At 31.0% G+C, this 60,948-nt stretch overlaps 1 protein-coding gene across 1 annotated transcript; it reads right to left on the reverse strand.

Moving 5' to 3' along the window:
* Nucleotides 1-8,929: 8,929 nt before the first annotated feature.
* On the reverse strand, nucleotides 8,930-60,186 carry LOC145322203 (protein lev-9-like). The gene is made up of 25 exons (XM_080164047.1): nucleotides 60,089-60,186; nucleotides 59,057-59,236; nucleotides 52,150-52,213; nucleotides 51,679-51,782; nucleotides 49,261-49,358; nucleotides 48,785-48,834; nucleotides 43,672-43,725; nucleotides 40,492-40,533; nucleotides 39,795-39,878; nucleotides 28,354-28,458; nucleotides 25,639-25,725; nucleotides 25,282-25,354; nucleotides 24,900-24,950; nucleotides 24,537-24,589; nucleotides 23,047-23,157; nucleotides 21,379-21,441; nucleotides 16,890-16,974; nucleotides 16,490-16,581; nucleotides 15,832-15,917; nucleotides 15,277-15,357; nucleotides 14,711-14,811; nucleotides 14,034-14,116; nucleotides 11,850-11,937; nucleotides 11,155-11,271; nucleotides 8,930-10,553 (listed from the first exon to the last, which is right to left on the reverse strand). The coding sequence occupies exons 2-25, from the start codon at nucleotides 59,111-59,113 to the stop codon at nucleotides 10,394-10,396; spliced, it is 1,989 nt and encodes a 662-aa protein (XP_080020173.1). The 5' UTR covers nucleotides 59,114-59,236; nucleotides 60,089-60,186; the 3' UTR covers nucleotides 8,930-10,393.
* Between the last annotated feature and the right edge of the window lie 762 nt (nucleotides 60,187-60,948).

A 60,948-nucleotide genomic window follows, 5' to 3' on the forward strand; every position in this document is an offset into this window, starting at 1 on the left:
TTCGTTAATTTAGGCATGTTAGAATTGTCGATTTCAAACTTTGCATGGGGATTCCTGTAGCAGTTAGGTACGGTTTAGAAAGCGTATCAACTCTATAATCGTTACCGAAAAGTCCATATTAAAAATGTTGATTTTTTAAACAACAAATTTTCAGGTGAATAGTCCAAATTAATTGATTTTATAAATACTGATTCCTATGACAACCAAGTACAATGTTATAAGCGATGCATTTCTATAATCAAGTCTAAAATGTAATTATTTCCTTAAACATTATCTTGTGTTCAAGCAGTCTTTCAAGAAATTTACTTACAATCTTGTGTCGACTTTTATACATTTATATTCTGATTATTCTGTTCTGACACTCTACAAGTGTTAATGTTTGTTTGTACTACCATTTCAGAGCTTCGCTTTTATGGATGTTTCCATCCTTGTTATAAGTTTAAATTCTAGCAGAAGTTGTTTCCATTGTTTGTCGCACTTTTCAATTTGTAGTATTCTTAATTTCCGTCTATGTGTCTATAAGCAATGGTATGGGGGAAACAAAAATTTCTCGGCTGCTATTCTTGGACCCCTTTCCAAGGCACACCCCTCCTCAACCGAACTTTATATTTAAAAAATGTCCCAAACATTCGGACAATTGGGCGTTCAAATAGGACCTAGTGGTAGTTAGAATCAGTTGAGAACAAAATCCTAGCCGTTCCTTCTTGCCAGATATGGCCATTTTAAGATTTTAGTCAAATAACACTAAATAACCTGATACAAACTTCACTCTTCTTTTAACATTTTAGTGTAATTGTAATGGGAGAGGCCCAAAATGGAGTAGCTTTGCTCCTCTAACCAAACTGACAGCCCTAATGTGTTATCACAAGTGGGGATTTGAACAGTTAGGCCTCTGCGCTGGAAGTTTGGCCTGGTCTTGACCACCATCTCTGTCCTGGGTGGCAGTTTGATGTGTAAACCCAACCCTATCCCCTTGAGGCACCTTGAACACCATGGGGGTGTACAACTTTCCAGTTTCACCTTCTTAGGGGCCCCTACCTTGATGGCCAGCAACTCCATGCTACCCATATCCTGGTCATTGGTCAGGGTCAGCTCTGAACAAATGGGGACAATGGCTGTGGCTGACAGTGGCTTCATAAGAGCTGCCTTGGCCAGACAGTTGATTGTACAGCTAGAGCGAATCTTGCCTTCAGTCGCTGGTGGTGGGAGGGGCTCTGGGCTCTGGGACATTTTTTAAATATAAAGTTTGGTTGAGGAGGGGTGTGAAGGTGTTTTCTATTACAAAAATCTTTTTATTAGTATGGTCATAATAAGATGGTACTGCATCAAATTATAGATATGTCAAACAGTAGATCCAGCTACCACTAAAAAGACAAACTCTTGAAACAACAAATATCAAATATCTGATGTGACAAACATTGGACTATATCGAAGATTAGAATTTTTAATTTTGCAACAATTGGTAGAATTTCAAAAGTGCGACAAACAATAGAAACAACTCATGCTAGAATTTAAACTTAAAGAAAAATAGTTATATATTTTTAAGCAAAATAAGTTTATATCTTCTAAGGAATTATAGAAAGAATTTTGGAAGTTGTATCTTTATTTAAATTTGTAATTCTAGGCTGTTTAAATATTTAAATTCAATATCATTTAGTTTTTGGTGAAGATGTAACAAATTGGAAAAGTAGAGTAACAGGTAAAATAATCAAAAGTCATGAAATCAAACGGATATTTAGACAGAAAAGGAGACTTTGCTCCCCTTAGTTATGTTTTACCAATTGGACAAAAAAATTTATTGAGTTAACGTACAGTTTGGGATTTTGAATAGAATTTTGTTTTCCAATTGGACAACAAAATTATTTGAGCTAAAGTACAAAAATTATAAATTTTTCTATCAGAACAAGAAGTCCACAAAAAAATTTTATCTGAACATAATTTGTCTTAAATATTTTCAGCTAATTATTTTTTTCTCTATAGGACAACATCTTCCTCTGACACTTGGAAAATCATTTTAAAAAATAGCTAGTCGGTGCTTTTAGTAAGTAGTAGATGTAAAATGATCCATAGAATTTATATATGCAATTGTTTTTTTGTAGACCTCTTATTTTGAAGTAATTTAATTTTAAAAAAAAATTAAGTTGGTTTAAAGGTACAAAAGTGCAACAAAAAAACAAGAAAATTACCATTATGAACAAAAAAAGTAAGATCTTTAATTTGACATCTTACTTTTGAATTCTGTTAAATAATTATTGAAAAAATCTATTTTGTTGAACCCTGGTGAATAAAAACTTTGAACTTTGGGAGCTCGTCACGAATGTGTTAAAAAAATCACAAAAGTTAGGACACGTTCTTTAGAAGCAAGGTATATTTTAATTGCAGGAACGGCTGAAACCTGGGCTGGCAAGCAATGGACTACAGATGCAGATGTTAACATCACAGACTTCACTGTTTGCTTAAGGTTACTAACATAATGTTAAACTTTGTTGCAATTATTGCATCATCATAAGACTAGTCTATCAGTTTTTGAAAGTATGTAGTTATGTTTGGTTTGGCGATAATAGGTCAGCCGGGACCACTTCTATTTAAAGCTATGAAGTTGTTATTGTGTCGACATAAATAATTGTATTGATCAACATATTGATTGCAATTTTGATTTTATTGCTCTAGGATTATACCAGGATCAATTATGATGTTAAGAATGTCGTCTTCCAGATATCTTAATTTTAATTTTAAATCCATTTAGGTTTATGGTAGAAGGATTTGGAAAAAGATCAATACTCAGGATCTTATTTATTTAACCATAATCAATTAATAATTTTATTCATTTTTTCTTAAATCAGATGTGATTTAATGTATTGTATATTATTTAATGTATTATAGACTAAAACAAAATATTTGTCAATAATACTTATTCTTAATCAAAGAATATAGACAGTTAAAATTATAGAAGAAAAAACTGTTTACGCTTCTAGATAACATATAATCCATAAAAACATCTATTTTTAAAATTTTAGCTGAATTTAAAATAAGTCCCAGATGAATATAATATAATTGATTGTAAACTGCTATTGACAAAGTTAAACATTCTGCATAATAGGGGTCACTGAAGAATCAGGGAGGTATTAGTCTGACAAATACATCTATTCCTAAATTTGATTTCTGACCTAATTTGTAGCAAAGAAAATCATCTTAATCTGGTAGGACGTGTCACGTTGGAACAACACCTAAATGTTGAAAAGCTTCATTAATAAAAATGAATATTAAAACCAGTATGGATCCTCTGTTTCTATTGAAACTTGATGAAGATGAGGCCTATAAAAAATATTATGTAGGAATATTTGGATATAAGGTAATCCTTTTAAATAATCTTTTAAATAAGATATATCACAAAAAATCTAAATTCTTAAAAATATTCTAGAGACTTGAATGAAATATAGACACAAATTTTTTTAAATATTCATAGACACGAAATCAAAAAAAAACATTTAAAGTGCCACTAAAGGCCTCTAGGGGCGTCGCTGATAGTATTATATTAAGCAAAATATGATGTCTCTCTAAGTTCGTGTTTGTTGGTCTGTACAAATTATCTCAAACCTTTGGACTGACTTTGTTCTTTGCTGAAATAAAGCAAGGGACAAAGCCACCTGCAAAATATCTGTAAGATCTCTAATATACCTAGTTGCTGTATGTTCATCCCATGCTGAATGTTTTGACTATTATGTAAGAGGACAGTTAAACATTTCTTCATGATTTTACTATCAGTTATGATTATATGAGGGTTGTTTTATATACCAATACAGATTTATTCTTAGGGGGGACATGTTGATTTGCCTGTAACACCTCATGAATGGCACAGTTTCTGTATGGCAGTAGGTAAAATTATTTTTAATAAAACAATAAGATATTTTTAAAAAATTATGATTTCAAAGTTTTTAATACATTATTTAATTTAGAGTTTCCTGGACCAAAGCTTATTGTGATCAGGGATGCACATCACAAATACCAATAATTACATCATAATGATAAAATGTGATGATTAAAACAGAACATTTATAAAAAAAATCATCATGCAATATTGCTGTAAAAATAAAAAGACATCCTGTTGAGTGGTTGTCTGTTAAGATCCAATAAGGTCTCTAAAACTTCCAGCCTTTTATGCAACAAATGTTTATGAATCCTTGTATAAAAAAAAATTAAATAAAAACAAATGGCACCTTGAAGTGTATTAGCCAACTGCTTCTATTATTTATAAATATACATAATTTTTTTAATGGAAAAGAAATTAAGGGTATAATTGTGCATAGTGATGGTGAGAGTAGGGTTGGGCCGGATACTTTTTTGGCCGGATACCGGATACCGGATATCCGGCTGATTTCAAATGCCGGATATCCGGTAACCGGCCGGATATCCGGCGTTGACCGGATATCCGGCAAATATCCGGTTATCCGGCCAAATTACCGGATATCCGGCCGGATAACCGGCCAAATTACCAGATATTAAAGTAGTAAAAAAAATTTCTTCAAAAATCTTATATAAATTTACATAAAGTTAAACTTGTTCAGAAAAAATGTTCTTCTAGCTTCAATAATAAGAAAATTATAGCCATTTAAGATTTTAAAAAGCAGAGATTTTTGGTGTAAAGTATAAAAAATTATAGAGCCGGATATCCGGCCGGATAGTTTCAATATCCGGTATCCGGCCGGATATTGAAAATGGCCGGATATCCGGCCGGATATCCGGCCACACCGGATATCCGGCCCAACCCTAGGTGAGAGTGTTGCTGAAATGAATGTAAAGGTTGATTATATTGGTCAGAAAAAATCTCTTATTGGTAATGGTATGATGATTCAGAGTGTTGGCAAAATTTCAGATATAAACCTTTGGGATTTTAGGATGACAAGTAAGTTCATTATCTCTAAAGTTATTATCAGTCTAAATTTTAAAATCCTCTTTAATGTTCTTAGTTATTTTGGATTTTTATTCCAAAAATAACAATTTTTCTTCTTCAATACACTGATTTTATCTGGCTACACAAGAAAGAATCTTTAAAAAACTCAAATAATTTTAATTAACCCTATTTCATTACTTCCTAAATGTTACTAATAATATAAAAACAAGGATTACAACATTCATAAGTAGCGAAGCTCATAAATTATGAATGGATATCAGGAAAAAAGTTACTATAGGGCAATGTCATACAATAAACTTTATACTTGATAACAGGGAAATCACCAAACTTTTAAAATCACACAACCTTAAAATGAAGAAAAATCTATCTAGCTTTGCAATTAATTGACAACTCTTAATGATACCTGATGGAAATATGAAGAATATTAGCATATTCAATCGCTAATAATTTTAGCCGTCAATCCTGAATAGGAATCAAGAAAATCTTAAAAACCTAAAAATCTAGGAATTCATCTAGCCCCTCAATTAATTAAAAAATCTTAAAAAAAGCTTGGGGAAAATCAATTAATCCCTGAAAATTTCAGCCATAGACGTCCAAGGGGGGGGGGGGGGATAAAGTGGGGATTACCCCCCTAAAATAAAAAATCTCTACCAAAAAAAATTTTTGCGCGCATTTTTAATGCTGAATATTTAATAAAATTTAAATTACCCCCCCAAAAATTTTACCCCAGGGGTAAATTTTGGAGGAGGGTAAAAAAAATTTGCGGCACGCTTCGTGCGCCATTTTACCCCCCCCTCCAAAAACGAATTACCCCCCCCTTAAAAAACTTTTACCCCCCCCCAAAAAAAGCTTGGACGCCCCTGATATCAGCCCTCTGTCTTGAAAAGGAATTGAGAAAATCACGTAAATTTGAAAATCTAGGAATCGATCTAGCCCCAAAATAAGGATCTTGGACAAAGTAGCTTCGGACAAAGTAGCTTCAGACAAAGTAGCTTCGGACAAAGTAGCTTCAGGAATAAGTAGCTTCAGGACATTTACTTAAGAAAAGTAGCTTCCTAAGAAAAATAGTCTCCAATATGGCCGCAGCGCTCGGCCCCCTGGCCTACCTAGACGTGGGCGCTTGGCCCTCTAGCCTATAACCTATGCTAGCCTCAGAACATTTATTTAAGAAAAATTTCATCAACTGATAATACATAGGTGGTTTAGAATTTCGTGGATTTTGCAAAAAGTTGTTGATAGATTTTTACAATTTTTAATACTGTTTTTACAATTTTTTGGTTAGGTTAGGTTATAGGCTAGGGGGCCGAGCGCCCGCGGCTAGGCAGGCCAGGGGGCCGAGCGCTGGGGCCTTGACCTTTATTAACAGTGGAGGCTACTTTCCTTAGGAGGCTACTTTGTCCTGAAGCTACTTTGTCCTGAAGCTACTTTGTCCTGAAGCTATTTTGTCCTGATGCTACTTTGTCAGAAGCTACTTTGTCCAAGATCCTAAAATAATACAGATGTACAAAACAAAGTATACATTAGATTGGCATAAGTCATAAGAACCTTTACTAAGAATTTCAGCTGACTATCTTGAATAGGAGCTGAGAAAATAATGTTTCCCTCATAGTGTTATGGAGGGACTGACAAAGAGAATTATATAGTAGCTTTGCTTCTAAAGACAAAGTGAATTATTGAGTAGCTTTGCTACTAAAAATATTTTATGATACCTTTTTTAGATGATGAAATGAATAATTTCACTTCTTGCAAACCAATTGAACAAAGAGATGGCAATCTTCTACAATGGAAACAATTTACTCCAGATCTAAGAGGATATATTGTTGAAACTCAACCTCTGGATACTTATTGTCCTAAGTTTTTAACCTCAAGTGGAAAGCCTGCAATTAATGGCATAATTGGACCAACTACAGCAATCTTACCTGTAAGAAGAGATTTTAAATCCTCTGATACAGTCTGTAAGGCATTCCAATCCACTATCCATGTGTACAATGACACCCTCAAGAAAATGTTTCCAGAGATTAAAGAAAACGCTGGAAACAATTATTGGACTGGTTTTATTCTAAAAGATAATACAAATAGCACTTATGTAGCTGAAGGAAATATAAACCTAAACCAGACTGATTTACAATTTAAAGAGGGATATCCAAGTGTAGGAAAAGATTCATCCTGTATAGTTTTCTCAGGAGATTTGGTACACATTGAAGATAGACCTTGTAATGAAAATATGTTTACATCATGTTATTTTGAACAAGTTCCAACATTTACTCTTCACAATCAAGCTCAAGTGAAACAAACACTGAGATATCTTAACAAAGCTGATCCTGAATTTATAGTTAAGTTTGGCAATTCTGACCCAGATGAGGATTTCAAGCTGCTCAGCCTCAGTGGACATAGGATTGTTAGAGTAGGAGACACTTGGGAATTGAAGGATATCCAATTTAAATCTCTACTTTCAATGAGTTCTACAAACTTGCCAATTGGACTTCAATCCTGGGAGGATGTTGGCACAAAAGAATTGATAGATTTAAACATCAATGCATGTGAGGTAATTGTTTTGTAACATCAAAATTATTTAAGATCATAGAATATCTAAATATTTTATATTGTATATCTTATTTTCAAAGTTAAATTTTTAAAATATATTTCAGAAATCAGACTTTAGCTGTGATGATGGTATATGCTTAAACAGATTTGCACACTGTAATCAGCTGTCTGATTGTGCTAATGGAGAGGATGAAATTGACTGTAACCTACTTCACATTCCTAAAGGTTATAATTCATTTGTACCAGTAGCATCTGATTATGAAAAACTGGATCTTGAAGTGACTATCAATCTAATTAATATCCTAAAAGTTAATGACATGGAATCTTACTTCACAATACAATTTGAATTACAAGTTGAGTGGGTGGATCCTCGGTTACTGTTTCGAAACTTACAAGAAAAAGAGAATGCAGTTCAAAATAATGAGTGGAGAAATATTTGGATTCCAAATTTCTCCCTGTATCCTACAAAATTCTTTGAGGAAACTGCCCTAATGTCATCAGATTCAAAAGCTCTGCTACAACTGTCATTAAATGACAGTGCTATATTTTTCTCTGAATATATTGACAAGAGAAACACCTTCATACATCCTGGCAACAATGTAAAGATTCTCAAGAATCAAAAGTTGACCATTGACTTTATTTGTGCCTACAACTGGATAAACTACCCATTCGACACTCAAATTTGTAACATTAGCCTTCAGCTTATCTCAATAAGATCTGATCAAGTAAAGATAATTCATGAGGTATTCAACTCAATTAACACCTTTAGTACATTTACCATAAACATGAGCGATTCTTTTGTTAAATACACTAATGGTGGAATACCAGCTGTCACTATGACAATAGAGTTTCAAAGAGACTTCAAGCCAATGGTTCTGAACACCTTCTTGCCCACAATGCTGCTGGTAATAATCAACCAGCTCACCAACTACTATGATGAAATAAGCTCTCTTGAAGGTATCATTGGGATCAACGCCTCAATTATGATGACACTTGGATCAATCTTTATATCAACCTTTAATTCAGCCCCAGCCTCAACATATGTGAAACTGATTGATGTCTGGATGATTGTTATCTTGTTCTACCCAGTCATTGTCATACTCTGTCATTCTATCAAGGCAGTGGTCACAAAGGAGAAATCAAAGAGGAGAATGGTGATTGGGAAATTCATCTTGATATTTTTACAGTGTATAATGCCTGTACTGTTTATAATATTTTGTGTTGCCTATTGGATATATGGAATAATAATCTATTATGGACTTTAAACTCTCTAATTGAAGATTATTAAGTTTGTTTATTAAACCTGAGGTCAAATATTGAGATTTTTTCAATCAACTTTGAAATGTTGCAGCTATTAAACTCCTATTTTTTTTTTCTTCAAATATGAGAAGTAATTTTTAGTTTTCAAGACCATATTCTCTAGATAGTTAATTCATATATGATTAAACGCACCTCTATGATATTTAGAAACAGTTTGAACAAAATACCTATGCTATATTTTTGAAAAACAAATCTCTGTATATTGTTATTTCCATTGTTAAAATCACATTCATAAAATCTTAAAACCAAAACATTATTTTAATGTACAAAAGGTACCAATAAAATTTTATTAAAAACCTAGCTTTGATAATGATATTAGTAAGTTTTCTGTAAAGCAATTGACTCAAACTTAATATCTAAATCTATTTTAAGTGACTAGATAAAACACTGGCATTTTTTTCAATCAAATGATATATTCACGCAAAATGGAGTTGGTAAATGAATATTTTTAATTATTCTTTTTGTGTTATGAGAGTAAATGAATCTTTCGATAAAATAAAATGATAATTTTATTGGCACCATTCTAATAACAACAGAGTAAAGCATTGCAAACAAATTTATATTAAACTGAAATTAAAATATATTTTAATACTAAATCAACTATTTTTAAATCTAAATGTTAAAAAGTAGCAAACAATAATAAAACTTTTAAAATTTGATTTTATGATTGTTTGAAAGTCTTAATTTTATGGTATAAAAATCAAGTAAACATGTTCATTTCTTTAATTTAACTATTTAACATATTACCAAGTCCAAAACTCTGAGTATAATAGAAAATTATTTCATTTTCAAATTAAAAACCTAAAAACCTAGAACAATCTTTTTTTTTCTAAAATAGTTTTTTTACAGTTAATATTACATAGGAACTATGATATGGCGTTTTTAAGCCGTGCAAGACTTTAGAATTTGTATAAAAAATCAATGTTGCTTACTTTCATAAGTGTTTTTCCATTTTGACTATTATTTGATAAAGAAAAGATATAAAAAAGCTTATGATATATTTATAAGTAAAGCACTATTAAAACCTATAGATAAAATTGTATGGTTTATTATAAATAAAGAAAAAAAGTATTAGATTTATCAAATTTTTCATAACTTACAAATCACAGCAAACCTAATATTGTTTAAATGCCTTTATTATGAATTTATATAAAATGATTTAGTTTTCATTGTGATACATATGCAACGCATAACACCGTTTTTTAATTGGGTAAATTTATTAAATTTCATGACGAAGTTTGGATTATTGATTGTATATATTCTTGTTTTTAATTTCATTATATAAAAACTTTGTATTTCTTGCTTTTAAAAACAGAAATTTATAAGTAGAAAAGAAAATGATTATGCTTTAAGATTAATTAAGAAAACTTTAATTTTAGAATGTATTTTTTCGTTTGAGTATACACTTCCAATACCTAAAATAATTTGTAATAATTAAACTGCAATAGTATAAAGTTAAATTATGCTTTGTATTAATTCTAATAAATTTACCCATTTAATATCAATATTCTAAATAATACTAACATTATAACATTTTTAACATTTTTGTCTTTGAGGTTTTCAACATTATGTATATTCTGTATGTACAAAATCACGGCAATGATATTCCCACTCCAGCTATGCTCGTCTGCGCAGGCGTTTACTTGGTTGTAGGCGCAGACTGGCCGGGTGCAGGTCATGCGAGGTCCTTAGGTTGGCCGGGGCTGACCGGAGTTTAGCCGGGTGGAGGTCTGATGACTTGGACCACTGCACATTTGGATACCCACCAGATATACATCTAAAGCATTTTTAAATCAATAAGACATCAGAAAGGTCTCATACTATAGTTTTTACATGGGTTGGAAACCAGAGTTCGCTATAAATTTACAAATGAAGAGTCCTTCTGTCTCTCTTTCTGACATGCCAAGAATATAAACCTTGGCAAATTAAGTAAAAACTAGTATCCCGCCATACCAATAGCTTGTTAGGGTCTGTTTGTCTGTTATTCTGATGCAGAAGATTAGATAAATCAGAAAAGTTGCGCTGTATTATAAGCCTGTCTTGCATGTTGTATGTATGTATGTATGTATGCCTGGATAGATTTGTAGGATACCATTGCCCCACTCTGCAGATAACTCTGTCTATATGTCAGTCAGAAAAAGCGGGGGCAATGGCTTGTTTATCACACTAGTCCCCAACGTTTTACAAGAACGTTTTCTTATTCGTTGGCTTCACAACTTTGAGGACTTTTACTGAATTTGATTATTTTTAAGATGAGTGTTCAAACGTTTCAACCACTAATTTTAATTTACAGAAGGGGTAATTTTGTATGTTATCATTGGGGATGTACATCAATTTATGGGCTATTGTCTTAACCCTTTAGATCCCTGGATAATTACCTGGGTAAATTAGGTGGAGACCAGTGCCCCGCAATGCAAGTAGCCCCAGAAGGTCCCTCAACCATTGAAAATCCCTTGTTACACTGATACATTATCTGTCGATTGTTTTCAATTTTCCTACAAAAAAAATAAAGCGTTGGCGCAATGGTAGATGTTAAAAACTTAAAAGCTGAACAACATTAAGCTATAGAATCATTTACCAAATAACTAAGATCAAAGTCCTCTTGGGTTTCAAAACCTTTGTCTATAAGTCATAACTAGACATGGTAAAGCATTGGGTCAAATAGTAGGCCAAGGCACTTTCCTCTACTCCCACTAAAAGTACCAAAGTAGTTTTCAGTGTCTTTAGTATGATGTAATAAACCTCCATGTCATTTTTTCTGCACCTGACCTATCAATTACTTCCATGACACTCTAACTTCCTGGGGAGCCAAATCTTTCCTTTTCTGTCCAAACATCCGGGGTATTAAGATAAGTAACACCCGTCCGACAACCAACTCTTTAATTGCACAACCTTTGTCTGGAAGTCTTATTTATGAATATTGATGAGTTGGCCAAGGTATCACCCCTACTCTAACTATTAATGTCGCGCACCTGGCATAGCAGCAGTAGGAATCATTTTAGTGCGGTGTTAAGCCGAGTTTCGAACCTACCACCTCCCCGACGAAGAGCAGATGCGATACGTTTTTGTATACCTGACATAAGGTCTGTATTCAAACAGGCCAATACTACCAACAAGCAAAATTTTTCCATCTTCTATAAACCCAGGAAAAGGACAGTACACTAAAAATAAATCAAAATCATGTTTTTATAAAAAAAAACTTGTTCTGTTTGGGTTCTTATCCTGTACAGTAGTGTGGCTCAAATGAAGGTCTTAATCGCTTTTCAATGTGCGTTATGTAAAAATAGGTTATGTATTGTTTGTATATTTTAGCGCTATAATTGATTTTAAGAAAAAATCTATCGCTATCTCGCTAAATGCATATTTATTTTCACCTTATCTTCACCAAATTATGAAAGCCTTACACCAGATATAAAGCAAAACATCAAATTTTCTGTCTGTTTGTTTACAAACATTGAAATAAAATATTAAAATCACCAGGAATAAACATATGAAGAAAGAAAGTATAAAATTTTTTTTATGTACAATTACAATAATTTGGAAAAGCTAATTCATACTGCAAAATCATTGAAGAAAAATAATTAAAGATAAGCCTTACTCTTTATTCCTGGTTTAATAAAAAACAATCAAATTATTTTTTGCAATATTAATTTTTTTATTAGTATGCTTTTTTTAAAAGTTGAATATGAGAATAAGTATATTACATATTTTTTTTACCTTCATTTAATTTTTTATTTAAGTAAATTGTCTCTTTATTGGCGATAATGTCTGTTGAGCCATGAAATTCATTAAAAACACTTTTTCCTATTTTATGTCTTTAAAACGTATATTATTTTGAGTTTTTCATCATTTCTCTTCTCATAAGACTAATATCTACTGTTTTAGTTTAATTTCTTACATAAATTATCATTTTAAATAAAACAATGTTTTTAGACGTTTTTTCTGAAATATTCGGCAGGAATGGCGGTTGTGCCTACTTTTATAATTGCTTCATATTTGAACTCTTGTTACATTATTTTAGGTTGGCAGTTCTTTAATTATTTTTTGTTAAAATCATGAAAATATGAAGTTTTTGATAAAAAGCTTAAGATTGAAATTTCGATATCAATTTTCATTGTAGAGAGGTCTAGTTTTCACAAAAAGGTCTACATTTGAGCCGGTAACAACTTCAAGGTATCCGCAAATTGATATGGTAAAGATTTAAAAATTCATGTTTTTTTGGGCCAGTCTACTGTACAGTACATGTGACTTAACAAATCCTATAATATAAAGTAGTAAGATTTTTTTGTCTGAAGCTCAAGATCTCGATAATTCCTGGTCCGAGTAGTTGTGCTTATCAGGAAAGCTATATAAATGTCTTTTGCTGGTTTTAGGCTTTTTTTTATCTAAACTTACTACCATCCCCTTGAAGCTAGGAGCTAGAAAACTAGTATTTATAGAAAGAAACAAAATAAAACATGAACTTCAAATTCCAAACGTATAAATTAGTGTTTTCAATATTTCCCTAATTCAGGTTGGTTCACCCATTCCCAACCCCCCAAATTTTGATGAATTAAAGTTGGAAAATGAAGGTACAGGTAAGTTGTAGTTGTTGGTAACAATTAAGACCCATTAATTATGAATCTCAGACTTGTTTCTTAATTACTTCTTTCCTTCACAAACTTTAACTTACAATCAGGGGACAGGGATAGAACAATGGGAAATCAATTCATTTATTGTTTTACTTGCCTAATATATTTGTTATGATTTATATATGATGATTTATTCTTCTAGAAAAGTAACAGAATGTCCGTGTGTTTGTCTGTATATTGGGATATCGCTGACCGCTGGACCGATATGGTTCTTCTTTAGAGTGAAGCTTCTTATAGGTACAGGGAAGGTTTATAACTATTTTTGGGAAGGGTTGCTCCAACCTCAACAAGAGAAAAAAATACCCCCCCCCCCAACAATTTCTTTTTTTATTTTTCTGGTAAATAAATGTGGAGTGGAAGGTCAACAATATAACCAAAGCAATTCAATTTAAGCCCCATTGTCTAATCTCTATATCTCCGACTTAGAGTGCAATCCTTAATCTAGAATATAAGAATCTTAGGCGAAATTGTGACTATAGGTGCTGAATAAATTAGGGATAATGTTAATATAAAATAATAATAAATACTGTGTATTCCACTTAATCCTACAAATTGTATGTCAATCCAATGTTTCAATATTCAACTGTAATTAAATTTAAAATCTGTTGGCTAATAAATGTACTAACCTTCTTTACACCAAGGAGTCATGCCCGTCCAGTTCCCAAAATAGCATTGTGTTGTATTGTTGCCTTTTAACACATATCCATCCCTGATATAAAGGAGCACAACTTTAATTAGGCACATTTCAGTTTTATCAAAAAAGTCTGTTGTGTTTCATATTTTCTTTGATAATTAGGTACAATTATAGCAATATTGAAATTTCATATAAACTAAAAAACCTTGTACAGTTTTTGCATCATAGGAGGACAGGAAAAAAGGAGATACAGAAGAGTATTTGAGTACATAGCTAGAGCCTAATTATAGTTTAAATACCTTACTATATGTAGTAACTAGCGGCTACGCCCCTAGAGGCCTCTAGTGGCACTTTAAATGTTTTTGTTTGTTAAAGTTAATTTTTATGACGATACCTCTTTATTTGACGTTGAAGTCTCCTCTAATTTTTTTAAAATTTCGATTTTTTTGTCATTTCTCTTGGGAGGGTGGTGGTACCCTCCCCCAAAATAGTTATAAACCTTCCCGGGACTTATGAGAAGCTACCCTGTTAAGGAGAACCCGATCGGTTCAGCGGTTAGCGAGATCCTTCGGTACACACAGACAGACACACAGACACACAGACATCCTGTTACTTTAGTATAAGGATAGAACAATTTTTTTGAATGTACTACTAAACAGAATAGTTCACCTGCACTCAAATTTGCCAACCATGCCGTGGTCCAGGTTTGGCGCTACAACCATTCCATTTCGCGGGGCGTTTGGCAGCTCTGTACATTTGGCGGGAATACACTAAAAATCAATAGACTATGTTTTGGCAACTCTATGTATTTGGTGGGAATACACAAGAAATATATGATATATGCTTTGGCATCTTCTATGGCAAATACTTTGTATTTGATGCGAATGGACTAAAAAATGATAATTTATGGTTTATGTTTAATATATGGTAGAAAGTGGTACTTTTGATTTGACAATTTTGAACTTTAAGAGAGACGAAGTTAAAATTTGACAACTCTGTTTATGTGGCGGGAAAACATAGAAAACAAAACTAGTCTAGATCTGGAGGCTCTATTTCATTGTCGGGATCAATTAATTTATGTGAATCTCTTTATAGTGCCTATAAAAAATGACGTCATACAATACAAATAACCAATACACAGACTAAATTAACAACGGCAGCCCCTTAGACATATTAAATGACCAATGGTAGGCCAGTATGACGTCATATAGGCACTGTAAAGAGCATATGTTTACCTTTGGCAATGAGTTCCAGGTGCCATTATAGCAGACAGTGCTTTGGTTCGTTGTAGGCTGAAACTGGGATAAACATTCAATCTTAAAAAAGAATATAAATGTTTAAATCTTCATTGAAAACTTGAAAATATTTACATGAAATTTTTTTTTTTTAATTCTGAGATGTCCAACACAACTTTCATAATCTTTATAATAGAGTAACAGGATCTCTGTCTGTGTGTACCGCTAAACCATTATAGTTCTCCTTCACAGGGTAGCTTCTCAAGGGTCATGGTTTATATTTATTTTAGGAAGGGTAACTTTTTTTCTTTTTAAATATAAGATATAAGATTAGATTGTCGAAATACCCACCCCCCCCTCAAGTGCTCCTAAAGGCCTCTAGGGGGGCTTTTCTTCTAGTTCAATATATTTTAACTAATCAGAAATTTTAATCTAGAAACAGAATGGTAATAAACCTAAAATAGTTAACTTACTTATTTCTTACTTTTCCTGACTAGGTTTTTATTTTTTTGTGGAAAGGTTATTGTTATTGAGTTTCCAGAATGGTATTTATACCTTAATAGTTCTATTATGTCCAACACTACTCCCACTAACTTGGTCAGATACAAATCCATGAGATATATGAGGAACAACACATGGAGCTGAAAAATATATATTATGTTAAAATTGAAAAAAAACATTAAATACAAAAGTTAGCATTGCACTTTGAGGATTTTATTTAAAGGATTATCCAAGCTTCCCATTTCCTAAAGCGCTTAAAAGTTTAACTTTATATTTAATCAATTTTGTGCCTTTACTTCTTGAAAAAAACCCGATGAATTCAGTCCATCTCACAATTATATTATAACATGCCATATTACCAGGGAGAGAGGGGACATTGCAGGGTAAATTACTCTAGTACCCAAACTACTTTAACTTATTCGTTGTATTAAATGCTTAGGCTAATTTCATTAAATCTTAATTGGTTGGTTCCAAACTTGCAGGATGTGTTCTTACTTTTCAACCGTTATGCAGAAGGAGTAATTTTATTTGGTATTATTGGAGTTGTATATCATTGAATAGTCCATTGACTTATCCCTTAAGATCCATACATTTTAGAATAAAAACAACCAAACATCTACCAATCTAGTTAAAGTCTAAAAGCATCCATTTATGAAAAAATATAATTTTAAACTATATTCTACAACCACATGGTAGAAATACTAATTCTTACCATAACATCTTGGAACCGGATGGCTCCATCTTCCATCAGCTTGACAGATTGTCCTGTACGATGGTCCAGAAAAAGTCATTCCCTCCTGGCATCTAAAAAAAATAAGAAGTTTTATTTGTCATTATAAGAATTGCGTTGAACAACCTTCAAAATGTGTGTTAGTATATCAACAAGAATCAAACTAACTACAAATGAAAAATTGTGATAATTTTTCCCCTTGGAGCCAATAAATCTTGTATTAATTTCATAATTTTAATCTAATTAATTGGGATAAATTGTCTATAATACAATACAATACATGATTTATCAGTATTACTCAGAACCAGTACCAATCCAGCGGATATTAATCGGTTTCGAAGCCATACTGGAAAAGAATTTATGATTAAAATAAAATGATTACCTAAAAGTGACAACTGCATGTAGTGTGGTCCTGCTCCCCTCCAGCCAACCATTTGGTAAAATTCCAGGTGACCCACAGTTTATTTCTAAATAAAAAGGTAATATCAATAGGATATAAAAATAAACAAAACTGCAGTCAAAAAGCAATTTTATAACAAAGTGTATTTAAAGTTTATCAAAGTGTTATGTAAATCAGCAATTGAAATGTTGTTTTTAAACCTCTTACATTATCTTAACTGTAAAAAAATTAGAACCCCCGTAAAAATTAATAAAAAATCATTAATATGATTGTAAAATAAAAATCTTAACAGGTACTGACGAACATTTCGAATGAATTACATTTATGGTGACAAATAAGTTAGATTTTATGATTACATAATAAAGTAAAAATATTTTTTATATAATTTTTGCTATCCAAATGTAGGCTATGCAGATAACTTTTCCTTATTTTAGTATGCAAAATATTTTATATTTATCTGTAGGTGAGTGTGTTAGTGTGTATATATGGGGATCCACACAATTTTCTTTGTTGTAGTTAAAAAAACAGGACTTTTTAATATGAAAGACATAAAAGACTTGAGTTGCTTAAAAAGCAATAGTCCACATTGAGGAACTATAATTAATCTACAACCCTTATTTTCTCCCCAAAATATACAAGCTAACAACAGCTGCATTTCACAATTTAAGTCTTAAAATCAAATCAATTTAAGATACTGCAACATAAACGTTTCCTATTTTGACTGGCTAAGAATTGGATAAACTAACTTTGAATAGAAAATTATAATTTTAGAGGTCCGTATTTTCCCTATCTTTTCTTCGTTCTGGTTTCTATATTCCGCTATGGCATAATCCGTGGGTCCTTCAGTGTGTTAGAGTGTGTTTGAGCTAGTTTGCTATACATAAATAAGAGACCCATCTCTTTAGTGTACCATACATTTCAGTATTTTTTTTGTAGAACAAAAAAAAAGAATCTGTTTGTAAATTAGATTTTTTTTGTGAAGCAAGGGATCTCGGAAATAGCTTGTTCCACTGTTTTGTATTTAAGTGATTGTTAATAATTATTTATCTTATTGTATTATAGATATTATTCTACGGATAGTGAAATAAAAAAAAAGAATATTAGATTATTATCAGTTTCATAAGCCCCGAGGGGCCATAGGTCTGGGCTAACAAAACTGGTATAAATCTCGAGATTATATAAGAGTAGAAATTTGTCTGGAATGTGATACGATACATGATTTTGTTTTACTGTAATGAAAATTATCCGTTCAGACAAAATAATTAGATTTTAAGCTCCTCAGATAAGTGGAGGAAAAGGGGTGGGGGGCTTGTATTTAACTTGATATTCAGAAAATAGAAAATAAATATTTTCGCTGTATTTTAAAAACATACGCTCTTTTGGTCTGGCCAATTTTGAGACCTCTAGAGAGACACTACAAATATTTTCAACAATTGACCTATACATCAACTAGTGTGCCAGCAATATTTCAAAAATATTTACTATCAAATTCAAATCCAAACAAGTCAAACAAAATAATATCTAAATTTACTTTCATCTTTTTCTTTTATATAACACTAATGGGTGACTCGATTTGTTCAGTTATGATAAGCTACAGACAAAAAAACCTTACTACTTTATAAGAAACTAGCGGTTACGCCCATAGAGGCCTCTAGGATCACTTGAAGAGGGTGGAGTTGAATCTCCAAAACCCATTTTAATTTGATTTGTCCAATGTATATGTTGCGTTCAAGTCTCTACGAAAAGAAGAATATATTTTTAAAAATTGGATTTCTCTTGGGAGGGTGGTGGTACCCTTCCCCATAAAAATATAAACCTTAGAGATATAAGACCTAAGAGAAGCTAACCTGTTAAGGAGAACCAGATCAGTTTAGCGTTAGCGAGATCATTCGGTACAGAAAAACACACAGACCTCCTGTTACTTTATTATAAGGATGATGATATATTGATGTATTGTTACTTTGAGATTATGAATTTTGGATAATAACTTTTATGTTAATGGCATTTTTTACGTTGAAAATGGCTATTTGAAGGCTGGAGATTACTTACGAAAAATTGATGCTTAGCCATTCTGATTTCGGCGTTTCTATTAATTTCTTTTTTGTAAGGAAATGAAGATACACCAAAATAACCTTAGACTAGAAATAGCTATAATACCAAGTTATAAACATACATCAACCATAAAATAGTAATATAGAATAATTTGGAGGGGGCGGGGACACTAGAGTCTTATCTGTTTGTTAATATCAATGTAAAACCTGAGTGTATAATCTAAAAGTTTATACCTAATAGATACTTAATGTTTGATGATTTGTGGGAGTAAAGATAATATAGGATAATTAGTTTCTACAAGATTACTCTACACTTTTCAGGGTCTGAAGGGATAAGACAATAGACTATGAATTGATCACAATAAACAAAATTACCCAATTACTCACAGTGCAAATGTAGGTGCTTTGACTTTTGTATCAGAACCTAAATTGGGATAAAGTGCATTTCATTACCCAAGGTTAGGTAACTTCATTTCACTTTTCAATAGAATCTAAAATGCAGCAGTTTTTGAGAAAATTAGATTTGAAAATTTCAAGTTTAATTTTCACCCACTAGGAGTTACCGCATAATCATGACAAGAAAAGCAAAGATTATTTATTTAAAATTTTGAACAACTTTGCTTTTATAAAGTTCTTCATAAAACCACTCCTGAAGTGAATTAATTAATGGCCATTTTTATCAATTGCTTTGCTAAGGTCACGGAAATTCAGCCTTAAATAAATCATATATAGAGAGAATTTATGACAGACTTTATAAAAGCAAAGTTGTTCAAAATTTTATAATGATAATATTTGATTTTCTTGTCATGATTATGCGGTAACTCCTGGTGGGTGAAAATTGAACTTGAAATTTTCAAATCTAATTTTCTCAAAAACCGCTGCATTTTAGATTTTATTGAAAAGTGAAATGAAGTTACCTAACCTAGGGTAATGAAATGCACTATGTCCCAATTTAGGTTCTGACACAAAAGTCAAAGCACCTTCGAACTGACTGTGACTATGGATTAAAATTACAGGTAGAGGCGTTTGAACACATTGCTATTTTTAGTCACTGCTCAATAAAAGTACACAAGGTTTGAGCCACCAAATGCTATAAAGTTTGGGTACCAGAATGATTTATGGTTCAGCGTAACCTACATCCCTGATACTTGGATCATTTTCCCTTTTACCAAACTAATACATTGGGGTATTGATTGATAACATCTTACATGAAGACCTTTTGAATTTTAATTTGTAGTTAGTTCCTCGTTTTTTATGGTCGAAGGCATTCCCAATACTCTTAAGATCTTGCAAGGAGGAAGGGAATATTGAACATAATTTTACATGGGTAACCAAAGTTTTATAAACACGTTTTCTTATTTGTCGGCTAAAAAACTTTGGGTACTGGATTTTCATTCAATGGTTCCAAACTTGTAGTGTTCAAACTTTTTAATCAATAATCTTAATTTTGTTTATCATCATTGGGGATTTACTTCAATTTATTGTACATACATTGTCTTAATCCTTAAGATCTATGACAAAACCATACTAGAAGGAATAGAGGGGATGGTTAAGGGGTGTCCTTTTATCTTAAAAGGAAATCGATTACTTTTCTATCTTTCGGTATTTGAAGTAACTATGTTCTAATGAGCTCCCAATCAATGGTGGGCTATAGCTTCTGCTAAATTGTCATGACTCCGAAGTAAAATATTTCACCAGCTTAATTAAATAGAAAAAGTATGTTAGGTTTTATAAAAAAAATCAAAGGTAACATATATTTTATGTAATAGTGATAATTTGCAGAACTCTCATTCGTTGGGTGCAAAATTTTAGGTACTTATCTTGATTGGTTTGTGCCAACTAGCAATAAATAAACTTTCAACCAATATTTTTAATTTAAATACGGAGGAATTTTGTTTATCATAATTGGAGCACGTGATAACTAAACATCAAGATTTAAAATTCATGGGAACTAAGCTTTAACAATGAAAAATTAAAGAAGAATTTCTGTGGAGTTGATGTCCCGCTGCAATCAACAAGTATTGATTCATTACTAGTTGATCTCTCAATTCCTAATATTATCACATTCACATTAATTCATATTCGCAAAAAATACATTTTCTCAAACATTGCTAAGGATGTACATTAATAGTTGATTGTCTTGTCCCTCAATATCCCTGAGGTTTATTCTTAAAAAAAATTTGCCCCACTAATCGCTTAGTGGGGCAAAATTGTTTTCGTGAAAAATCCACCAAAATCACACTAAAAATCTACAAAAATTAAACAAAATCATAGAAGGGTTATTAACATAAGATTTTATTTAATTTTTGTAGATTTTTTATGCGATTTTGGAGGATTTTTCACGAAAACAATTTTGCCCCACTAGGCGATTAGTGGGGCAAATTTTTTTTAAGAATCCACCTCTGATAAGTAAAAGTTACCTTTACAAATAGGTTCTTGTCCAGTCCATTGTTTGTTTCTTTCACAACGTCGCACTGTTTCTCCTAAAAACAAGAGTATGAAAACCCAGGAATAGGAATAACCAACAAGGCATTTAATTCTAAAATAATATTTTGGGGGGGGCAAATGGAGAGGTCGTCAATTTTACGAGGTGTTGCCCCCCAACGACAGCTGAAAAACACATAGAGGTTTCGTGATTTTCTCCGAATAAATTTCGTTATTGGTATAAGCTGATGAAAACCTTACACAAAATGCAGATTGTCACTTTACAAAATGCGGGGAGCAAAGACGTCCAAAGGTTGAAAATATTTACGTGGGGGAGGGGGAGGAGGGGTAAATTTTAAAGGGTTATAAAATGTCAAAATTTTTGGTCAACTTTAATTTATAAGTGGACCAAATATTTGGTAAAAAAAAATAACTTTTATGCTTATTTTATGTATGTGGTTAGGTTTAGTAAGGGTTGTGAGAAACCCGTATTGAAAGGGCCTCTTAGAGCTCCCTAAAGGGCTTGGAAAAATGTTTTTTTCTTTCAATTAAATATATTGATGGATGTACTTTATATAGCTCACTGGTTGGTTCAAAGGCGATTCCTCTCTGGTATCTGTAAATTGAAATAAATTGAACTGTAAAATATCTATCTGTCGTTTGTTTATACCTAAGGTGCCTACTAGTCCATGTATACAATTACCTTTAAAATCATCTATAATACAAAGTAGAACGATGTCTGTCTGTCCGTCTGTCTGTCCCTTAAGATCTCGGTAACCACTGAACCGATCGGATTCTACTCTTCAGGGTATATACCTATTGGTCCTGTGGTGGTTTTAAGCTATTTTCTTTGGGGGTGGGACAACCCCAACCCCCAAAAAACAAAAAAATCCCCCCCCCCCTATTTTTTTTTTTTTGCTGAAGATTTCCTTGGTCCTTTAACAAATTTCACCTTAATTTTTTTATCACCTCTAGGGGCACAGCCGCTAGTATTATATAAAGTAATAAGCGTTTTTTGTCTGTCCCGAAGGATCTCGCTAACCGCTGAACCGATAATGTTCTCCTTTACAGTGAAGCTTCTTATAGGTCCTGGGAAGGTTTTAAACTATTTTTGAAGAGGGTGTCCTTACCCCCCTCCAACCCCCAAAAAAGTATTTGTTTAACTCTTTTGAAACTCAAATCTAAAATGGGATGAGGTCGACTTTTCCTCCTCCTACCAGTGCCAGTGCCCCTAGAGGCTTCTAGGGGCGTAGCCACTAGTAATATATAACTCTACAGAGTTTTCCTTTTTTTATTGTTTAAAATTTTCTGATATTTTAGTATCTTTCTGCTGAGGTTGCTTTTTTCATCCAATATTTCAATTTTATTTTAATTTGAAAACTTAAAAGATTTCTTTTTCTATAAATTAAAGTTGATCAAGAACAATTATATTCATAAGTAGAACACAAACATAAAATAAATAAATTTCAGGTAAATTGTCTTGGTACCAGAAGTTTTATAAACACATTCTTACATGTGCTGGCTTAAACATTAGGTAGTTTTATCAGATCGTGAGTGATTGAATGGTCCAAACTAGGAGTACCCATGTTTTTCAATAAATAATTTAATTTGCAGTTATCTGGGTAATTTTGTTTATTATAATTAAGAATAGAAAAATATCTTACCTACAATCATATAGCCATAGTTACACTCATAAGAAATAAGGCTGTTGTAGGTTATGGCGTTGTACATCACTCTTCCATGTACAGGGTTTAGAGGTACTGTACACTCAACAGCTGAAATGTAGAGATTATACAAATATATTCTATGTACAGGGTTTAGAGGTATTGTACACTCAACAGCTGAAATATAGAGATTATACATGTATATTCTATGTATAGAGGCTAAGGGTACTGTACACTCAACAGCTGAAATATAGATATTATGTATATTCTATGTACAGAGTTTAGAGGTACTGTACACTCAACAGCTGAAATATAGATATTATGCATATTCTATGTACAGAGTTTAGAGGTATTGTACACTCAACAACTGAAATATAGACCTTATTTACTAAGTATATTTGCGATAACTTTTATTTGATGAAATCTTCCAATTTTTAACATGTACAAAACGGCCTGCTTAATTGCTTCAAGATCCATGTCAGATCTATATAGGAAATAAATGTCTATAAACAAGCTCAAGTTTTCCAAGGAATATTTGTTTAAAACTCATAGTGCTCCAATAATCCATAATAAACTCTCATTGCCCAGAACGATAAGACCCATTATTTTACTTTATTAAAAATAAATTTCTTTTTTTAATTTCATGTTGCTATTTACCTTATATCAATGTATTTAATTTCTAATCATCAAAAAAGAAAATTTAAATTTATAATATAATAAATTTAAGAAAACTCTGTTTTAAAAGAATTCGATTATGGCGACACTTTGTGTGTTCAAATATTAAACTAAAATTGTAATCATCATCATTAACCCTTTGGTGATGGAAATGTAAAGAAAAAAATATAATTTAAAAATCTTTTAAAAATCATTTAGATTATTAAATATTTACTTTCTTTTAGATAGTAATGCCGGGTGAGGAAAATAGATTTATTGAGAAATAGATATGCATATAGAAAACTAGCTTATAGGGAGATAATTATATCGAGCCAACTCTAGTACATGAATATTCTATGTATAGAGTTTAGAGGTACTGTACACTCAACAGCTAAAATATAGAGAATAAACATGTATATTATATGTAAAGGAATACTGTTTATCTAGCTCAAAATTATACACATACAATCATTTTTAAGTAAAAAGAACCAACAATCAAAGATTTATAACAATTTTTTAAGGCATTAGGATTTGAAATGAAAGAATTAATCAGAGCTGGATCATTAAACTACAGCGATGCCACTGCCGATACATATAGTGAACCGATTTTAAAAGCAGCTCACCTAATAGTGATCTTTAAGTCAAAATCGCAGTGGTGAGCCAGGAAACAATTTGGAAACACCCACTGGCTCACTGACAATATGTAACTACTGTCACTGAGCCGGTGGGTGTTTCCAAAGTATTTCCCGGCTCACCACTGCTATTTTAATCTAAAGATCCATGTCGTACTGGCAGCACTATATGATTTAAAGATCCAGCTGATATAAAAAACTTACGTCTGCATTCTGGAATAGATTGTGGGCTCCAGGAACCATCCGCCTGACAATACCTGAAAAAAACAAAAAACATTTTGGATATTCTTTATTTATCACAGATATTAAATTTAAAAAGTATAAGATTAAACAAAAGGCCCGGAGTATATAGAATGGTATACATTTTATGATTCTTATTTTAATATTCCTAGAAAACTGTCTGTAATACAATGCTACACAAGATTTTTCAGTATGGATGAGTACCGGTACAAATCCAGCGGATATTAATTGGTTTATAATTATATTTATGGAAATGTGTTTCGTTTCAAATTTATTTGAGTATTAGAAAATTTTATTTTCATAAGAATTATATAAATAGATTCTTACCTATGCATGCGACCATGTAATTCGTAGCCAGGTTCACACGCATAGCTTATCCTTAATATTAAAATTAATGTAAAATTTTTTTTTTGTATTCTGAATATTTGTATTTTTTTGAGTATTTGACAGATAAGGAGCGGATATGGGAGTGTTCATTACACTATTTAGTACCTACAGTTTTATAATAATGTTTTCTTATTCGTTAGCTCAACAACTTTGGAAAATTGAATTGCATTTGGATTGGTTCGTTCAGAAAGTTGAGTGTCTAAACATTTCAGCCACTAATTGTTATCTACAGAAGGGGTAATTTTGTGTAGGTACATCAATTTTCCGGCTATTGTCGTATCTCTTTAGATCTCTGGAAAAAACAGTGGTTGATGAACAATACCTGCAACCAAAAGTTTGACATTTTCTTTCCAGGACTCCATTTACTATTTCATCTGGCTCTTCACACCGGATAGCTAGGTAGAAAATAAAGATAGATAGATAAAAAAATAGCTAGAGAGAAAATAAAGATAGCTAGGTAGATAATAAAGATAGTTAGGAAGACAATGAAGATTTTAGATAGAAAATAAAGTTGGAAAAATAGAAATATGTATAGTTAGATTATAGATAGAAAATAAAGTTATGTTTTTTCGCACATATCTTTACAAAAAAAGATAATATGTAAATTTAAAAAAAATTCGGAACTACGTAGAAATAGCGTAGTTGTAGAGCAGCTACACTACAAATAAAAAGTACTTACGTTTACAAGTGACGTCTGGACCAAACCATTGAGTTGTGTCGTTGTATAGAAAACATTTGGCATGCGCAAATCCAACTATCATGTAACCTTAAATGATATACAGTTAGTAAAGGCAGGAAATAAAACATTTAATATCAGGTAGACTTTTAGGATTTTGCTACGGAAATGCACCAAGCGCACTGAAAATGTGGGAATTCTTATTTTGGAAGTTGAAAAAAACTCTTTTACTAAAATTAATTTGTATTTTTGAATTTTGATTAAAGCAAAATAAATAAGGCTTTAAACATATCTCCAGTATTGTGAGAACCGGTTCTAAGCCATACTGAAAATCATGTATAAATTTTTTATGAATAATAATATAAAAATCACAAAAGTAACCTAAAATTAGGCCCCACAGGGCTAAAAAAACTGGTTTAATCTAAATTTTTTTTATCCTAATATCCACGGAAAGCTGTCTAAATACGATACAATGAATAACTATAATGCTCTATCAAGCCTTGATAAATTTCTCACGAAAAAAACATTTGAAATGACTTTATCCATAGTTTTTAAATTTATGAAAAGTTGTGAGCATTCTACAACAGAAGTATAGATGCAAACAATTGGTGCAATTATTCGACACCAGCGACAAGGGACCAACATTCAGGCAAATATATCTATGAAAAAGTCACAAAACCTCTCGAAATTTCCTTTTATAAAAGTAACAGGATGCCTGTGTGTATTTTTGTACCAAAGGATCTCGCTAACCTCTGAACCAGTATGATTCTTCTTTACATTGTAACTTCCCATTGGTTCAGGGAAGGTTCATACCTATTTTGAGCGAGGGTAACAACACATTCCAAAGAGAAATAGCCCATAAAAAATGACTCTGCCGCATAACATTTTTTTACTTTTTACTAAAATAACATTGAAAATGGGGTAGGGGGTGTCAAAATCCCTCCCACATCTAATACTCCTAATAAACATCACATAAAATAAAAAAAATATCGGAAACCACTGCATATGTCTCCTAGCAACAGCAATCCCAGGATATTAAACTACCAAACAATGCAATATTTTATATAGGATATTTTTTAATAGTAGATTTTTTGAGTGCTTTTTATTGAAATATATATATCTAAACATTGAACTTTAATACAGTATTCTGCTAAATATTCCCTCTTTTCAAAGTCAAGATATATCTAGACAATTAGTGAGCTCAGCCATGAATATCTATTTGCTGATTTTTTATCCCTTGTCTCTGATAGAACACAAATGTGGGTCACTCAAATATAAACAACAACTACCACTTTAAACTCAATGCAAAATATGTCAGAGTCACCAGATAATGCCAACAGAGTGACCAGAAGGACAATTAATAACATCAGGGTTGCCATGTTAAAAGAATTACAAGACAATAATAATAGAGTCACCAAAGAACTACAATTGAACTTCAAACTGAATAAAATATGTCCGAATCACCAGATTACTCTGATATGTGTCCAAGCAGATTCCAGGTATAATCCTGCACGGTCAACTGTTCAGGGTAACCGTCGGCTCAACGTCCGGAAGATGAACACTGCATCTTAACAAAAGTTGTTAAACATAGTTCCTTCTGCTGTTATGACAGGTGTGCGACATTCATATTTAGAGTAGGGAAAATTCTTTGGCACAAAACAGGCGCTTTTCATTACCATGCACATTTGGGACATCCAGACAAAGGTCAAGCAATCAAAGAGTTGATTGTCTGTTTGATTTTACTTAACCTAATACCCCGGGTATTTGGATGTTGGACCTGACGTTAGAGTGTCATGGACAGCAGACTCGCCCTTATGAAGTAACTGTTAGGGGTAAAACTTATACTGGGAAAGAAAATTTTCGCATGGACTTAAATTTATATATTCATCTGTACTGTTATGTCATGAACCTTTCATATGTATTGGACAAAATTGTGAAGTACAGATAATTAGTTTACTAAATAAATTTTAAAATCCAGACATGTTATATTATTCCCAAACGATTTGAAGCTAAAATTACGTAAATCACCAATAAGAATTTTAACCACTCACCCTACTTTAATGTACTTTTCAGAGAGAGAGAAGGGACAATGGGCTGTTTAATACACTAGTCCCAAAAGTTTTATATTAACGTTTTCTTATTCGTTGGCTTAAAAACTTCTGGGACTACAGTAATTTTTTATTGGTTGGGTTATTAAGTTGAGTGTTCTAACGTTTAAACCAATAATTTCAATCTACAGATGGTGTGATTGGGGATGAACATCAATTTATCGGCCATTGTCTTATCCCTGTGTTGTTTTACTTTTTGCTTACGATTCCGATTTGTATATTGGAATTATAATCAATTTATGTAAATTATATAAATAAAAACAAGAATGATAATGTCCATGAAAGGACAGCTCTAGAATCAGACGGTAAGACTAACGAATATTAACACGAGTAGAGTGTCTGAACTGAATAAGCAAAATTCTATTATTGTTGCAAACTGCGTAAATACAGTGTTATCTTACAATGTTAGGACTGTTTGTCCTAAAAATATTTTTTTCAAAAAAACATATGAATATGATAATAATAAGTTTTTTTTTAAGTTTTAAAATCAACATGTTTTACATGTACCTTCTGTTAACGAGTTTAGAGTTGCTACGTTTTCTAAATTGTACCTAAAAGTTACAGGAATCAAGTTTGAAATCAATAATTCTAACGTGAATAAATATGTTACCTGGGAAGCACCTGTACTCCAGAACTGTTTCCAGCTCAAATTGTTTGGCATCTGGAGGTCCGTTGTGGTTGGCATGCTGAACTTGGGGCGCGGCCTCACAATACACTGAAATTTAACAAGATTAGTTTTCATAGGTACCAGAGCTGGATCTTTAAATCATTTTAGTGGTGAGACAGATCGGGATGCGCCAAATTCCAGCCAATCACAGCGCGGCATTTTAACAAACGCAAGAATGACACACATCGCAGTGGACAATTGTAGGAGTGACAATCGTCGGAGTGGACAAGCGCATGAGTGTCTAAATAAAATATTAAGTTAATTAAGTATTTTTATACTGGTTAGGTTAGGTTAGGATATGAATTTAACAAATAAAACACACGCAGGGATTAAACATTTAAAATACCGTTTAGATGGTTTAAAATGGTAAAAGCACCCAAGAAAGAAGTATGTGTAAAAACCACTACTTTTTATTGAAGACCCACAATAAACAATTATGTTAGTTTTTTATGAAAACTGCAGACATTTTGAAATAAAAAATAAGATTTTCGTACTTTCGTCTGCATACAAACAATTGGTCCCAGGACAAACGCAGGAGTCCCAAACGTCGGAGTGGAAACCTAACCTAACCTAACCTAACCTATTTTAAACTATCTTATAGGTCTTTAAATGCCTAACCCCTGCGGGGGGCTTATTTGTATATTCATATGTTAACCTAACCTAACCTGTATAGAAATACTTAATTAACTTTATATTTTTTATTTAGACACTCCTGCGTTTGTCCACTACGAAATCATTTGGGACTCCTGCGTTTGTCCTGGAGCCACACAAACCCCAAGGACGTTTGGAAATGACAGCAAAAAAATTATAATCCGATAAAAAAGCATGAAAAAATGAATATTTCTTTAAAAATATTGAAAAGACAAGTTAAAGATGTAAGGGTGAAGTACATGCTGCTGTATGATGATAGTTTGAGGTGGCAAGGAGATAATACTTAAAGGTTAAAAATTATGAGCCCCAGGAGTATTATATTTTTAATAATATAAGTAATTTAGGAATATTTTTCTAAATGGCGTGTCACGTGTGTATTGTTTAAACATTGTATCTCCTTTTTGACTTTTAAAGTATAATAAAATATTATATTTAAATGGCTGTATATTTATTCTTAAATCAAATCAATAGTTAAGTAAATTACTCTATAAATTACTCTATAATTCCAAATGTCCGTCGAAAACGTGATTTTCTCGGTTCCTATTCAATATAGACAGCTGAAATTTTTATGAAGTAAATAAGTTTAAATACTACATATTTAGACCAAATTTCATTAAGATTTGCCCAATAATTGGGATGCTAGATCGATTCTTAGATTTTTGAAGTTTTTGTGATTTTCTCAACTGCTTTTCAAGACATAGGGCTGAAACTTTCCGGGATTAATTAAATTCATATTTTTCATAATTTCATCAAATTTTATTAAGATTTTTTTTTTAATTGAGGTGCAGATGAATTCCTAGATTTTTAGGTTTTCATGATTTACTCGAATCCTATACAAGATAGACGACTGAAAAATTTTACTAATTTTATCATAATTTCAATGAGATTTGTTTATTAATTGTGGTGCTAGATAGAACCTAGATTTTAAGTATTTAGTTTAAAGGTTTCGTTATTTTTTTAAAAGTGAAAATTTTCATTTTTTTAAGACCCTGCTATATAGTCAATATTTCTCCGATATACATTCATAATTTTTATGAACTTCGCTACTTATGGATGTTGTTTAAAAATTCTTTGTTTCACAGTTTTAAGTAAATGTCTTTAAGACATTTGGTATAGCATTAATCCTTATATAAAAGTAACAGGATGTGTTATCTGTGTATATGTGCTTAGCTTATGATTTTGCTATATTCTTTAGCGGCGAAACCGCTAGTGTTAAGAATAAACTGCTATATATCGTCAATAATTTTTCCAGCCATTATATCATGGATTACAACGCAATTTTGCAGCATATAAGTTTGAAAACCTTGGTTGGTTGTAGGATCATTGATTGGACTGCAAAACTTTACCAAGGGTTTAGAATCTTAATCAGTATAGATCAGAAATACAAGGAAAGGACAATAGAATAGAAATTGATTTTCCATTAAATTTTAAACTTTTCCAGGAGTCAAACATATAATAATAAGTTGAGGGAATTGTCAAAGAAAATAAATGTTTTATCTGAAATATATGATCGTGCTTATTTAATCTTACTGTGTTCATAAAAAAGGGTGTCCTTTAAGATCTTCTAAATGACTGGAGGTATGGGAGCCAAAAATTGAGATTAAGGAATTGAACTAAATTGGAAAAGATTTATTCTGAAATTAGTGTTTTATTGTTTAAACATTTTAAAAGTCAAATAAACTATAAAGGTATACCTTTTGCACTCACTTAAGTTTTAAACCAGGCAAAAAATTTCTAGTAATTTAGATTAGTATATGCTTGATTGACTATTATGCCTTATGATTCTAATATTGAATGATCAATTGCTTTGTTGAGTTCAAAGTGTCAATAATACCGGTACTACGTCAAACGCTAGATACGTCAACATACGCTAGAATTAAAACTTTTAAAAAATGTCATAGATTTTTTCGTTCATAAATACTATATTTATATTACTATCAATGAAGGGATCTAAAGGGATAAGAAAATGGCCAAAAAATCTATGTACATCCCCTATAGCGTAAAAGTAGTGGTTGAAACATTTGAACACTCAACTTATTAAATAAACCAATCAAAATTCATTTAAGTACCAAAAGTTGGTTAGCCAACAAATAAGAAATCTTTCCTTTAAAACTTTCGCCCCCCCCCCCCCAACCCCATTTTTTATTTTAGTAATTTTTTTAAATATTGTTTTTTTTGTGGGGGGGGGGGGTTTCTAGGGGCGAAATATCTTGGGAGGGTGGTGGTACCTTCCCCAACAATAGTTATAAATCTTCCTGGGACCTATGAGAAGCTACTCTATTAAGGAGAACCTGATCGGTTCAGCGGTTCAGCGAGATCCTTCGGTACAGACAAACAAACATCCTCTTACTTTATTATAAGGATTAATTATAGCGTTTGTCGTATCTATTGTTTGTCGCCTTTAGAAAAAATCTAGCGTTTGTCATATTCTAAAGTTTGTCGCATTCTAGCGTTTGTCGTATCTAGTGTATGTCGTGCCTAGGGTTGGTCTGTCTACTGTTTGTCTGTCTAGCGTTTGTCGCATCTACTGTTTGACGTATCTAGGGTTTGACGTAGTACCAATAATACCATTTCTAATTAAAGTCAATACTTATTTCTAAACATAAAACGATGACTTTAAGGTACCTTCAAATATCATAATAGGTATATTGGTACATTTAATTTATTTTTGCATTTTGAAATTTTTTGGTATGATATTGCAGTTTGTACCTTATGAATTGCTTCCCTACATCCATCACGTTATTTCAGAGATTATCCTGACCAAAAAACATTTATTCATTAAACTACTTTTTACGTTCTTTAATCTTATTTTCTTGGTATTGACAAAACCACATTTTTCTTCGCTATTTATGGATGTAAAAATCTTTGTTTTTATTTCTTACAAAATAAAAGTTACATTTGTTGCTGAAACTGATAAAAAAAGCTAGGTAAATCAAAATTTGTTATTATCTATTTTGAAGAAAGGGATACAGGGATGAGATAATGAACGATTTATTTTCTTTCCAAAAACTTTTAAAGAATTTGTCCATCAAATCAAGTTACAAAAGGCCTTAACATTTTTAATGCAAGGAAAACTAATAAATCTTCCTTTGTCCTTTCCCTGGCTGGAGTTGAAAGTGTTGAACCTTGAATGATATTGGATGAAATTGCATAGTTATGAAGGTGTTCGGTATAGTCCAGGATTTTAGCCACGGGGGGTGACTAAATACTACCCACCATTCCTTTTATTTTGGAGGTAACAGGTTGTAATTCTGGCCAAAAGCTGTGTCATAACTATAGGTGTAAAATATTTCTAACTGCTGCTTTATCTCATGAGTCAGATTATCAACAAAAAAAAATAGAGGGAATGCCTTGCTCTTTTTAAAGACGTTACTAATTACCACGCTTAGTTATTAGGGCGTTTGGATTTTATCCAGCGGGGAAGACCATAAATTACTCAGCTTTCTCGATGTTTTGGAGGTTAAAGGTTCGAATCTAAGCCAAAACCGTGCATGTAAAAAATCTGCTACTTGGTCGTACATGTAAGAATATTAGTAGGTGTGCAGGGAATGTATTGTCTTATAAACAGACGTCACTTAGTACCATGCAAAATACGGCCTTCCAGAGTAAAGTAGTCTAATAAAAGGGTTAGATATCTGCATTAGATTTGAATAAAGGATTGCTAAACGATTCTTGCTCTTAAATATTAACAATATTTCCAAAAGTAAAAAGGTATAACATTCCTTTCCCCCCTTTTTTACATATCTGTAATGATTATTCCAAGCTTATTGAAACCGTTGGATAATGGCCCAGGGAGGAATAAAGTTAAACGAAAAAAAGAGGAGATGGGATGTTCAGATGGTCCAATGGTAAATTAAGGGAGTGTGCCAGGTGTGCATTGAGTAGTGCAGTGCTCAAGACAAACAAAGATTACAATTCTATCAATTCACAAAGATCAAAGCCTTGATCAGGAAAGGAAACTCCATCAGATGAAAAAAAGGAAATTAAAAAAAGATATTAATTTTCATAATACCCTCCTCTTTTTTGTAACAGATAGAGAGTTTAATTTTTCTTTATTGATAACACCTGCAAGGGGCTATACCTGCACTGCAGTGCCTAAACCCTGTGTTGGTAACTTTTTTCTCATTATATCCTAACCAAATCTATCCTAGGCAAAAAAAAACAAAAAACTAAAAACCACCTTACTAACTAATTTTGCATCTATTTCAAAATAAGAGGTTGGGGGGTGTTCACTTTGAGGGAAGCTACTTTTGTACAGGTAGTGAATTATGCTAAAAAATTCAACAAAGTAAATCATAATTTACTTAAACGGCATAAGAAGGGTTTGCTTATTTCCTGCAAGTTAAGAAGACGTATAATGTTCTTTGGAAATAATAAGGAAAAATAAGCTACCTTACCGTTGGTCTATCTGCTATTCTCAATGTATTTTTTTCTGTTCAGACATTGAGTGTGATAAGTACCAGAAATTTAGAACTTTACTCTCTTTTTTACATTTTTTCTGGTAATTTTACATCCTAATAAATCACTATGCAGTCTGGAGGGAGATTCGAACAGGGATACATGGATAAGACAGTTTTTAAATTGCTAACAAATACAACTTTTCTAGATAATTTAAATGTTGATTTCTTACTTTTTTTTGAAAAAGGTTGAATAAATGGATTTAATATTACTTGGATCTTACACCAGATTATATGTACCTTAATAAATGAAACTTGTAGCTGGCTAAAATAATGATTCCCAACTCCACTCCCTTTACCAAACACCTTCTCCTCCTACTGGATAAACGAACTTACCAATAAGCAACCAAAATTGACCAAAAAAATTTCCCCTGTCATATTATTCATGTATATTCTATATCCATTGTTGAATGTCTGTGTGTTTCTAAAAGTTCTAACTTCAGGTTTACATAGATGCTTCTAAAATAACATGGGTTGGTTTTAATCTGGATTTTTTTGGATAACTAGAGTTTTGAATTATTTCAAATAAACATCTTATAAATAGCTCATTGTCTTTTCCCTATATTTCAGCAGATTAAAACAGATAAAAACATGGAAAGTGGAGAATTAGGAATTACTATAATTCATCTGTTAGAAAAGTCATTAAAAATAGAAAAACAGTAATTTAAACTTAGGTATAATTTATATTTTCCAATTAGACTATAGCATCATATCATAGTCGTTAGTATAACATTGGAAGTAGATAAATTTTATAAAGAAATAATACTACAAAGTGTGAATATACATATAATATAATATAATATAAACCTTTTGATTTTTTAAAGGGTAATTTCTTTTGGTAGGGTACCCTCCACAAAAATAGGCAAAAACTTTTCTGGAACCCGTTTAAGAAGATTCATTGCTAAGGAGATCCATATTGATGAAGTTGTTAGCAAGATCTTTCGTTACTGAGAAACAGGCATCTTGTTACTTGTATTTGAGAAATGTACTTTGTTGCGATTTAATATTTAAAGTATAATTCCAAAACCAACTGTTCTAACTATTGTTAAGATAATGATATTAGAGATGTTCATTTCGTTGTAAGCTGTAAGTTATATGGCTTAGATAATAGACTTATAGAATAGAATACTAATTTATGCACAAATCTGGAAAAGGAATGTCTTATTTTACTTTTAGCTGTAAGTTAGATGGCTTAGATAATAGACTGATAGAATAGATTACTCATTTATACACAATTCTGGAAAAGGAGTAGTGTCTTATTTCATTGTAGGCTGAAAGTAAAAACAAACAATAAATGAAAGATAACTAATTCAAATAGCTGCAAAGTGCAGAATGAAATTAACTTTAAAACCTAGGTTAACCTAGGTTAATAAACATCCTAAATAAAAGTACATAAATAATAACAACAGAGGCCTGAAGGACTAAACCTTTTCTACTTATTTTCTCCTCTAATACGCCAGAAAGTTGTTAGAACGTGGTGTTTCTTTACATAAGCTAATAGCCAGATTTTGAAATAGCAAATCTATTCTTTTATAAACAGAAAACATATGAAAAGTATGTAGTTAAACCCAAAAATAAATGGCATTTGTAGAAAAAAGTCGAAAAAGTCCAATATTAAGTAGGTAAAATTAAATGAATATCTAGGAAGCATGGCGGGGTTTATCCAAAACTATATTTACTAACATGAAAATTAATCAGAAAGTATACGTGAAATTCTTACTATGTATGGGCCTTTCCCAATAGAGTTTTTTTTCTATATGCACAAAGTGTTTCATATGGTAAGTGTTTTCAGTTCATACAGCTTGGAATAACATGAAAAATTTTGATGTTGTATCTACGGCACACTATAGTTAGATGGTTGGTTGGTATACTGTTCTGATAACTTGATTCAATTCACAACAAGACAAGTTTCAACTCTTCAAAACTTTCCAAGCAATGCTCTACTATGTACAGGGATCGAAAGGGATATAACAATGGACGATAATTTTATCATGTACATTGGTATGATGATAAATAAAATTAGTCCTTTTATACTCCCCAAAGTTTTTGAGTCAACGAATAACGGGACAAAAAAACAGTATAATTTACAATCCAAAGTGCCCTCCCTGCCTGACTATGTACAGTGTACACCAATAATTGTATCTTGTTAAATATGTACCTTTATACAAATTTGTACTGTAGAATCAGAGGGCAAAGTCAGGTACTTTGTAGCCTTGAACTCTTACAACTTTGAAAGGGCCTTCTAATACATTTTATTTTTGTTTATGATTTTTAAAAAAGAAATTTTATCTTTAATGAGATCGGTCCGTTCGTAAATTATCGTAATTTAGGCATTTTAAAATCGATTTTAAACTTGGCATGGTGATTTCCGTAGTAGTTAGATGCGATTTAAAAACCGTAGCAACTCTATAATCGTTACCAGAATGTCAGTACGTTCATTTAAAACTTGCTGATTTTCAACTTTAATACATTTTTTATTTGATATAATTATTTAATCTTCTCATTTTATTTGAATACTGATTTCTAGGACAACAAAGTACAATGTTAAAAGCGAAGCATTTCTTAAATCAAAAATTATTATTATAAAAAAATATGTTTGTTAATTTAAAAAATTTTTTTTAGTTATTTTGTAGAAAAAATATTTAATAAGTTGTTTCTCTCTGATTTAAAATGCATAATTCTAAACATAAATCTATATAGAATCAAGGATACAAGGAGAGGTGTTTTAAAGTTACACTATAATTCCTTCTACCTCTTATATCAAATAAAGAAAAATTTAAAGTTGTTGTAAAAAGATAAAAATCAGCAAAGGACGTACGGAATAGAGTTGCTTCGCTTTCAAAGTTATACCTAACTGTTAGATATCATCATGCAAAGTTTAAAATAGATAGGACACTATAAATTAATGTATAAATTAGCGGTAAAAGCAATCCGTTACGGACGGATGGGCCGACACTAATTACAGAAAAGCTTCGCTTTTAAAAATAATCCAATTTTTATTTAATCCTCTGACAAAAAGGAGAAAATTTCAAAATGTTAAGATCTATTATAACAGGTTTATCTGCGAATTATAAATAATTATCTAAGTTCTATTGTCCTATCCCCGGCTCCCTGGCCTAAAGTAGAATGAGAGGTGAACATAACAAGGACAATAAGTGCATAGATCAATATTAGGGAAAGTAATGAAAGTTGAAATATTTGTGAGAATACAAAATAGAATAAATAAATCAAGGGCAATTATATCCATAAGTTTAATCAATGTAACTATCTTTAAAAATAAGACAGACTGTTTGACAGATGTATAGTATACTCTTTGTAAATATGTAGAAGCTACTCTGTTTTTAAATAGAATTCAAAAATATTTTCATTTCAAATATAAAACCATATATCGCTTTATAAAAGCTTAAAATAACTTATTTAAAATTTTCTTTTGAAATATATTTAACTTTTAAAATAATGTTGCATTTTATTATTTAAAAGTTTAATTTTTTTTACGTAAATTTTTAGATTAAGGAATATGTAGTTGTTCAGCAAATATAAAACAATGGGATGTCTGTTTGTCTGAGCAACTAAACACAAATCTGTCCAAATTACCGTTACTCAAAGGCTTTTAAAAAAAATTCTGTGACGTAATTTAAATGCTTATTTCTTCTGTAACGAAAATGGGGGAAATGCAATACTATCGACTGCTATTTAAGATAGACAGCTGATAATTTAAGAAAAATATCCCCTGTACCAATATGCATTAAGTATATAATTTACTTGAACCGTAAGTCTGTCGGTCATGATTCAAAATATAAATACTTATTTTTCAAAAAGGTTTCGTGATTTTCTTCTATTATTTCATTATAAAAGCATCCAAATTCAAATGAAGATGTAATTTTTTTTCTAAATTCTTTTGTTTGAAAATTTGATCCAGTCCACTTCATGATATAATCAGAAGAGTAAGAATTTTTAGTGATTCAGGGATAAAGGAATCAATAATTAATTAGTAATTATCGTATTATAGACAGCTTTTCGCAGGTAGTAAAATTAAAAGATTTAAAAGTAATTCTAGTTTTGTGTGCCCTGAGGGTGGGGGGGGCCAAGGTAAACTAAAATACTACCAATGTTATGATTTTAATTTTATTATACGACGTTAATACGATACATGATTTATCATTTTTACAGATGCATTATCTGGATTTCTATGTAAATTAAAATATTTGACACCAACCTAAAGAAAAGCATTTCACTAGTAAGATTATAGAGCATTTTCACTGTCAAAAAAGTTGGAGGTTGTAAAGATTTTGTTTATTCCCTTATCCGTGCAGAGAGGCAAGATTAAAGGAATTTCTTGAGTAAATACTTGTTAGAAAACTCTCTGATTCCCTTATCCGTGCAGAAAGGCAAGATTAAAGGAATTTCTTGAGTAAATACTTGTTAGGAGACTCTCTGATTCCTTTATCCATGCAGAGAGGCAAGATTAAAGGATTTTCTTGAGTAAATACTTGTTAGGAGACTCTCTGATTCCTTTATCCATGCAGAGAAGAAAGATTAAAGGAATTTCTTGAGTAAATACTTGTTAGGAGACTCTCTGATTCCTTTATCCGTGCAGAGAAGCAAGATTAAAGGAATTTCTTGAGTAAATACTTGTTAGGAGACTCTCTGATTGTTACAATCTACCAGGTAGGGAGAGTATATTGGACTGTAAATTACACTGGTACTCAAAGCTTTTAAACCATATTTAAATCTTATTCGTTGGCCTAAAAACTTTGGATACTTGTTCCGAATTTTGATTGGCTGGTTCCAAACTAAAAAAAATAGTACAAACTTTTCAACCTAGACTTTTCATCAACCGAAGGTTTTTTGTTTATCATAATTGGAGATATACATAAATTTATCGTGCATTGTCTTATCCTTACAATTCACAGTGGACTCAATTCACTTTAAGTTTCAAGTTTTGTGAACTAAAGACTAATATAGTATAGATTAAAACCTTAGGTAATATGAAATAGAATAATATAAATACTTAGACTCTTATTAAAATCATAGAATAATAACATGGATTTTTATCTCTATCAGCAACTGGGAAAAATCAGCTAGCAACACTTTAGTAATGACAGAAGATGACATAACAAATAAGAACGCTACGTGACTGTTTTCAAGGTAGAAACACTTCTAACAAATAATAAACATATAAGTATTGTATAAAATTTTCCTAAAATTAAAGTTGTAATAAAGTTTGATTGTTTCGTTGCATGATAGAGATATCAAACAGGGATCTAAAGGGATAAGACAATGGCAGATTATTTAATGTACATCCCCAATGATGATACACAAAACTAAACTTCTGTAGATTACATTAAGTAGTAGAAACGCCAGGACACTCAACTTAATGAGTCAACCATTAAAAGTCCCCAAAGTTGGTAAATAAATAATAAAAATAAGAAAGCCTTATCAAAAACGTAGGTGACTAATGTAATGAACAGTCCATTGTATCCTTTCTTCCTGGATATTACGCCAGTTTTGTAGTATGGAGTACGAAAGTGTATTAAATCATGGCTCGGCAGCCGCGCCTTAGACGCCTGTAAGCCTCAGGGAAATCAACCTTTTACAATTATAACAAACTATTAAGCTAAAAATGACCCTAATATGGCAACCCTTCTTTAAAAAAATCTAAAGCATCCAAATTAAATATTTAAGCTTAGTCACGGCTGCCAAGCCCTAATATTAAGTCTACGGCTACTGATTTTTGTGAAAAGGGTTGCTCATTGCGGCTGCTGATTTTAAAAGTTGACAAGTTGACAAAATTACCTATGACTGCCAAAGGACGTATTTGGCTTTAAATATTATTTTTCTTTTTTGGCAGACAATGGATAGTAAAAGTGTTGAAATTGGGCGGCTGTTTATACAGCTGCAGCTACCGACCTCTTCATGATATATCAATGAATGAATAAATTAAGTCTTTCATTTTATTAACATTTAAAAAAATAATTATTATTAATTGTTTTGATTCAAAAGAATTACGTTTAATGCTATTAAGTTCTTTTCATTAATACCTTAAATGTTATGTATAAAGACGAGCCAAGTGTGTGTGTAACGCCCCACTTTTTATATGTGTTGTAAAAAGTTTGAATGGGGGGGGGGGTGGTCAGTCGGGAGTGGAACTTCCTACCCCCTAGGCATGTAGGCAAGCAAACAAATAGCGCCCTGCTTTGTCGACTTAAGCATTGTAATTAAGTAATTAGAATTGTTTTAGGTTACAGGGTTCAAAATAAATATCTATAAACATACCTTTCTTTTTACAGTAAGGTTCATGATGAGACCAGACCCCGCTTCCCTGACAAAGTCTCTCCTCAGACCCAATTAGTTGATACCCTTAAAAGGTTATTGATTGATTAGCCATAATATATGGTGGGTTGGGTGCTTGTTATTAGTGTAGGGAAATTACATGGTATTATACATTATTATAATACTTTCTTAACAATAATCTTTAAAAAAGTAAATTTACTTATGTTAGGGAAGTAAAAGTTATAATATCTTTGTATAAATATCAAAAAGATAAAAAAAATTATGATTAACAGTTTTGAAGCAATAGCAAGCTCGATTTTAACACAACATAATCAAAATTGTGCTTTCCCTATAAGTGTATATTGATCACTAAACCACCACCTTATTTTTTTTATATAAGTTGAAAATAAGAGTGGAGTAGTTTTTTCTATGTCTTATCCCTGCGGTGCTCTATCCATGCAGTGCGTCCCAGTATCCAATAAAACCTAACCTAACCTGACCTGAAGTAATAAATAAACAATAATGTACAAACTCCCCTTATATTCATTTATTTAAAAAAACGACAGAGGAGGATTTTGCTCGACCAAACACTTTGAGGGAAGTTGACTAAGAATACAACAGGAGCATGGTTCATAATAATAAACTGAACAAGGATATACAGCAGTTCTAGAGTGGCTTCGCTGCAGATAATCATATCTACCTGGATTACATGTATAGATTGCTCTGTCTCCAAAATATCGCCCTGAAAGAAATAAAATGATTTTTTGAAGTAACATAATATCAATCTATTGTGTATGTATGTTTGTCCAATAAGATATCTAGACTGAATTTTACATCAATTTCAGGGATGTTTTAAGCAGGTTTTAGTCTATTATAAGTATACTACGTCAACCCCTCTTGAAAGACATGTCCCTTGTTCATGGGCTAGAATTAAATAACTAACTAAATAATGATATCACCCATCTTATATTTTCAAAAGTTACTTGATGTATTTAAAAAATCTGGTTATTCCTTCCACAAACAAAACGAAGGTAAGGAAAATTTCTTATGAAATTTTTCTTATTAAATTAATCATTTTTCAAAAATATTCTAATAATACCGTATAGACTTAGATAGAAATAATACTATTCATAAAAAAAACAATTTAACACTTATTATAGAAATATAACGTATATTATAGCCATTCTTTTCATTGTAAATTATTTTAAATGTATAATATTCATAATATATTTATACAGTTATTATAAATCAAGTTTTTATAATTTAAGTATATTTAGATTTATATATAAAAAAAATAGTGCCACATCTTTTCCTAGTTGCGCTACTAATGATATTATATGATAATACTCCGGTTTCTAATGTTATTAGAGATATACTGTTGTTATTAATATTTGCATGTACATATTATCAAAATAATATTTGTGGGATAAACAAGGATGATAACATCATTTCATCATTTCAAATATGGGACAAACGAACAGTATTAATTACGGAGCAACACTAACATTTAAAATTTTAAACATTTTTTTATTCAATTTAAATTATAGATATTTAAAATAAACCTTCTTAACTTTAGTGTTGTTATTATAAAACGTTTATTTCACGGTGTATGATCGTCAAATGAATCATCATTTCAAATAAGAAATAAGTATGGTGATCCTATAATATTCATTTATTTTGTCAAAGCAGATAAAAAGAGACATGTTTAAAATTGACATACACAATTTTTTTGTTTCTAAGCCTCATTAAGCATACGTTTTGTTGATTCTGACAAAAAAATTTATGAGAGCATTCATGAAATTCATATTGTTTTTCATGAAAAAGTAACGTATGTCGCCTTTTTTATGTTAGTCTTTATCACTTTTATCAGGAAGATTTAAAGCAGGGCTAGGCAGCCGCGCGTCAGCCTCAACTAGCCCTCAAATTTAAACCAGTTGGGATGCTTTATGATTTAAAAAAAAAGAGAGATTGTAATGCTTGGATCAGGTTTAGACTTCCAGCTGACTTTTAAAATTATAAAAAGGTTGATTTCCCTTGTGGCTTACAGGCAGCTGACTTTCGCCTTCCAAATCCTTGTAAAAGAACCAATTGAGTCTATTTTTGTGTATTTAATAACAGTTTGAACTAAACAAAGCGTTTAACGTAATAAAATGAGGCGAGGAATAAAAAAGAAACCTTGGATTTATTATTTTAAGGATTGAATTGTAGGGGGTAAATCATATTCTTTGTTAACAGATTTTGACAGATCTGTTATCCTTTAAGGTTTAGGCTATTTTACTTTTGTTTATTTAATGCATATAGAGTTGAGGTGGGGTGTGGGGTGGTAATTCATATTCTTTAGACATACTTACACATATGTACAAGAGATAAAGGAATCTTTAAGTTGGGCAACCAGTCAAATGTAGAATCAGGAAAACGGTCATTTAGATAATTTAGAAATTTCAAAACAAAAATATATTTAGTTAAAGTATAAAATTTCTTTCATGGGTTAATGAAATAATTTAAAGACTAAAGATAAAAATCAGAAAGATGGAAATTTACAAAAAGAAATCATAAAAGTTATTAAAACCATATATTCTATTAGCACTTGTAGAATTGAGAAATATCGTTTTCATAACTAGGAATTATATTGTACTGGCTGGTAGGTGTTCATAAAAATTAATAATTATCATCTTTCCAAAGGATTAGAAAGGGACTAAAATACAGCCTAAAACCTTACCATGACCTTAATATATAAAGTATTGTAGCTTAAAACATCCTATGACCTAAGCAAAGCTTTATACAAAATGAGAAGTCAATCAGTTTAGAAGTTATTGACATTTAAAGTTTCAGACGAAAAAATCCTCACTCCTTTATATGATAGGAATGATATAATAAAGGTTTAAAATAAACTTTCATGAAATTATACAAAGAGTTTAATTGTTTCGACCCAATTTTCACTAAAAAATATATAATTAGCATCTTTACTGATTCCCGAACGACTGAGGATACACAAACACAAAGTTGAGTGTGTGTATTATTATTATTAAGAACATATATTGTGTTATGCTGTGTTATTCATAACAATTACAAGGATAATAATACACACTATGTTTAGAGGAGCGGGGCTTTCAATATGTAAACAAGGATGACAACTTCCATTAGTAGTTAACAAAGTCACAAATATTCAGTGTTTTATTGGTTAAAAATATAGAAAGCAGAAAGTTGGAATTGTAAAGTAGCTTAACTACAAAAATAGAATAACTAACTTGGTCAATAATCATAAAAGATGCTTACTTATGAAATTAAATCATAGCTATGCTACACCCATACCTTAATAAGATTAATCGTCCTGGGAATCACCATTAAAATAACAAATTAAAAGGACTTTTGTAATGTGTAAAAATTATGTGAAATTGCTAGTGATTAACATGTCAATAGTACTACCACACTTTTCAAATAATTTGCTAAAAACTTTAAAATGATAGTAAGATTCCATAATTAACTTTGCTTTATGGATGGACATATCATAGACAAAAAGTAGCTGCGCTACAAATACTAATATATAATGGTTATTATTTATTCCCACTACATCATAAATGCCAATAGTTATATTAATATTGAATATCATATGCTTTTTTCATACCTATGCTTATCTAAGAGGATAATTTTTTTTTACAAAAGCCCATAACAAAAAAGTCATTTTGAAACATTAGAATAAATATGTTTATAAAATTTTTATATAAGCAAAAAGACGTTCAAGCTTTTCATCTAAATGGGAGTGTGTTATAATTTGTTGTATAACTTTTTAACGAGTTTTCGAAGGCCTAAGGTTTAATTCTTCCATAATAGAAGCCTACGTTTTTTGACAGGTTATGCTTCGCTGAAAATTAGTTTATACCTGTTTGATGTACTTTTCCATGGTGAGGGTCCAGCAATAGGGCACATGTCTGATCTAAACATTTTTTTAACTATCTTTAACAATTGCTAAGGTATTGAGATGGATAGTAGTAGCACATGTATGATCTAAAACAAACTATCTTCAATAAATGCTGAGACATTGAGATGATGAGGATCCAGTAATATGCACATTGAACATGTCTGAACAAATCATATTAGAAATACAAATGTTTTACTATCTTCAATAATTGCCAAGAAATTTAGATAGTTAGTATCTAATGCATAGGTCTGATATAAAACAAAAATGATTAACCATCTCTAATAATTGCTGAGATATTAAGATGGCTACACAGTACAGCAAGTCTATAAATATATATGTAAATCCGTTTGTATGTCCAAATGTGAAAGCAATTTTTGTTCACAGTGGGTTTTAGCAGGACAAAATTAAGATTTTATTTTCTGGTTACACTTCAGCATAGTAGTTGTCCTACCTTAATCAATTTTAGGTTGAAGTTTAAGTTAAAAAGTAAACTAATTTTGCATAATCTCGTATTGTTAATGTAATTGAATAATTGTAATAAGAATAACATTAATGAAATCCACATTTAATGCTTGGAGGTTTAAAGTTAAAAATCAAAGTTTTGCTTGGATTTGTTTAATTTTATATGTCAAATTAAACATTTGAAGGCCTTTTGCTTGCCATACCATTTTGACCAAGGCCACAAATAGAAAAAAACGTCAATATTTGTCTGATATTCTCTTATGGTGTGCAATCCCTTCCGCATGCTTTAAAATCAGCATTAAGTTTCGTAATTTTTACTAAAATATAGCAGCGAAAAACGAACTAACAACGTGAGCCAAAGTAGGAAGGGTCGTTTTTTTATGTTAAAATATTATAAAGGTTCCTTCTAAAAGCCAGGCTTTTCTATAATAAGGGTTTGTTCCACACTACGTAGGTAACAGTTATCTGTTATCGTTATTTCAAGCTAAATTGTCCTATCGATTTAAACTGTTTAGTTAGGTACTATTTAGAAAGTGAAGCAACTCTATAATCGTTACCAGTCCGTACATCCATTATAATTATCAGTATAATAATCCTATACATTTGATTTTTGGAACGATGATTCTTAAGCTAACTTCTAATACTATAATCAAGTCGTAAAAATGTAAGTATGTTCTTATGTACACACGTTTGCAACAAATATATATACAAATTTGTTTATAGCTTTTGTTTAATATTCTGTTTCTCAAGTTTTGACACTCCACAAGTGTTAATGTTCGTATGTTCTGTTCTGCAGTTTGATTTTATTTTGTTATCCTTGTCTTTATAACATGTGCGGAAGTGAATATACAACAATATTCTTTTATTCCCCTTCAGACTTAAAGTTTAAAAGTATTAAAATTATTTTACACAAAGTTGGAAATATAAAATTAAAGTTATTCTTTGGAATTAATTAGTTCGAGAAATGGTTTCAGAACACAAAAATTAAAGATTGGTTACAACAGTTGGACAAAATTGTATAATTTTTAAATTCTATATATTCTAATATAACCACATGAAGTGTGTTCAATACGATCTTCCAAACAGCTAAATTTTTATAAAACTTCTTAGTAAATCTGGCTAGCTTCAGGCTACTTTGGTAAACAAAAACGTTTAAAACTTGTTTCTCCCCTTCAAAACCCCCTTCCGCTTTAAGATTTAACTAAAATTTTAATTTGTCTAAAAAAAAATATGAATTTTGTGCGGGAGCTAAAGATACAAGTACAATTGTTAACCTTCAACAGTCAGGTCTCTTTCTGGACCTTAATCAGTCAGGAGAAGGTGAAATATGAACGCCCCCCCCCCCCCCTATTAACTTAGCTCCTATATATGATTGCTTATATTTCATATTAGGATGTATTATTATTGGATATTTTAGTAGCATAAAATGCTTTGTTTAAATCAAAAAAAGAGTTGCTCTTTTCCTTGATGCCTAGTTTTGCTGGATTCCAGCGCCCGTAAGGATGAAGATCTTTCTCAAACACAAAATGAGATGAAAAAAAAACGCATTACAGGCTAAACTAACCTCTTGACTTAAAAGTCTATATTTTTTGGTAAAATACATAAAGAAATTTGCTGTCTTTTGTAGAATAATTTGTAAGTAGATTAACTTGTTGTTCAGGAATTGGTTGTACATACAATACTACCAACATTTATAAAAGGTATGAAAACAGATTAACATGCCTAATAATAAAAAAATGTGTACTCAAATGGAAATAGATAAAACAACAAATCTTAAATCTTAGGTTTCCTTACAGTAGAACAGATATATTTTATAACGTTTATAGGATTAATATAATGCCATTTTAAAACTTTCATTAAAGCAGAGGCGTGCACAGGGTCGTGTACGACGCACAATTGAAATCTTTAACACCCCCCACGCAGCCCAAATTGAGGAAGGCATGGGATCTAAAAAGTGCAATAAAAAGACAACAAGGATGGTGATTCTTTTTTGACATGACACCCCCTTTGACTATTTCAGATGGGTTTAGGGGGGTTGGATTCCTCTAACTTACATAAAAATGTGCTTTATGCCAAAAATAATTGGTGGTATTTAAAATAGTTTATGTTTATTGCTCAGGGTCTTACTGTTAGCCTGTCAATAAAACAGTAAATGTGCAATTTGAACTAACTTTAATCATAAATAGATATGGATAAGCTAGAGTAGTCCTTAGTATCTACTATTATTTTATGCTTAAATATTAGGCCATGATATTTAAAAAAAATAATGGTACTTGCTTGTGAAATCATTTGCAGTTTTGTATGCAAACTCTACAAGGACATTACAAGGTGGGAGAAACAAGGAAATAGATGTTGAAAAAGGGAGGACAATTATCATGAACATGGCTTTCCTCAAGGCATTCAAGAATGTTATACTTTTATCAATATAGTTAAATCATTGATGTATTCTTATTTTTAAGAAAAGTAACAGGGTGTTCATTTGTTCTTTTGGTTTAATATGGAAAAAGTTGTCCACTCTGAATCATAAGACAATTGATTTTTTTGTTTATTAAATTTGGACCTTTCAAATAAAAATAAAATGTTTGAATAAACTGTTTTGATCACTAGATGTGCAATTATTTTTAGAGAGTTTCTATCCAATTTAAAGATAGGTTGAAAGAATATCAAAAGATCCCGTATAAATGATAAAATTTTTGTCAAAGTCAAGCTATTGGTCTATTTTGGTGGCATGTAAAATTGTCTTGATCTTTTTAAGGAGCGGTGTGTGAAGTAAGTAAAGGGAGGGGGAGGACATCAATATTGGAAAAAGTAAAGTTGATGGAGACATAAGTCTCTCAACGACATAGTCCAATACTTAAAAAGTTTCAATAACAGTGTTGATAAATACCAATCTATAAGGGAAAATTTACAACAAAAAAGTTTTATTAAGTATAATGATAATTATGAAATTTGATTATTTGCTGTACATTCATGGCTTTTAAAACAATTGAAAGAATATTGTTTATAAAAGTAAGTTTCAATTCTTTTTAATGTTTAAGGGATGGTTCAACCCATAGGATTTTTAATTTCATTTCTTACCCCTCTAAAAATTTAATTGGAACAAATTCTATTGTTAAAGGCGCATTTAAAACAATAAAAAATCCATTTTATGTATCAAGCTATTTACAGATTTCTCTTGCAAAATGTAAGGAAAATTCAGTTTCCACATCTTTTTAAGTATCGAGCTGACTTTAAGAAGTAATGGTACTAGCGTAATGCAATGAAAATCTACTTTCCTCAACTTTTTAAAACTTTATTCTTGACTAAGGAATATTTGATTATCATTGTGGCTAAATTATCAAAGAAAGATAAATGCAATGATATTTGAAACTTTTTTTTGTAAAGGAAAATCATTATTAAACAAAATGGTAAAACAAGCCAATTGTTATTAGCAGTTGCAAGTTAAGAACCCCTCCCCCCGCTATTTAGTTTAGAGTTTAAAGTGAACGATCTCCAATTAGCCTTGATTCATATTTCTAATATACACTACAAATTTTCGGAGCTAGATTCAAAATTATAATCCATGTATGGGAAAAATAGTTTTTTTTACAGATATAATTTTTTTTAGTTAAGTTTAATAGTTTAGACAGTATTTTTAAGTAGCAGGGCTGCTTTAGAATAAGGTATTAAAAAGTATTTAAAAATAAAATTGTACGTGGAAGCTCTCTATAGTACTTATAAAAATGACGTCATCAAAAACAAATGACTCATAATGGACCAATACACATGACTAAATTACCAATGACAGGCCAGTGTACATTTTAATTGACCAATGATAGGCCAGTATGACGTCATTTTTCTTCTACATATATGTTCTCTCTGTCAAACACACAATAGACTTTTTTATTCTCATTTGAAATCACTTAAATGGAAAAATATACTATTATAATATAAATTATAGTTTGCTTGTTATTATTGCGCTACATCAAACATATTTGTCCTTGCTCAACTAACTTTATTTATCTAATCTATAAACCATATCCCTTTTCCCTGATAAAACAACAAAACAGAATGAAAAATAGAATTGATCAATGGTCATGAACTTTACATCAATTTCTTTATTATATTGTTGTTAAAAAAAATGTTATTTTTTATTGTCAGAACATTAAGTACTTTTATATTTTGTTATTTCATATCAAATTCTGAAAAAAAGAAAATAGCTCTACACTTCAATGCTATTAAATCTTTTTGGTTATTACTTATGACTTTAACAAAGCGTTTAACAATAAAATACAAACCAAAACATATAAAGTAAACCAAAAAAAGATGTCTATGCCAGTTCTAGGTTCCAGGTAAGATTCTTCTCAAATTAGGATTAGACTTAACCTCAAAAGGATGGAAATTTTTTTGTCTATCTCGGAACCAAATCTTGCTAATTAAGGGCAGAAAATTAACTCTTTGATTGCACATCATTGTTAATTAATTGTTAATTGTTAAAGTTCTGACTGTAATGGTATTGAGTTGATCCTGTTTTGACATATTTGGTTATAATTTAGTTTTTAGTCAAAATTTGAACTTAAGAAATACCCGGTGAGGATGGCTTGATGTTTTCAATTAGCAAGAAATCACTTACCAACATCATAAACAGCTTGAGGTGAATTAAACCAGTTTGAGGCACTTGTCCTAAAGTTAAACAAGATTAGTGGCATGAAAATTTTAAAAAATATTGCTGTCCTTTCGAGTATAGACATACCAACCCCACAGAACGTCTATAAATGATTTTTTCTTAAACTTTAGGCTAAAAAGATTGAAAATCCGAATTTAAATAAGTTGCACAACATTTCATAAAGACAGACACACAAACGTTCTACTATTTTGGCAGTTATTTATCTAATCGATACATAGAATATTCGCATGGAATAGTTATTTATCGCAAGGTATTATTTTTTGTTAGCCTAGAGGGGTCGAAAAATTTCTATTAAGTTAATATAAATCAGATGAAAAATTGCCAAGAATCGCAAAATATCAAATAGACAGACACACATTGAAGTTTCATGATTAAATTTCAAAAAGGTACACACATTTTGAAAGATAATTGAAGCAAATTACCTGTTAACAATTAGAACACAAAAAAGCACAATAAGTGTCATACAAAGAAAAATGGCACCATAATAAATATTTTCCCGGATACCAAACTCACCAATCACCTGAAAAATAAAAAAAATTAGTTCCTCTTAAAATGGATGTAGAATATACGTGGATATTATGACAGGGGAAAAATTGGCGTCAATTTAGGTTACTATTTAGCCTTTCATTTACTGGCCAGTTTGTTTAATGTTTATCCAGTAGGAATGGAGTAAAGGGGGTGGAGGTGGGGAATCTTTTTTTAGCCCGCTACAAGATTCACTTTATTAGAGAACATACTAATCTGGTGTAAGATTCAAGTAATATTAAATCCACTATGTGACATTACTTCTATTTTTCTATAGATCATTCGTCTCGTGAAAGCAAAAATTAATGATCTTGAATGTGATAATTAAAAATTAGATTTGTTTCAAATAGTTCATTCAGTATTTTGGTGAAAACAAAAATGAATAAGTTTACAAAAATAATTTCTAGATTAAAATCACCTCTATGAACTAAAATAAACAACCCTTTAACTTAACCGACAGACAAAAAAGACAGAAGGTCGAACAGAAAAATCGAGGAACTGCTTTAAAAATGACGTTAACCCGACTTTATTGTGTCATTAAATAATTTTTCTTTTAACCATTTAAACTAAATGGGAGAAATATTACAGAACATATCATTTCGTTTGTGACATATTGTATTAACTAACAAGAACTTTATAATCTCGGTTACTAAGGTTGAAAAAGAATATCTCATGTTGGTATGATCTTCGAGACAGTCAATATTAATTGGAAAGATCCCAGTTATTGCAAAGAGGACCCTTTTAAACACCCAACCACACAACAATCCTCTAAGTACTACTGCTGTAACACGCGACATTAGGTAAAATCCAATAAAATTTCTTAGGCTGTCCTTGGAACTAGATATTAAAAATCTTATTATTATAAAAGACTATGTAAGGCTAAAATCAACCCAACTCCTATTGACTCAAAATAAAACCTTGCCGGGTCTTGTCAAAAGTTAAAAGGGCCGAGTGTGGGGGCCCATGCATTATAAGTAAAAATGTTTAGAATATTTCTACTGATGCTAAGTCATAGATGTAAAGAATTTTAGAGAACTCTCGTAAATTAGAACATTTATAGGATCCATAGAAAAAGGTCGCGCAATAAAAGAATTGTTTTCATTTAACAATATACCCACGTTTCAGTTAAATTAGACTAATTATGCCATATGACAATATGTACAAATCTTCAAGAGTCAACTCGTAAAAGGATAACAAGTATATTTTAATTTTTAAAAAAGCATATCAATTAAAAGTTAGAACTGGGTGGTTAGCTAGGTTAAATGGTCCGATTTAAATTTAATGGATATTTCCTTTTAATTAATTAATTGAATTACAGAGCTTTAGTTCTGGATTTGACATCATCATAAAGGATACAGGGATATTGCAAGATAATCTAATCTTTTTCCCTGAAAAAAGGTGGATTTGCCTTTGTCTATATGAATAAAGTATATCAATAAGGATCATAAACGGCTTCCCTGATATGTACACAATTCTCAGGAATGCTTAGTATATACTTAGGACAGTTTGAAGCTATTTTGCGAGGGTGTAGATAAGTGTAACATTAATAAGAGCAGATTTCATAATAAAGAAAATAAAGGGAGAGAATAAGCAAAAACTCAAAGAAAATCACGAAATTAAAAATAAATTGTTTCCCTACTCAAATGCGGGAAAAATGGTTTAGAGTAGATGAAAATTTTATATGAAAATCTTCAAAAACAGCTGAGAAAATAGCGGTACGGACTACCTAACTGACGGACAGACAAAGTAAAAAATCAATTTTGTATATAATTAAAATAAAAATGTTTAATTTAAAATATGAAACAGTTTGTATAAATTAAATTAATATTTTCTATTAAAGAGGAATGGTTTGTAGAAATGTACACTTATATAACCATTGGAAAAATAATTTCATTAGACGTACATACATATATGAATATATTTAATTAAATAAATCAATTATTATATGAAAGAGAAATAACATGGCTATATATTAAAAGCGAAAGTTGGTCCATACGTCTGTCCGTAAGTCCAAAACCGACGGAAAGCTCTATCGTTAATTTAAACAAGTTAAAACTGCCCTATCGATATCGTAATTTTTTATTTCTGCAACAATTAGGCACGATTTGAAAGTCAAAAATATATAAGCATTCCTCAACGAGTATCCTGTATTTAATAAATTTATACGTGAGCTGCTGTGAACTAACCCTGTAGGACTACCCAGTTCCCAATACAATAATAATCAAACAAATGAAAAACTAACCGCCCCCCTTATTTTTAAAAATAGGGGGTATCAGTACTCAACATGGTACTTTGTGTGAAATATACATTCTCACCTTATAAAGGTTGTTAACAAACTGTTGGTATCTGGTTGTTTTGGGTCGGGTATTTAGGTTGTACGCAGGGTTGGCCGTCACGGCCCCTGCGGGGTCGTCATGCGCTGAAATAAAACATTGGTTAGGTACAGCAATGTTTTCTATAAAATAAGGCATATAAGGTCTGTCCATGGCTAGTCTTACATGTGGTGCTTAGACTTACAAGGATGGAGAATAAAAGGGTGTTTACCCTCCTCAAACCTTAAAACTCTTCATGTTTATCCCCACAAATTTAAAAAAAATACATTAGATTCCTTTGAAACCTTTGCAACCTCTCATTTACCCCCCTTTAAATAAAAAGCTTGGACGTCCTTGTACCTGTGACAAGGTCAGGTTCACAGGTGTCCGTCTGTCCATGGCTATTCATACCTTTGACAAGGTCAGGTTTACAGGTGAACTCTTGGCTGTCCGTCTGTCCATGGCTATTCATACCTGTGACAAGGTCAGGTTTACAGGTGAACTCTTGGCTGCTGAAACTTGACGTCAACAGTTCCTCCTATAAAAAATCATTTGTATGAAAAACATGAAAAAAGTTTTGGTTTACAAATGTTTTCGTCTTTCTTTCTTAAATAGCAGCCGAGAAATTTTTGTTTTCCCCCTATTCGAGACAGACAGACGGACGGGCAGAGAAACGGACGCACGAAGGACAGATGGAGGGACATAGAATTATAGAGTAGCTTAGCTACCAAAAAGCACATTTTGTATATAAAAGTTGTTTACTTAAAATATGTACAGAAAGGTCTAGAATAAATTTGTGAAATTAATCATGGTGGCCTTCTATTCATCTTGGGAGGTTTGTAACAGAAGAAATAAAGATTTGTGTTTTTAAAATCTAAAATCTAAGCATTAGCTTTCGTTATTATCTAAGAATTATTGCCTTATTGAGTTGAATCCCAAAACCCATTTAAAAAAAAATTAGATTAAAAAAAAGTAAACCACCCTCAAAAACCTCATTTTTTTATATTAGTTTAAAATTTTTTTTTTGGGGGGGTGGGTAATTTTTTTCCAGCGGCGATTTATCTTGGGAGGATGTTGGTACCTCCCTTATTAACAAACAGACATCCTGTTACTTTATCATAAGGATTTATATATATATATATATATTTATAATTTTAATGTAGACTTTTCTCTCTCTTCAATTTATATAAGATTGAAAACCAGTGTAAGCAAACTGAAATTTAAAGATAAAGATTTGAAAAGATTTTGCTGACGATTCAAAAACAAAATTTTTACAATTGTTATTTTTTTGTAAGTGGTTTCTGAAAATACAAAAATATTTTTTTCTCTGAAACTCAAATTCTATTTCATATACATTTTTGTAATAAAATTATATTTAAGCTTTCATAATTGATATAATGCGATAACATCAAAAAAAGCGATAACATTAAAAAAATCCGTAAAAAAAAATATTAATACATTTACATCTTTGCTTTTAAACTTTACTTGCTTTTAAAGCAGAATATAACCCTGAGACTGTGGAAGAACATTATTTATTATTTGACCAATACGATATTAAACAAAAATGATTAAGTTAGGCAAAACCAAACCCTTGTTACACTGAAAAGACTAAAACTTTTTTTTAGCAAAATTGACCATCATTTTTTCGGAGGTGATGGACCAATCAGAATTTCTTGAAATGTGCATTTAAAAAATAAGTTCTTCCTGTAATACTTTTCTACCTTCCTTCAATAAAGGAAGTTTAACAATAATGAGAAAATCCTCTAAATTTGAAGAGGATCATCCATAGTTCATACCCATCTAATTTTTATAAAGGAAATAGTAACAACGATTATTACATGCTTAATTATGAAATATATAAGTATAGAAGAGGTTTGCATTTAAAAATATTGTTCTACTTATGGTCTGTCTTTTATTAATTTACGGAGCTTGTGGTTTTAATAATTATTACCCAAAAATATGAAATAGGGAGGGAAGGTTTGATGGGAAAATAAGTGAATCTGCCACAATAAGTGCATTAAACCAATTATGGGACAACATGGCCATATTTAAACAAAATACAACTCGGGACGGTTTATGCTTCCATGAAAAAATGTACCAGCACATTTTTGGAGAATTTTTATATTTGATATTTGATAAGCATTGATTTTGTGCAATAAAGTAATAAAAAAGCAAAATGTATTTTTGTTATCCTTCAATTGCATTTTTTTCTGAAATGGATAGAGGAAAGCTTGGAATTATTTTTGGTTAAGTCTCTTTGGAATGGCAGGTGTCTCACTATGATACACATTTTAGTCAGAGATTTTAAGGGATAAGACAATGGCTGATAAATTTATATGTATAAAATTCCCCAATAATGATACAAAAAAATAAGTGGTTGAAATATTGGACACTCAACTTAAAAAAAACAATTAAAATTCAATAAAGTCCCCAAAGTTGGAGAGCCAACGAATAAACAACGTAGTTATAAACTTTGGAGACTAGTGTTATAAACAGACCAATGTCCCCCTCCCCTCCCAGCGTTTTAGTGCTTGTGCTTTAAATGAATGGTAATCACATGTATATGTATGTTGCTTCCCTGAAAAGTACTTCTTTTGCTTCAAACTAAACAAACCTTACAATCTTATATATATATATTTTTGAAATTACTGTTAAGTTGTTGGATGAATGGTTTGGTTAGATGATCCACCAATATTGCTCAACAAATCAACCAAAAATTTTATTAAAATTATAATAAGATTAAAAATCATCAAATTTACTCTTATCCAGTGCAAATTATTAAATCTCCTTTATGTAAACTATCAATATATAACCTAATGATTTAGAAAATTAACTAAATTTAATTTTGATTAGAAGTAAATTTATGTACTTGAAATACTCCAAATTAACTTTTTAAATTCTAAAAATATTTTTTGTTTTGAATGAGCCAAGATAATATGATTTTACTTGGAAAAATGCAAATATCAAATTGTGTTTGTTTTCATTTGGTGACATAAAAAACGTGATCTCAATTGCAAAAGATGGACCTAGCAAATAAACAATCAGCAGAAACTTAATCGGTTTAATTTTTTCAGTATGTTTGAATTTGATGCGATTTTATCACTACTTTTATCACAAATTTCTCCTAAAGGTGCAGGGCCTTTTTTCCTTTTTTTGCAATTAAAAAAAAAGATATTAAAAAAATAATTAAAGAAAAAAAAATTAAAACTTTAAAGTAGAAAAAAGATATTTTTTGGAGGAGGGGTTACACCCCCTGAAAGAAAGCTTAAAAGCACCAGTATGTAGAAGCACAGATTTATTGATTCAGCGGTTACCGAGAACTTAGGTTTCAGATAGACAGACAGATAGACATTTCTTACACTCAACCCTTACAGTATACTAAAATTTTTGTATAGAAAAAGCATAATATAACACCCATAAATACATACACAGCCATGAACTACAACTGACGGTTGTTCTTCTGTCAGTTACAAAAAAGTATTATGAAATAGAAAATAAATTGTTTACCAAATACAAGGTATTTAATTCAATTTTGAGGATATTTTGCAATTTAATTTGTCTCTAATTTACATCATACTATGTTTAAAAAAACAAAGAAAAATTAAGCAAATCTTTAATTATAAACTACCTTACACTATAGTTTTATATACAATAAAGAATTATACATAATATTATAATAAAAACATAATATACCTAAAATAAAATCATTATTCTACCATTAACAGTGTAATTTCTACACGATGTAAGTATTAATTACGGCAATAAAAATTAATTTTTCGCTCATTTAGTGGATTACATGAAAAACATACTTTATACAACAACTTTTATTATTTGAATTAATCTTTATGGTATCAAGTTTTGGTTAGACGGGTTTTTATGACTTCTTTCTAAGTAACGCAACTAATTTTTTACTGAGGTCTGCTCACACGTCTAAGTACATATAGTATAGAAAAAAACTGTAACTTTCCTGGTCTAAAGTAATAAGATGTACCGTTAACTGTTTGTGTGTCTGTAACTTTAGATCTTGCTAACAGCTAGACTAATATAGTTGTCATATTCAAATAGGCTTTTCCGAAAATCCAGGTTAGGTTGATAAATGAAGGGTACCTCCAACCTTCCAATGGAAATCCCCCCTAAAATGAAGGGTCGACTCCCTCTTCCCTTAAGTGCCCTACTAATTTTTAAAATTTTGTTCCTACGCTACATGCATGTTTCTTATACACTGACTTGCAGGATAACCTTTACAAGTCCTAGTTATATAATAGAAGCGCTTCCTAAATACAAATATTATTTAAGTTTTAATTCAGAACTTGATTTAATATTCAAAAACGAATAAAAATTTTGAGAGTATTTAAAAATGTATGCCATTTCAAAACTTAGCTTGGGAAAAGTTTAACTTTAAGTTATATTTATTTTATTTCCTTTTCAAAATTTTGTTTCTTCGATTAGATTTTGTTTTAAAAGAGAACCTTTTATATGTATGTAAGTTTGTACACGAAAAACCTAAAACTTCAAACTGGTAATAATATGTTATTGAAATATTAAGTAAAAGATTAGAGTGGACAGGCTATATGTTCAGTGTGAGGACCCTGTGTCGACTTTAAATTGGGTAAATATCAGCCAATAGCGTCAGAAATATTAACACAGCCAAGTCGCTTCAAAAGAGCAGAAAACATTTTGCTATCATACGACCACTGGAACCAGGTTTTTGTATGGGTAATACATCTATACTTATACATTTATTATTTAAATAACAAAAAAATCTGTTTGACCTCTTTACTTTGAAATATTTTGAAATTCTGTTTCAAATTCGGAAACAAAAATGATTCAAGTTCTTATTCCCTCTTGTTTTTTTGTCTAAAGACTTTAATTAGTTTTTCAAGTTTTTCAAATTAAGGCTGTTTTCTACATTTAGGGTGTGTCCGTCCGTCCATAATTTTCGTAATTTTCAGCAAATAAAAATATATACAAATATTAAAATATTAAACAATGACAAACAAGACAGAGGAAAGGACACCCCCCCCCCCCCCCCCACAAACCTTGAAAACCCTCATTTTATGGATTTTATTACTTATGGATGTTATCATTATTGTTTAAATTAAGTTGGCTCTACGCATAATTGTGAATTAAAGCAAAGTCTATTAACCTACTAGGCATAAATTTTTAAACACTAATCATGGCACTTAAAACAAGGATAACAACATCCCGTACAAGTAGAGTTTATAAGTAAATAAGAAAGAAGCTATTGATTAATTATTAACAAGAGATTATTGATTAATGTGTCTATAATAAATGTATAAGTATAGATGTAATATAATCCAGACAACTACCTAGCCCAAATGGTGGAGACCCTTTTCTGCCAACAAATAGCTTTCTTTGTTTATATTCAAAGAGTTATATATAGCTCATTCCCCCTCTATTCTTTTATTCTAATGTGTCTATCAATGGTTTAACAAAATTGTAAGTAAATTTAAGTAATATTTATTGACAGTTTGACTTTAGACTAGCGTTTGACTATAGCAAATAGGCTATAATTACGTTTTCGTATTCGTTGGCGCTTAACAACTTTGGGGACTTTTTTTGAATTTTGAATAGTTGCCTCATTATTTTTAGTGTCCAAACATTTCAACCACTAATTATAATCTGAAACATTGGTAATTTTGGGTTTCATCATTTGGGATGTACATCAATTTATCGGTCATTGTCTTATCCCTTTAGATCCTTGGTAAGAACATTTTCAATATACAATCTCATTGTGGCGGACGTAGAACGAAAGAAGGTATTTAAATCTGTTCTAGTTAAATAAATTATTTGAAATTTGCAAAGAAAAAATAAAAAAAAAGGTAAAGCAAAAATGCGCAACGCGACCATATTTTGCTTCAATTTCCACAAAGATATGAATCTAATGTCAATGAAAAATGACGAAGGTGGAAAAAGTGGGGGATGGGGGATCGTAGAGATAAAATAATGGTATGATAAAAAGAAAGAAAAGGCGGAACAATAAGAGAGGGGAAATACATTATAATAGAAAGAGAGGAAAGGTGGAGTGGAAAAAGAAGAGAGAGAGGGGGGAGGGGGAGAGATTGCAGCAAAACTTATTCCAAGGTTGGTTTTGTGAACAGGGATTCAGGGATAGGACAATGGTCAATAAATTAATATAAATTTCAAATAATGATAAACAAAATTACCCCTTCTTTTAAACAAAAATATTGGTTGAAAAGTTTGGACACTAGTTTTGAATTATACATCACAAATAACTTAAAGTACCCAAATTTTGCTAGCCAACGAATAAAATGAAGTACTTGGATGCCAGTGTATTTTACAGTCCAATGTCCCACCCCTCCCTGGTTGTGGTATGCATAGATACAAATAAACATTCGCAAATTCAACACAAAAAGTTTTTTGTATATTAAAGTAAGAGCCCGATTAGAAGTTAAAGGTTTAACAAGTAGAATTGTTAGTAGCATAGCTACTCTATGTCTAGTGTATGTATTCATGTCTATATATCTCTGCTTATCATTTGTTCTTTTTTCATCCAAACTAATGTTTATTTCAATGCTTTGTCATTTTAAGAACCAAATTGTCCTTGTTGTGTGTATATAAGTAAAGCACGGTAGTTTGATCTATGAATCTTTTAAATCATTCTTGCCTACGAATCTGCATTGACGGACATAAAAAAATATTCATCAGGTTTAACTAGAAATTGAAATGTTAAAACTTATTTGAAAAAATACTTGTTTAAGAATATGAAATTCAAAAAATATACAAAACAATGCTAGATATTTGTAGAATATTTCTTTCTTTCTGAGGTAAAATGGCATTGGCATGGGGGGCGAGCTGAAATACTTTAAACATACAAAATCATTTATAAAAAGGTTAAACTCTGAAGTAAATAAAAATATAATCCCTCCAATTTAAAAATCAAAACAATAATATCTATGAATTTGACAAACAATCGTTATTAAGTTTCACAATAGAGACAAGAATGACAACATCCATAAAATCAAAGCTAATGAAATATAAGACAGTAAGACAAACGAACATTAGCAATTACAGAGAGACATCTTTTTTTTTATTTTTGAATATCATTTATTTATAGTAATTCTGTATGGACATACTTACATTTAAAGACTTACTTACAGAGATGTTTTGATCCTTATTATCATAGGAATAAACATTCCAAGAATCAAATAAATTAAAAAAAATTGTTGTCCGTAAAGCCAAACTATAGAGTTGTAATTGACTGTTACAGGAATAATATAACAAAATTTGAATTTGATAGGAAGAAATTCTCAAATTTGCCTAAATTTTTATTAAAACTATTCGATACATACAGACTGGCGTTTATTGTAGAGAAGCTTCGTTACTAAAAATAACTTACATGTAGTCCACCCACCGAGACTGGCGAAGACACAGTTTTATTGCAAATATTTGGCATCCTCGTGCGGGTAAATGTCGTCGTTGTATTTCAATCACAAAATTGTTCTTGTTATATTTCTCGACAGAGAAAAATAAATCCACCAAAATTATTTGAGGGAATCCTCCAATTTTAATCGTTCACCTAGATAATAAAAATGAAGGATTGAATCAAGTCAGATATAAGAATAGATGTAGAATATACGTGGGTATTATGACAAACGAAATAATATTTTCGTAAATTTAGCTTATAACATTGAACTTATTCATCAAGTAATAGGGGACGGAATGAGGTAAAGGGGGGGAATTTCAGCCTGTTGCAAGATTTATTAGATCCAAGTAATAATTTATCCATTGATTTACGACGCAACGGAAGGGCTATAAAACAACTGAACGCAAAATAAACGTTCGCTCAAAATTAAACCAAGCACAACAAGGTATATACAAATAATACGGTTTATAAAAGATCCAATTATGCACGGAAAGCTTCCCGTGCACATAAATGAAAGACAAAGAATGAGTTTACACTCATTAATGCTTCCTGTACATTATTCGGTCTTGGTTTCAGTCTTTCAGAATATTTGTACAATATTGGTTCTAGTTATAAAATAATAAGTGCGATGAGTCGCTTAGCAGTATACAGGTTGTAAAATTAATTCAAATGGCTGTATTATCGACTTGATCCAAAGGTTTTATTAGAAAGTAAGTTAAAAGAAAACTTTTTATTAGATTTATAAAGTCTATAGGATAATAAAAACCGAATAAGCTTCACTTCATTAAGACTTGTAAAATGTTTTTAGTTTTTAGGACTCTAGGGGCACTTGAGGGTGGGAAGAAAAAGTCACCACCCTCCCCACACCTTCAATTTCAGTTTTAAAAAGAAAAAGTAAAAAACTTTTCAGGGGGTTTTAATATTTTTTGGGGCGATTTTTCTTGGGAGGCAGAGATCTTTTTACTGTTTTATAAGGATGATTTTAACATAAAACTAGATTTTTACCTTTATTTTACATTTTTGTTTTCTTTAGTGGACTTGAAAATTCTTTGAGAATTCAGCCATCGTTGTATTTAATTTTGGTATACATTTAGTAGCTTTCTGAAATATAAATTTAATTAATTATTTTTTGGTCAAAATGAAACCGGATGTTACAACAAAACATGCATAAAATAAAAAAACTAAAAAAACCTGCAAAAATTTGTAAACTTTGCGTAAAAATGGCTCAATGCTAAATAGTTTTACTTTTAATTAGCCTAATTCTAAACTTTATAACATTTGATAACATTGCCTTGTGCTCACACCCTCCCTTGGTTCTATCAAAACTTTCTCATTGGATGTCCCATAGAGTAGTGGTTAGGAAAATCCGAGTTCAAGTCCCCTCATAGATATTGCACTTGGATGACAAAAGCTGTTGCAATTTGTCAGAATATAATCATGCAACCTTCCCTGAGATGCCCTTAGGTTGTAAGGATGGAGATTTGTAGGAAGTTAGGATCCTACCTATCAAGCAACTGTAATCGTGCTTTCCCTCATCCATGCTCCTCATTCATATGAGAGTGGTCATTAATTAGGGTGGCTTAATATGGAACACCTGCCAAAACTCTAGGCCAGGGTGATGTAATAATTGAGTAGCTTTCAAGAGAATTGCGGGTCAGCTTGTAATGTAACATAGAATACACCCAGCTGTACGCAAAGCTTACCGATCTAGGATTAGCTTAAGGATACTCACTTCCAATCTCCTCGTGCATCTGAATCCTAACTTCAGAGAATCAAGGCTACTTACATACATAACAAAACTTTCTTTACAAAACCCCAAAAAATACCAATTAGGTTTTAAACCGAGGATCATATGGATTGACGAC

This window comes from Acartia tonsa, chromosome 6 (assembly GCF_053477335.1).
Source record: "Acartia tonsa isolate MP-2025a chromosome 6, ASM5347733v1, whole genome shotgun sequence".
NCBI classification, from domain to species: Eukaryota; Metazoa; Arthropoda; class Copepoda; order Calanoida; family Acartiidae; genus Acartia; species Acartia tonsa.

Bases quoted from the DNA above. Each gene is read 5' to 3' on its own strand.
- LOC145322203 (XM_080164047.1), bottom strand. From the start codon at position 59,113: ATGCCAAATATTTGCAATAAAACTGTGTCTTCGCCAGTCTCGGTGGGT. The intron at 40,534-43,671 runs GTATAAACTAAT...TATTTCTTTCAG, and splicing joins TGGAAAAGTACATCAAACAG to GGCGATATTTTGGAGACAGA. The intron at 11,272-11,849 runs GTATACAAAAAC...TTTTTTTTGTAG, and splicing joins GAATACAGACCTTATGTCAG to GAAAATTGAAAACAATCGAC.